The sequence below is a fragment of the Dermacentor variabilis genome, chromosome 5 (genome assembly GCF_050947875.1).
Source record: "Dermacentor variabilis isolate Ectoservices chromosome 5, ASM5094787v1, whole genome shotgun sequence".
Classification (NCBI taxonomy): Eukaryota; Metazoa; Arthropoda; class Arachnida; order Ixodida; family Ixodidae; genus Dermacentor; species Dermacentor variabilis.
In genome coordinates this window covers 6,056,767-6,128,855 of record NC_134572.1, presented here as the reverse complement: position 1 = coordinate 6,128,855, position 72,089 = coordinate 6,056,767, and the positions used below count along the sequence as shown (strand labels likewise).

Genomic DNA, 72,089 nt, shown 5'->3' with positions numbered 1-72,089 from the left:
ATTTCGATCTTCTTTCGACCTCCAAAAACAATGTTTAGGACGTACCTCCACAGTCGTTCATCACATCGACACCGGAAGCCACGCACCGCTACGCCAACGTCCATACCGTGTGTCCGCGATGGAGCGCCGCGTCATCGATGAGCACGTAGGAGACATGCTTCGACGCGGCGTTATAAAGCCATCACACAGTCCCTGTGCTTCCCCGGTAGTGCTGGTCAAAAAGAAAGATGGGACTATTCGTTTTTGCGTGGACTATCGGCGTCTAAATAAGATAACCCGGAAATATGTCTATCCTCTTCCCCGTATCGACGACGCACTGGACTGCCTCCAAGGCGCTGAATTCTTTTCGTCCTTAGACTTACGATCCGGTTATTGGCAGGTCCCCGTGGCTGACGCAGACCGCCCGAAAACAGCATTTGTTACGCCTGATGGCCTATATGAATTTACCGTGATGCCCTTTGGCCTCTGTAATGCGCCTGCAACATTTGAAAGAATGATGGATAACATCCTCCGGGGCCTCAAATGGCAGACATGCCTTTGTTATCTCGATGACATTGTCATCTTTTCCCCAGCCTTCCACCGGTTCCGCCTCAAACGCGTGCTCACTTGCCTTGCCGATGCTGGACTCCAGCTCAACTTAAAGAAGTGTCGCTTTGCCGCCCGGCAGCTAGTCATCCTTGGCCACGTTGTTTCGAAAGATGGTGTGCTCCCAGATCCAACCAAACTCCAAGCCGTTTCCGAATTCCCACGACCAAAGACCACAAAAGAACTCCGCAGCTTCATCGGATTATGCTCCTATTTTCGTCGTTTCATCCGCAACTTCGCCACCATAATAGCGCCTTTGACGCAGCTTCTCGCAGGTAACCACGACCTCTTGGCCTGGCCGCCCGTTTGCGATGCCGCATTGACGACGCTGCGCCGTCTTCTAACCTCACCCCCATACTCCGACATTTTGACCCAAGCGCACCGACAGAAATACACACGGATGCCAGTGGCGTCGGCATTGGCGCTGTTCTTGCACAACGAAAGACTGGCTTCGATGAATACGTTGTTGCCTTCGCTAGCTGCGCACTCACAAAAGCGGAAGCAAACTATTCCGTTACAGAAAAAGAATGCCTGGCTATCATTTGGGCCATAACTAAGTTTCGTCCTTACCTCTACGACCGCTCGTTCGACGTCATCACGGACCACCATGCACTCTGCTGGCTGTCGTCCTTGAAAGATCCCTCAGGCCGCCTCGCTCGATGGGCACTTCGCCTCCAAGAGTATGATATTCGAGTGCTGTACCGCTCTGGCCGTAAACACTCGGACGCGGATGCCTTGTCTCGCTCCCCAGTGTCAGGCCAGCCCAATCATCAGAAAGTACAAATATGCGAGTCCTCCCTCACCGCCACGGATATGCTTTCGGAGCAGCAGAAGGATCCATGGATTCTTGCTATGCTGGCTTTTCGGTCCGACCCATCGGGGCCTTCTACTGGCCGTGCATTGCGTCGCCAAGCACACCACTTTGCTGTTCGTGACGGGCTCCTATACCGCCGTAACTACCTCTCGGACGGGCGCAAATGGTTACTCCTGGTTCCTCGGCATCTACGTTCGGACATATGTGCAGCGTTTCACGACGACCCGCAATGCGCACATGCAGGAGTACTCAAAACATACGCGCGCCTGCGAATTCGTTATTACTGGCGCGGGATGTACCGATTTGTCCGTCAATATGTCCGCTCCTGCCTCGCTTGCCAACGCCGCAAGAATACCCCTCATGCCTTAGCTGCTCCACTGCAACCATTGCCTTGTCCAGGACGGGCCTTTGACAGGGTCGGAGTTGATCTTTATAGGCCCCTTCGGAGTACTTCAGATGGCAACCGCTGGGTGATAGTGGCGATTGACCATCTCACACGCTACGCCGAAACTTCGCCTCTGCCCAACGCATCTGCGCAGGATGTTGCTGGGTTCCTTCTGCGTAACATCATACTTCGCCATGGAGCGCCCAGAGAGTTGCTGAGCGACAGAGGCCGCGTCTTTCTGTCTGATGTTATAGAAGCGTTGCTCAAGGAATGCAACGTAATTCACCGTACCTCTACTGCATACCACCCGCAAACCAATGGCATGACTGAGCGCTTTAACCGCACTCTTGGCGATATGTTAGCCATGTACGTCGTACCTGGCCAAACCAATTGGGACCGAATTCTACGCTTCGTGACGTGCGCTTATAATACCGCCACACAGACCACTACAGGATTTTCCCCGTTCTTTCTTCTTTACGGACGCGAGCCTTCCTGCACAATGGACACCATCCTTCCGTATCGCCCTGACACAACGGAGGCTACTACCCTGTCCGAGGCTGCTGCACACGCGGAAGTGTGCCGGAAGCTCGCCCGCGCATTTACTTTGGAAGATCAGCAGCGACAGAAGCACCTTCGGGATATTCCCTCTTCTCTGGCACCCTATGCCCCTGACTCACTAGTCTGGCTTTGGGTTCCGGCTACCAGCCCTGGACTTTCACCCAAGCTTGTGTCCAAGTACCAGGGTCCCTACCGTGTCATCAGTCAAACGTCTCCTGTGAACTATTTGGTAGAACCCATTGAGCCAGCCGCCTTCCGATAAGCGCCGCCGAGGGCGCGAAATCGTGCACGTTCAGCGGCTCAAGCCGTACTTTGACCCACCTGTGCTGTCTTGCCCGTAGGTCGCCGAGACGGCTCCTCTTCCCCGGGGGAACATTATTATTATTATTATTATTATTATTATTATTATTATTATTATTATTATTATTATTATTATTATTATTATTATTATTATTATTATTATTAGGCTCTTATCCAGGTACATATTTGGACCCGATAACAAAACATTTCGGATCTATCAATCAAAATCTGGCGGACAGCTTCAATGATTTCTTTTCTTCGGTTTGCGCTGATAATGATGGACCCAATGATCCTGTTGGTCTCAATGGTGGTCTTAGTTCAATACTAGATTCGGCATTTCTTCAACCAATGAATAAAGAAGACTTGTATCGATTGTTGCATCGATCTAGAAAAAGCCGTGCTGTCGGACTTCATGGCATAACAGCAGAAGACATATGTCGCAACGTCGGAGTTCTGGCCGATCCGCTTCTTTTTATCTTTAATAGAATCCTTGATACTTGCATAATACCAGATGCACTAAACACGTGTGATACCGATATTTAAAGGCGGAGATGCTTCGAAGCCAGAGAACTATCGCCCCATCTCTGTTCTTCCTTTCTTAGCGCAACTGTTGGAAAGACACGTGTTTGAAACGATTGAGGGGTTCGTTTTAAAACATACCATCTTATCACCTTCCCAGTATGGTTTCGTGTCTGGGTGAAGCTCGCATGCGCTTTTTGAAGAACTGTCGAATCTTCTATATCAAACATTTGAACTTAACCAGGTAGCCTGTGGGCTTTCTTTAGATATATCAAAGGCTTTCGATTCGGTAAGCCACAGTATTCTATGTGCTAAACTACATAATTATGGTTTTCGGGGGCATTTCCATGCTTTTATACAAAACTACCTTTTAAATTGGTCCCAGATCGTATGTATTGGCGACCAAAGGAGTTCTTTGCGGTTTCTTAACGCAGGAGTTCAACAGGGTTCCATTTTGTCTCCGCTTCTTTTTAATTTGTACGTTTGTGACTTGGCACAGGTAACAACTTCATGTACGATTTTCCCATATGCAGATGATACATTGCTTGTATCTAAATACATGCAGTACGAAGCAGCTGTCCCTTTACTTCAAAGCGACATAAGAAATGTGATGAACCGGTTTAAAAAAACCGTATAAAAGTCAGTGCTAGGAAAACTCGATTAGTATGTTTTAGAAATCCGTTAAATGCTCTTGTAACAAGTCAACATGTTTTCCTTCACGGTTCTTATTGCTTAGACTGTGTTTGTGCCCCAGTAAAATATGCGGATAGTGTCAAGTACATTGAAGTATACTTTAAGACTGACTTATCATGGAATATTCAAATGGCTTGAATTTGTGCGCGATTACGTAAGGTTGCATGTTTCCTTTACCGTATAAGGAGTTATGCACCTACCAAGATTAAAAAAGTGATAGTGCATGCTTTAGGCTACTCGCATATAAGGAACGGCATTCCCTGTTTTTTTAATTGCAGCGGATTTTGGAAACATAAAATTGACAACCTATTAAAAAGCATACTAAAAAGTGTTGCGTACAGCCAAACCACAGATAACTTATTTCGAGATTTACAAATGCCCGATTTCGAGTCTCTGTTTCGTTCCACAACTGTGATGCGTTATTTCTGGAGCAATGCTTTCCGAGAACCTGTCCATAAAAGTGTTGCTTTGCGTAGTCATCCCAGATATGTAGTTCCTCGGACAAGAACTCGTTATGGAAAAGGACAAAGAAGGTACTATATCCCCCACCTGTTTAATAACCTTCCCAGTGCTGTACTGGATCAGACAACTTTGTCGGGATTAAAAAAGGCCCTCAAGGCAATGATAGAATAGTTTTCACATGTATAAAGTCTCTTTTGTTGTAGTGTGATCTTTACCAAAATGAACGTCAGACTGTTTCCGCTGTTTTCACGATTTCTTTTTCTTTTTTCGTTATCGATAGGTTGTAACTTTGTTTACATATTGTGCCTTGTTTACTCAATTTTAATGGTTGTTGAGGGCTACGTGTTTTCATTTGAACATGAAGTGTTGTTTACTGGGCATGTTTACCTGAAAAACCTGTGATACGTTTTTTCTTATCTTTTCTTTAGTTTGACATTTAGTTTGTCTGTAATAAGGTACATAATGCATTGCCCTGACTGCCAGGTTTCTGCCATACAAGCCCACACAAGGCTTCGGCAGACCTAGCAAAATTATATGTATTATTTGTAATAAAGATTATTATTATTATTATTATTATTATTATTATTATTATTATTATTATTATTATTATTATTATTATTATTATTATTATTATTATTATTATTATACCCGGTTTTCTTCTGATTATTTGTTTTCTCTCCAAAGACAAGAACATTTACTATTGAACTCCAATGTTCGAATTGTTAAGTCCCTTATTATAATTTTTATGGACCTAATTGGACCACCCGATTCATGGCCAATCCCCCCACTGTGGGCATGTGCCACGGCCACACAGGACAACAACAGAATGGGTTCAGACCAGGCTGCAGCGCAGTGCATAGAGATATGAGTAGCTCAGAATAGACCTTTATGGATAACACCTCCAGATGTTAAGGGGGCCTACGACAACGATGGCAGAGTTCGTGTGGGATATTTTCAAGCACGAAGGCATAGAGAACGATTTCGCGGAGCTGCTGAGGGAGAGAGACAACTGAGTAAAATTTGTATGGGAAGGGCGAAATTGTAATGAAGTGGTGAAAATTCACCAAGGACTGAAATAAGGATGCCCTATGTCTCCATTGTTGTTCATGCTTTGTGTTAAGAGCACAGAAAGACAACTGGAAAACAAACAATTAGGATTTGCTTTATCATACACGCGTAATGGACAAATGGTGCAACAAAATGTTCCCGCACATATGTATGCGTATGAGATAGTGCTGCTAGTGGACAATGCAAGATATCTACAGAAACTGGCCAATGTCTGTTGGAACACAAAGACAAATCTAGGCCTTAAGGTTACCGCAGATAAATTGGGAATTATGATATTTAATGAAGAGACAAGTAATTACGTAGTGTCGATTCGACGGCAAGTCATACCCAAAGTCAAGCAATACAAGTACCTCGGCGTACACATAAACGAAGGAAAGACTTACTCAAGCACCCACCTGAAAAGATAACCTGAAAATAAAAGGGACGCGGAATGCACCAATAATGAAACAGGGCACTTAGTGACCACAATAAACATGAAGCGGGATCTGGAAAAGAGTCATGGTGCCAGCGCTTGCGTTCGCAAATGTCATTCTGTGCTTCAAATCGGATATCTTGTCGGCGTTGGAAGTCAACCAAAGATTGGTAGGCTTCGGCAGCCCACGGTAAAACCACAGATGAGGCAGTGCAGGGTCACATGGGTCGGGCCTCCTTTGGAGAGAAGCACAGAGCAGAATTGGTTTTGAAGAAATACTCAGGAACACGAATCAAAATCAATGGGCGGGTAAAGTGTGCGATTGTCCGTACCTGAAAAACGGGGACACAGAATGAAGGAAGAGGTCATGAAAGTTGGCAACCAAGTACACGGTAATTGAAAGTTAAATAGACAACCAGGAGCCATGAGAAAGAAAGTGAGAGAAGCAGAGACAGATAATTGGATGTAAAGAATGAAAAACAAAACACCATAGAGATATACAAAAATGGGAAGAAAGAAATAAGAAGGGAAAATCTGTACAATAACACAAAGGGCGGTGCCTTGCTATTTGAGGCTCAAGCTGATACCTTAGGATAAAAACATACAGAAACAAATATTTTGCAACAAGATGAGACATGCGTATGCTCCAGCAAAAATCCTGAGATGACTCAGCTAGCGCAACCTAAGGAATGCGAAGGGATTCACCCAGCGGGACCAGTACGCAACGTACACCTTCCAGAAGCGCTTGGATTTAATGTAGATGGAAGCATTAACCCGTCAGCAGTCGACATAAGGAAGAGTCGTTTAGAGTATTGGTGAAAAAAAAGAAGAGATTCATACAATCTAATCATGTACCGGCATAGATAGCGGTGCAAATTAAAAAAGAAGTTTTTAGGAAAAAAAAAAGACGAGATTAAGATGTATACGACAATGCTAGGATGAAAAACATGTGTAGTATACCTGAATAAATAAAGCAGGCTAGGCGACTATTTGTCACTGCTCCGTTTCGAAGATGATGCCAATAAATCATCATCATCATCACCGCGGACGTGAGCAGTGCCTTGCAGTTTGGGGCTCGAGCTGCAGCTTAAGGGCAAAAACATACCGAAACGAATCTTCGCGATTAGATGAGGCATGCGTATGCTGCAGAAAAAATCCGGAGACCACTCAGTACACCCTGAGACCACCAGTACGTAGCGTACAACTTCCAGATGCGCTTGGATTTAAAGTAGATGGAAGCAGACGAGACATATAAACAAGATACGTTTAGAGTATTGGTGTAAAAAAAGCAGGGAAGAGGCTGATGCCACCGGATGCATTACAAGCATAGACAGCGGTATACAAGGTGTATAATCAGGTTATTTTTTGCATTCCGCCTAACTAAATAATTAGTCCTAATCAATTAATGATCTTCTCAGTTATAATGATATGAAGTGTCATTGAGAAAATTGTAGGGCGACATGAAAAATTCCCGATACAGCTTTCCGTTGCTCAATACGTGCTACATAAAAGTGTTTTTCCGAGCGTGAAAGAAGCCCGCGAATGCACGCAAAATTGCCGCGCGACTGGCCGCTCGAGGCACTCTGCGTGCATTCGCGGGCTTCTTTCGCGCTCGGAAAAACACTTTTATGTAGCACGTATTGAGCAACGGAAAGCTGTATCGGGAATTTTTCATGTTGCTCTACAATTTTCTCGATACTTCTGATATAGCTATAATAATTTAGAAGTTCATTACTGAGGAATAATTAGGAATACGCCTCTACCGCCCGCGCCATTGGCCCAATCCTACATGCGAATTGCGCCAAGGTGACGAAATAATCCTCTATACGCAAGACGGCTCCTGTATTCCCCGGGTCCCGAAGATACGCATCCTCGGCATGCATATAACAACCAACGGGTCAAACATAGAAGCTATCCACAAAATCGAAGGCAAGGTTGCAGCGGCTACCCGCCTGGTCCAACGCATTACAAACAAGCACACGGGCATGAAGGAGGACAGCGTCATGTGCCTCATATGCTCTTTCGCAATCCGTCGCATTACTTATGTGGCTGCCTTCCACAACTGGAATGTCACCGATAGGGAGAAAATCAACACCCTTATACGCAAGACTTACAGATCGCCCTTGGCCTACCGGAGTCCGTAAGCACTGCTCATCTGCTACAGCTGGGGGTATACAACACGCTTGAGGAAATCGTCGATACGCGAAGAGCCGCTCAACTGGAACGCATGTCCCTGACAGCCATGGGCCGGTACTTACTGCAGAAACTGGGCTTCAATTACCACGTCCAACACGGTCAGAAACAGGTCATTCCACCCGATCTCAGCGACACGCTGACTGTCGCCCCTATATCCCTCGAAACATGCACCCCGAATATAATCGGAGCCGACGCCAGGCACTGCTGCGCTCCTTGGGTGGAAAGAGGACTACGCGCTTCGTAGACGCGGCAGAATACACACGAGAACACCGGTTCACGGCGGTAGTCGTAGACGTTAGCTCCCGGCTTACGCACGCATGTAGTATCGCAACGGAATACCCCTAAACAGCGGAAGAGGTAGCGATTGGGCTGGCGCTTACCGACCCCCTCTGCGAGGTAGTTCTTATCGACTCACCATCCGCAGTTCACAACTACGCGCGGGGGCGCATTTCCTCCGAAGCTCTCCAGATCCTAAGGAAAGCTGGTCGACAGCACTTCGATAGCACTGCGATCATGTGGTTTCCAGCGCCCGTCGCCACCACCACCGATGAGGGCCCTCCTAACTTGAACGAGGTAGCACACCGCTCTGCGCAGAATCGGAGACCGCCTCTTCGAGTTCGGAACTCCTGGTTCAAAACACGTGAGAACACTTGGTCAGGTACAATGGCAACACCAAGCACTACCAGCTAGGCAGGCGGTTGCTGCCCCCACCTCACCTCAAGCTGAAACGTCGCCAGGCAGTCATCTGGCGACAACTGCAGACACGAACCTTCCCCAGTCCGGTGTGATTGCGGCACATTTTCCCCGCACAATATACCTGAGTGCTCTTTGCATATTATGTCAGGAAACTAGAGCGGACGCTCTCACACATGTTGTGTGAGTGTCGTGTTATATCAGCTACAATGGCAGTAGCTCCGGCGGCTTTTGCGTCGAAGTGGGCCGCCGCTCTGCGCAGCTCCAACCTCAAGACGCAAGAGTGGGCTGTCCAGCAGGCCCCAGAGGCGGCGACGAGGCAAGGCCTCGAAGTCCCCTCATGGGAGACCTGAGCCTGGGTCGTCAAACTGTGCCGGAGTTGTTTCCATCCATCCATTAGGAATAATTATCTAATTAGGCAGAATGAAAAAAAAATACTTTGTGTATCTCCAAGCGACGGCAAACAACATTACCTTGGTTCGGTCCAGCTATGTGGCATTTTCATATTTTTGAACTTTGGGTCGAGTTCCGTGAAAAACCCTGTATATGACGCCGCGCGTAGTGGCTCGGCCAGTCGATGCGCTGATCGGTGCGATGCCTCAGTATATCGCGAAATGAAAACATTTATAGAGCTGCGCTCAAATTTCGCACTAACGAGTATCGTAATCGTCGGTGAATTTTTTGTCGCAATAAAGTAGAGATAAACTAACTTTTTTTGCTGGTTTCTGTTAAAGTGAGCTCGTCCCATCTCTGTGCATGCTACATGCCACACTAAACAGTGTGCCCCTTCGCTATACACCAGTGTAAACAAATGTGAACAATATTATTTTCGAATGCCGTGTAGCGGCGTAGCACCACCACACTTATGCGTCATTTGCAGCGCGGATAGCTTTTATATTTCGTCCAAAGCAAAACCCGCCCAAGCACATGGACATTTGGACGCCGTCTAAGGTTCCTCTGCCTATTGTAGGTTCTCCGTAAATTTTAATAAATGCGTGCATAGCATAGTTGGCTGTTTGGAGCCACGACCGCATTGCCGTGCTCGCCGGTATAGGTATATTCATGTAGGAAGGAAAATATAGGAGGGAGCATTTTATCACCTAGCCATCCTTGGCAAGCGAACGCTCTGTGAAGCCACAGTGGTGGCCCAACACGTGACCTCCTGCGTGGAGATCACGGAGCGAGAATTGAGATTTCCTGAGGCGTTTGGCTGCCAGTAGCAATGCCAGTAGTTTTTACTCGGTGCGCGCTTGTTTGGCTGCTCTGCCGTTCCTCTGCCTGCAAAATGGAAACAGTAAAACCAACCGTGCACTTTGATGTGCAACCATGTGTCACGCACCATAGAATCACTCTTGGACTTTTTATGTGAGACTGGCTTATACCCGTGTCACACGGGCGTTTGGAAGGCCTTCCAACCGATAGTCAGTTGACTCAAAGGTCAGGTTTGAGCTGCCACACGGGCCGTTTCGAAGGCCGCCGAGTCAATAGTCTAGCGAGTCAACGGAGCACCTTACAACTCCATCGAAATCTCGATGGCCTTTGAGCAACGGAAGCGGAAACAGCGCGTACATGCCCTCTCGTTCACAGCGTGCTCGTACTCACGGTTAGAAAAATACAAATCAAACCAAAATGCTCTAAAAATACTATATATGAGTGTTATTAATTATTCAATAAAGTATTTTTGCCACTTGACATGTGCGAACACACAACAAAACGGCAGCCGCATCGAGTGGCGTAAACGTTGCCGCAGTTTCGCTACTCAACAACTTAAAAACTAAACATATATGTATGGCGACGTATAAACAAATTCTTTTATTCTATAAACAAACATAAAAGAAATTATAGGGCTTTCAAGAGGTTTTAATGTTGTTTAACTTTTCGTGACATGAAAACGAAAATAAAGATCCGCAGCGCCACACAATTTTGCGAGAAACGCCTGAACCGCTCAACGGCCTTTCAAAAGGGCCGTGTAGCAGCGCGACAATTCCTTTCAGTCGATAGAGTTGTGGCGTTTCGAAGGCCGTCGACTGGAAGGCCTTCCAAATGTGCCCGTGTGACACAGGTATTAGACGGTGGTGGCACCTGTGACGTGAAGACAGTGCGACACGTGTTCGTGCGATAACGTTTTGTGGGTTCAAGATTATTTCGGCGTGTAGCGTGTCTAAAGCGCACGTCCGCGTATTCGGCGACGTGTATACAGTAGCTCATTGCACCCTAACATAATCACCTGCCTGTCCCTGTATCTCCCACTACTCCTTACTCCAAGCGAGCAGTAACAGGCTTGGGACGCGCTCTCCCGGACAACGTCTCCTCCTTTCTCTTCATTAAAACCTGCATACTCACTCACTTGACGGGTCCCCTATCAGTGAGTGCGTATTCACTGTGATTGAGCATAACTAGAGCAAACATAACTGTCCACGAGAACGTACAAGAATATGGGTTCTGCTTGTTGCGTCAAACTTTGAAGGGGCAATTAGCAACTTCCTCATGAAAATGTTTGTCAGCACTACATTGTTTTTGTCTTTAGTATTTGTAGCTTCGTCTGAGAATCGGCTAAGCAGTAAATATGTCATTCAGTGCTTATCTGCTGTGTATACCTGATAAACACTGCAACGGGAGTGTTCTTGAAAATATACGCGGCACAAAATTATCATTTCATTCGAGTAAACATGAAAGCTGGATATATAAAGCATGATACTCTGGCTTGCCAGCAGACGGACAGTGTCGGAAGCCTTTTGTGAAAAAAAAAAGAAAAGGTTGACAACTGCTAAAGCCTTTTTTTATTGTAGGGAATGACGAAGTGAAACTTACTTACGTTTTGCCCAATGTTTTAATTACAAGCTTTTTTTTTTCGTTTCTATATATACTTGCCGTGTTCGAATGGGAGCACGGATGTTTAGTAACCTTACGAAGGCGTCCATAATCAGTATATGAGGCTGCGTGAGGAACCGACATTGGCCGAGGCGAGACCGTCGGCTGTCTTAACATAGCAACATATGTGCTCAAACCACTTACGGGGCTATGGTTAAATAACGACACAAACAGAGGGAGTGGGAGAAAAACATGTTTTTATTTTGCGAGAAAAAATGTGCGGGACTTGGCACATTTCTCTTCATCAGTGCATGCAGGCCCGCAATTGCTCACGGATGGGGCCCTCTCACCAAAAGCGGCTGTGGGAGGATTCGGGACACAGTAGACCTCAGACGTGACTTGCCGATGTAACGTGATATAAAGGAAGCCAACACAATTTCGCACTTCGTATTAACCATCCCCCAGAATGGGCACTCCTCGACGGCAGGGCTACCGTATGCGTGCGCCGAGGCAATGGTTAATGCAGGACATTCGCAATCGATTAAAGAAAGGCTGATCTGCACGAAACCTTCGTTCCGAGACTGTTTCCACCACCGTGATGCGCGTTTATGGCGCTGCCCTCCTCCGCGGGCTCTGTGTCACCTCTGGAACATGGGACAGCTGGAAGAGCTACAGACATTCCTGATATTCCCTGCGCTAGTACAACATAAAGGAGCACCTGTGGAGAGAAAAAAGAAACGCCTCTTCCAGTCCTGTCGCTTTTTTCTCTCTCTTTCTCCTCAAGCGTTTCGATTTTCTGTAAGCACTGGAAATGTCGCGCATATCTGTACAATCACCGTGACCTCTGAGACCTCTAAGCCCATGCAGTCATACTTAATGGACCGACTCTAGAAACAAATGAAGTTGCGCTAGTTATTGCGTATTTCAAGACTGATACATTTAACTGCACCACTTTAAGGATGCAAGACTAGAACGAAAAAAAATAACATTAGCGTCGTGTCCTGTGCGCAGTTAGTCCTGTGTCCTTTTAGTTCTGGTTATACATGTGTCGCATTCCTGGGACTGGTGTAATAGATCGGGTGCTATAATGCCAATAAAATATTACGGTAGACGGAACCTACGAAAAACAAATAAAATGAAAACTTTGCGACGATCCTAGAAAGGCAACTACAGCGATATTCCGGTCGTGTCAGGCCTCTACCTTGGGAGCTCCAGCTGAGTACTGTTGCAGTGTGTCAGTTGCGCGCCCGATCCGAAGTGGTTCTCGACGTGGTGGGACTTCGCTGTCAAAGGGACTCTGGAAGGGGGAAGAAACAACGTAAATATAGCAGCAAGTTTGACTGTCCAACAGCCTCTTGGAAGAACCCTGAAGAGCGATGTTAAACTAGCGCGAGTATTGCTTCAAAACTCGTTCGTTTAACCGAGAAAGGTTCTATTGCAGAGTGAATGACAGGCGCACACTTTCTCAGTTTCGAGCACGCGCCGGCCGAACCCCGTTGCGTAACGGCGGCAACGGGGCCTCGACTGCGCGAACACTCATCAAAACACCGCGGATACAAAGTCTTTTAACGCGACGAGTTCAAAGAGCGTCTCTCCTCTCTGACTTGTGCGATCTGGCGCGGCGCTGCTTGAAAGCATTGCTGTCGCGTGCCGCGCAACGGTTTGGAGATGTTTTAAGTTCGTGCTTTGTGAAATTTACGCAATGTCCGTTCGTACAGGGTCGTCGGGGAACCATGTGTGTAGCCCTTCGGTGCATCGGTAATTACAGTACGCGGAAATATCTTTTTGGGGCACAGACATGTGACGCGCATTGCCAGCCGCGGTGTGTTTATGTGTTGTGAACTATTTAGGGCGTATTAGCTTTGATTCAACGGAGAGAACCGCCGTCTGTGTATTGCCAGGAAATAGAAAATCTGATCGCTTGGTGTAGGAACTAAAACATAAGAACGCATCCTCATGTACGGCCAACCTAAGGCAATCCCGAAACATCTAAGCGCCAGACGCTATGAAATATTTGTGACACACCGGCGTCATTCTCGGGCATTTAAAGTCTAGTAGAGTTGAAATCACTATCATATGTCTGCGCTAGCCTCCCGTATGAGGCCTATATGGCGCTGCTCAGCACAACGATCACTCCGGTTGGCGAACCATGGAGCATCATACATATGCAAGCGATAAACGAGAAGAAAGGGGGCTAACCGAGGGGCCCGATTTTTATTAGTCATATATGTTGGCTTCTTATGATATGCAAGCGATGTGCTTCGGCATTGCCTTTTTTGCCCTGTAAAGCCATAATATCCGAGAAGGATCGCCTAAAAAGAATGCGATGGCTATTTGGGAGGACAAAGTTTCCGTAATATGGGTGAGTTCGTCGTAGAGAAAGGGACTAACAAAACCGAAAAGAAAATTCGGTTGTCATCCTCTTTTTCGAAAAAAGGAGAGAAAACGGGCTAACACCGCAATGGGACCTCGTATGGTCATGAAGGAGAAGAAAGGGGGTTGAGTGAGGGGCCACATTTTTAATAATCATATTATGAGATGCCAAGAAGGAAAGACACCAAGCACAACATAGGAGAAATTACTTGTACCTGATATTTGAATTAAAGAAATGATAAATTAATGGCAATGAAAGCGGATGAAGAAACAACTTGCCGCAGGTGGGGAACGATTCCACGTCTTCGCATTACGCGTTCCCCACCTGCGGCAAGTCATTTTTTCATCCACTTTCATTTCCATTAATTTATCATTTCTTTAATTCAAATATTAAGTACAAGCAATTTTCCCTATGCTGTCCTTGGTGTCTTCACTCGCATGGTAATTCCGCGCAACGTTTATAGATCTATAAACGTTGATGCTACATGCTTAGATCATGCGATTTATAGAGCAAAGATAACTGCTTCGGACGCTCGGGCACTTCGTAAACGGTCGCTTTGCTGGACAAGTGTATTTCACAGTGCAAGGTATGCTGTTATTACTACTCAAAAAATATTTTGTTCATGGATAGAAACCACGACCACCGAGCCAAGTAGTCACGCAATGTTATCTACAGCTAAGTTTGATCGGTTCTCAAAGTACAACAGCCCATTTTCTACCGTAGCAGGGTACCCATGCTTTTACGGTCATCGCATATGTTTCATTGCTCTTAAACCGCAGCATAGAACTAAAGGAGAATACTGCTACAAGGGCACATTAGTGAATGGAATTTTCAGAAATGCACAATTGATCTCCGTGGCTGATTGTAGCTTCAAACGTGCGCGCACACATCGCGCTGCGTGCTACGTCCGCCTCAACACCAGCAGAAAGTCCGGCCATGCCGACTTAAACCACTTCAGTACGTCTCACAGAACCGTTTTCCACGCACAAGACGCCACGTCACACAAAAATAGACCATGCGAGCGCGAAAGCAAACGCCAAAAACCAGCGCCGAGCGTGTACCTAACATATACAAGATGGAGCCCCCGCCCAAGAAAACTTCCCAGCATGCCGACTGCCCATAGATGGCGCTACTGAGTGCGCAATATGGTGGCGCCCATGAAAAAATGGTCTATAGATTTCTTTAGGCTTGTAGGGCAGCTCAGAAAGAGCAAAAAGGAGGCTGGAGGAGGTAATGAAAGGGAACGGAGAAGAGAGTTCTCCGTTCCATTTCGCCACTCTGTTCTCCGTTCCCTTTCATTACTCCTTCCACTCTCCTTTTTGCTCTTTCTGAGCTGCGCTACAAGCCTAGAGAAGTCATGACATACCAACTCGCTCAAACTGCCACGCTTTTGGTCTATAGACCTTTTCAACGGGCGAGGAAGAAAGGGTACGCGGCGTGCTTTTCCTCCTCTCTGGCTTGTGCGATTACGCGCGGTGCTGCTTGAAAGTATTGCTGTTGCGTGCTGCGGAACGATTTCGAGAGGTTTTAGATCGTACATTGTGAAATTTACGCAATTTCCGTTCATATATAGTCGTCAGGGAAGCCTTTCGGTGCATCGGTAACTACAGTACGCGGATATATCTCTTGAGGGCGCATTATCAGCGCATTATCAGCGCATTATCAGCCGCGGTGTGTGTATGTGTTGCGAACTATTTTGCGTATATCGGTTTTAATGCAACCAAGAGAACCGGCGTCTCTGTATTACCAGCATGAATTGGTAAACCTGCTCACTGTATGATCACTTGGTGCAGGGACTAAAATATAAGAGCGCAGGCTCGTGCACGGCCTACCTAAGGCAACCACGAAACATCTAAGCGGCAGGCGCTATCAAATATTTGTGATACACCGGCATCTTTCTAACGCTTTTCAAGTCTAGTAGGCTTGAAATCACTATATGTCTACGGTAGCCTCCTGCCTGAGGCCAATGGCGCTGCTTAACACAGCGATCACTGCGTTTGGTGAACCAGCATGATACATATAAGATCAAAAATAACGTACAGCGCGAAAGGCAAGGACTGCAAGGACGACATACACATCGCTGACTTCCAACAACATTTAATTGCGTTGCCACATCGTGTGTATATATACAAGAAAGGGCATGCGCAGAAAATGAGAGGCAGTCACATGGGGTGTTCTAACAGCAAGTCACTGAACAAAGAGCATGGTCACCAGAAAAATAAAAAAATAAAAAACATTACGATTTCTATCTGTTTAGATACGCGACTTCACCAGGGGTCAGTGCGATAGAGGGGGCACTAACGCAAATACTACCAAGTTTTCTGATAAAATCAGCTTCCACAATTTCCCGGGTGAGCTGTGAGCTGTGTCTCGCTAAAACTTCAGTATCTTCAAAGAGGGGCACGCAGCCGCAGTCTCGGCAATGGATGCCCAAGTGGCCTTGTACAGTGCTGTGGACGTTGCTATAGTGCTGTCTTAGTCGATCGTTTAAGCACCTACCTGTCTGCCCAACATATTTACTGCCGCAAGACAGGGGAATTCGGTAGACTACATTTGTTGCGCACGTCACAAACCGTTTTCTGTGCCCGACAGAGCAACAACTCTGATGTGATTTAGGCGCGTTTACGCGCTTACAGAGCCTTGCCAATTTTTCGGGGGCTGAGAAAACGACTGTGATTCCTGCACGCTGCCCAATTTTCTTTAGCCTATGGGAGACATCATGCACATATGGTAGCACTGCAAACCTGCGTCTTTCAGCCAGCTGGTTCCCTGATTGAGCGGGCTCATCACGTTTTGTGTGCCTCATAAGCTGTTCCGCTATGGCTGAAATTAAGGCTAAAGGGTAACCAGCCCAAGAAAGGCGATCAACCTGAGCGGCAAGACTATGTTGCATCTGGTGTGGGCACGATTTATTGAGGCTGTTAACGAGACATAACTTTATAATACCTCGTTTAACGAGCTTTGAGTGTGCGGAGCTAAAGGGCAAGAGTGGCTTCTTACTTCTCGGTTCGAAGCACCAGCACAAATGTTTGTTAGCAAGGCTCAGCCTGCGATCTAGAAAGCGCAAGGAATCATCAGTGGGAACCTCATGCGTAAGTTCTAGAGGCTCCAGCTCTTTCTTAAAGAGCTCCAAGACTTCAGACACAGCAGGCTCAAAAGCGGGATTAGTGCAATCAATAAACATCAAGTAGTCGTCCACAAACCTGCACGCTTTGACAACAGGGGACGCGGCTAGGTGACTATGAATATTGCGATCATGATGAGCTAGATAAATATCACTTAGTATGGGCGCCAGACATGATCCTATACAAACACCATTCTTTTGTATGTAATTTTGTTCATTCCATGAGATGTAAGTTGATTTTAAGTAGAGGGTGAGCAATTCAAGAAAGCCGCTAACAGAAACACCTGCAGCATTCTGAGAGGCAACTGATCCCAAGTCATCAATGCATTCTTCAACAACCAGAAGCAACTTGTCATGCGGAAGTGAATAGTACAGATCTTTAACGTCGATCGAGAACATCTTGAGTCCCTTTTCATTCGCTTTAAAAAAACTAATAACTTCACCAGAATCTCTAACGAGGAAAGGATCGTCAATGATTAGAAGGTTTAGTTTATCTTGCAGAAACAAGCCAACAGCTTTTTGCCAAGTCGCTGCTTCAGTTACGATAACCTGCAGAGGGCAGTCATTCTTATGCGTCTTAGCTGAAAAGAAAATGTCTAGGCTTAGCTTTTTAGTTTTTTCAATCACTTTTTCTAGCTTGTCAAGGCTAAGGGATTTGCATAGTTTCTTCTTTTGCTTTCAATTTGACGTTAGCAAGGGAAACACTGTCATCACGTTTAAAAACTGAATCAATGGCAACGGTGGCCTTCGCATTCAAGTCACCCGACGGCAGGACAGCAAAACCACCTTATTTGTAAGAGGGTAAAAGTGATAACGAGTTCGCTTTCAGAAACATCTTTGATAGATATCTTTGAAAGAAGCGTTGAGATGAAGTGCAAGGACTCGGTGAGAGCACCTCTGTTGGGAGTAATCAAACAATCAGCCACGAAATAAAACATGTATATATAGTGTCGGCTCATATATATATCTCATTCCACCACAAACATTTTAATGAACTGGCGCGCAAGATTTTAAGCAGCGTCTTTGAAATTTCTTATATTTAGCCTATCCCATTCTCGAGCCCATGTGTGCGTGGAAAGTTGAACCATGCACATTAATGGTATATCTCTGGCTGCGGTTGCGTGTGCAGACGCATCGATCGCAGAAACGGACGCAGCTCTGCCTGAAGGTGAATATTTTCCTATGGTTAAGGGTTAGAACTTTCATTTACTGCTGAAGAACGACAAGTTAATAATGTCGTGTCAATACTCATTTAACATACAATACAGTGCGCACATTAGAAAGAAAATGTTTACAAGAATTGTTACGTATTGAAGATCAAATGGCTTTGGACAGTATAAAACGTTTATGATATAGTTCTGTGGTATACACTTCATCAAAATGTCGGAACATCAAGACCACGTCTGTCAGTCAAACTTAGGGCCTCCCCTGCATGTGGCGCTCTACTTTATGGCTTGCGTGTGGCACAACGATATAATAACATGACCAGCCTTGTTCTCCTGTAGATTTGTCAAGCTCATCGAACGAAGAAAAAAATTTGAAGGCTAATTAAAAATACTGGGTGATCATTTTCATGTTTTACGAAACATTTAGAAATCGCCTGTGGCAGATAGCATAATTCTTGTCCTTGAGCTGTATTATTCGGAGAGGCAGGCATTACCAGCACGAGAAATTGAAAGAAGTATTCATTTAATTAATGAAAATTTGTTAATAAACTTCTTGAGTACGTCACGGCACATATTGTAATTTACAAATTTCAGCCGGTGAGTTTGCAAGACGTATCCACTTAAAATGAAATTTCAGCATTACACCAGTTTCCAGATATTTCCCGAAGTGTGGGATGGAATGCATGGGCGTTCCAATTACTCTTGTGCGTCAATGCGTGAAAGAGCGTTTTATGATGAAGTGGAACAACAGGGCATTTTTACGGTAAGTTTCATGGCACAGATTTCCAAACTTCTGTCATTCTGCAATTAATTCCAAGGAAATTCATTCCCTGCAGACTCACCGGCTACAATTCGTAAACTGCACTATGTGCCTAATGTAATGAACTAGTCGATTAGGTAATTATTGTTAATTAATTGAATGTGCATGTTGATTTTTCGTGCAAATAATGTGCACCTATCAGAATAATGCAGCTCCAGGTCAAGAACCGCTTTATCTGCAGCAGGCAATTAAAAAATATCGCGCAGAAACTCCTGCGGGAGTTGTACGTCCAACGTAAGCATTATGCCGCTTGCTCGTCTCCCCGCAGCCCGGCGTCATTACCGATGTTATGAAACTTGATCAGGCCAGTACTAGTGACAGCCTAGTGGCCACACGAACTGGTGCCGACGGCGGCGCAAGGAGCATTGATGATGTAAGCAGAGCACTGCAGGTGGCAGTGCCAGGTGCTCTGATGACTTTCCGATCATTATAAGCCGCTCTTTAGCTCCTTATCCATCCGCTTCGAACCATTATGAACCGTCACCAACTGTAACCAGGTGGCGGCTTCGTACGGCACCACCGCGCGGGCCGCACCTCGAAAGCGATCTGCGATGCCGGCAAAGAGTGCCGACTGCTTCGCGCGCTGTGCTCTTGCCGCTCACTTGGCGCTGAAGCGAGAGGCGATGGCGAATTCGCTCGCAGCTGCGGGCGCTCTCTCGAAAGCGGTCGTCTTATACGGGACGGACGGAGGAACGGTGGTCCCGTTGGGTAAGCATAGAAATGCTTACGAAATTTAAAGAATTGCGTGAAACTTAAAGATGATCACCCAGTACACTTGAATAATAATACAAATGCTTTTTAGCAATCTCTCTGTGGGTCTCTTTTCCAGAAAGCAATATGAAAATGTATATTGTCACGTAGTAGTGACGGTGAAGAACGACAGAGTGTCAAACTGGTCAGTTACAAATTGAACTATTTACTGGGCAAACTTGTGCCCAGCAAAACAAGTAACACTCGAGCACAGCGACAGCGGCGAGCAAAGTTGGCGATCGCCGAAAAGGTGATCTGCGGGTCAAGCGAGTCGGCATTTATACGTGACTCGAAAGAGCTTCCCGCGCAATCGCTGCAGTGCCCGCGTGCCTTCCCGAAACTGCAACACAATTCGCGTCGCGTGCGTACAATCAGGTCACACAAGGTTCAGCGACAATAGACAGCTGATAGAACGATCAATAAAATTCAATAAACTTCCAATGCGTGCAGGCGCGTCCTGCGCCTAGCGATAACGTTTAACATTTCTTACGCGGTAAAAAGCAGTCACCGGAGAAAGATAAACTAGCGCGCGCGTCAACACATAGAGTCCGAAATGTGCGAAAGAACGACAAGGTCTGGGACAATGTCGTTTTCTCACGAAGGATGCCTTGCACATGCATGTATACTGGGATCGCCAGATGCATTTCTATGCCCAATATGATCTCATAGGTGTACTCACGTGACAACTTTTCGTGCAGGAAGGAATGACGCGGCCTCTTGGACTTGCAGTATCTCCTTCATCCCGTTTACATTCTTGAGGAAACTTTATTGACAGCAATGTTGGCATTTCCCGCTTGGTGGTATTGCGCTATTGACCGCAGTGTTGACAGTGTGGCAGAAACTAAAGTGAACCAGATGACGAGCCCGTGGAATAGGACTCGTCGACTATAGGTAAAATTACAATCTACTCTTAGGCGTTTGAGAGATTACTAACGTTACTCCTGACCTAAGAGATAACTCTTCACACTCGTTGCCCCTTAGTAGCTAATTTAGACTAGCCTAGCAAGTCGGCTTCGTCTTCTATATACCTCACCGGAACTACATTAAAGCTCAAGAAGGCCCTTTCGCGCACGGTAAAGAAACGAGAAAGGCAAAGCAGTAACAGGAGAGATTCAGCAGCGCACGCTACAGCAATCGCGTGTGCACGAATGCGGCAGTATACACGGCCAGTTGTACCCGCTAGAAATTCAGCTTAATGACTTTGGCCGCTAAACCAGGAGCCATTGTGGCGAAGCTCTTGTCGCGTGTGCAAAACGCGTGCCTGCAGCGTCGCCCGTTTTAGCCTCTAAATGGCTCACATGGTGGCGACACTCTGGACACAACAAACGGGCAGCTATATTTTGGCCACCTGAATTTAGTGAGGCGCAGTTGACGTACTACGGCCTCGTATGGACTATGCCCTCATAGTGCGACGAACCGGCTCCTTGCAATGATTTTGTGACTCCTCCCGTCAACCTGGTTATTTATGTATGCACGAGTATGATATAAATGAAAACCTTAAGCCTGTTTTCTTTCTTGCAGAGAATTTTGTTGCGCGAGAATTGCGCAAATGTGTGCTTGTTTTCTTTTCTACGCATATACTCTGCAACGATTGATATAGACTTCTTCGGGCGCCTTTCAAGCACAGAGAAAACAGCAGCCTCATTTATATGTTTTCAGTCCTCAAGTGGCTATACTCGCGCGCCACTTGATCCACCCGCTACGGCCTTACTTTCACTGCGACGGCGCCGCATGCAGAGTTGAGCGCCGGACCCATCGTCGGTCGGCGGCGACAGTTGGCGCGGCCGCCATTCGCGCCCTGCGGCGCGGTTCTGCAGTCTCTGCGGGAGCGGCAAGCGGGAAGCCGACAACGATGGAGACCAGCGCACGCCTAAGCTTCGTCCTTGCATCAGACTTGACCTTCCAGATTAGTCTTTGTCAAGAAAAAAAAAATTGCGTTATAAGCGCGGCAAATCGCGCCGGTTGCGCATATATGGGTTTAGAAAAGTGTGACTGCTTGAAAATTTGGAAAGATAAAGCGTAATAAATGAGGTCACAAGAACCTTTAAAACCATAAGCATCAATGTGAGATGAATACATGTGTACTTATCATCATTCCCATTGTGGCAGAACGATATACTTGGAACTCCACTTCTAAAAGAAACGAAAATGCATTCAATTTATGATTATGGTTATTACTTTTATTGACAACTTATTTGAAACGGAGCGGTGACAAAGATTCGCCTAGCGTGTTTGCTCTAATCACGTTTTACTGCATCCACCGCAGCCTAGCATTTCGCCTGTGTCTCCTTTATATTTTCTTTATTCTGTAAAACGCACACCATGCGTGTAATGACTCCAGTTCTGTTAGCCTGCTTTTTTTCCACCAGTAATCTAAGTGCCTCTTATCTCGAGCGCCGACCAGTTAATGCTTCCATCTGCTTTGAATCCCAGCCCTTCTGGTAGGTGGACGTTTCCATGCGGGCCTTGCTGGGAGAATGTCTTGGAATGCCATTACGACGTGCCGAGCCATTTGAGCGTTTCTGCAGCAAGCGCAGGCAGCATCCGAGTTCCCTCGAGTGTAGGAAAGCCTTGACGACGCGCACGCGTGTTCGGCGCTCGCTTGGGCGGACGACGCGACGCGCATAGAGGGGCGGGGCGAGCGTGCGGTGCATCGCTTCGCAGGCGAGTCCGGCCGCGAGAGTCGCAACGAACCGGGCGCGTTCCGCGGAGAAACGCCAAGTGGAAAAGACAGGCGCGCTCGGATTCGGAAACGAGACGAAAGAAGCGCGCATCATGCAAATAGCGGCCAACGACAGCATGCAGTCAGGCATAGAGTTTCCTACAATAATTGCTGGAGGGAACTCTGGTGCTGAGATCGTTCAGCCCCCATGGGTGTATATACAATGGCACCTGGCCCTTGCGCCACTAAGCATCACACATTCATTCATACATATATGATGGTTAGTACGTGTATTTGTTTGATACTGCTTGTGGCTTCAGGCGTTCTAGTGGCTTAGATTATTACTCTCTATCTGCCTTCTTCAACCTAAATTTCAACGCAATCAGTACTCGTTTCAAGTGAAAAAGGCTCTCCGAACACGCATAATCGCTAATAATAATAGCAGCGGTTCCGCATGTCGGAGATTGCCAAATTGAAACGCGCCAAATGTCGCATGCTGTCTCCCCGCTTGCAGCTCCCGTACAGACACCAGTGCGCCCAGAGTTCTCTCTCTAGCAGTCATTGCATCGAAGCCCACGCAGTGCGGGGCCTTGGGCGTCCGTTCGAGCGCCACACCTCGCGTGGCAGGGCGGCTATAGGCAGCTTTGCTTACGCTACTCACAAGAGTAGAAATGTGCAAGTTTCATTGTGCCTGCATGCAGTCAGATTCCATGAGAGGCCTAACGAAGAAATCTGAAAATATTTGTCAGAGGGAACTAAATTTATGTACTTGATTCCCTTCTGTGAAGAAAAAATCCAACAGCCGAAGCTGCTCTTCTCTGGTCTCTGAATCCCGCGAAGCTATAAAATTTGCAGTTCGTGCTATGCCGCGTTCCATTTTGTGACAACCACCTGTTGGTAGTTGTTTGAGCCCATTCTAGCAGTTTCTTCCTGTTTTCCTGAAGATAGATTTTTCCTTTCTTTCATTACTAGCACTCCTTTAAGGTTTTCATTAAGATCCCCCTCGTGGGACTTAAAAGCAGCTCTGGTACGTTATCTCGTTTTGCACGAATGTATCGAGTTGGAAACTGCACTACTGCCGCATTCAGGTACACGTGACTACTGGGGCAGCGCAAAGGTTTCATAGAATTCACTTACCGGGTAATAAGTATGTACGCCGGGCCTATTGCGGGCCTCGACAAGTATCTGGATCTGTTTTACGCTCAAGCCGGTGAGGGGAGTATTTTTGTAAGCCATTTTAATGCGTTATGAACAACCTCTTGGAAAACGACAGCGCAACGTATAGGGAAAAAATAACAACGCAGATTTGCCCTCTAGAAACAGGAGAAATAAAAGTGAAGAAAAAACTTGGTCTAATGGTGGTTTAGTCCCAAAATATCTACAGCACTGTCGTTTAAAAAAATGTTTAAATAACACGCTCGTCTAGTGCCTGAAAAAGACCAAAAAAGTAAAATTAAAACAGTGATTTTCTGGAGTGGTATTCCTTCTGCTTCTTTTTTTTTTTTTCGGAAGGGGGAAATGTAGCGGTATTCAGGCGCCCCCTTTCGGAGAATTGTGACGTCAGCAGCGTCTCCCTCTCTCTCTGTTCACGCGCCGCTCGAGGAGTGTCGTCAAGAACGGAGGTCGGCCTTTTTCAATACATTTAGCGCGTTGAAATAATGTCCCCGGCGCCTACCTTTCAACAGTGTTCTTTTGTGATTGTCTCCTGTCTTTCTCGTGCTTTGGGCTCCCTAAAAGGAGCCGTATACAGTAACTCTGTCTAGTATGGATGGATGGATGGATGGATGGATGGATGGATGGATGGATGCTTTGCGCGTCCCCATTGAAACTGGTTGGTGGGCTGCACCACCAAGCTTTCTTTTGTTTCTTTGCCTAATGTCTAACCTATCTTATGCTTTTTAACAGACCGAAAATTCCCACCATTAAGCTTTCTTAACCATTAGTGGGAACTTTGTTTTTGTACGCCTCCGTATGTTGTCTCCCTACTTTTCTACCACCACACCTACAGTCGCCTTTCATCAATCTATAGTTGCAGGCATGTTTACTTTCCCCCTGCTATCCCTGAACCCAAAGGCTTCAAGAAGGCGAGAGCAACCTAAACTGACAGCTCGGTAGATATCTTCAGGTTCTAATAAAACATGTTTAGTGGTTTCCCTAGCTTTAGATGTAGAGCCTGGACGTTAGTGGCACATACCCACTGTAGGGAATGGGCCAAAAACCCGGGCAGTTCCACATAACAATAAGAAGAACGAATGATAAAATAACTGTAAACAAAATTCGTGAATAGGTATATGGGAAGTAATAGGTAGATTCTAGCTTATGAATTTAGTAGAATGTAGTAATAAATGAAAATAAAAAATACAGCTAATATAATGGCCTTTGTAGAATTAGAACGAAGCCTTAAGTTTTGATTTTATAGTGCAAATCTTTCGGACCCTGCAATAAAATACTGGATGGCATCGCCAACCTTCCTGTCGCTGTGCCCAATGGTCTAGGCCCGCAGATACAGTAAATTTTGAAAATTTAAGTCTAAGAAGGCGGAACGGCGGTTCTAATGTTCTTTTTCGCAATTCAGAATATCTTTGACAATCAATGAGGAAATGATCTATCATTTGACGTTCCCCACAAGCGGGACAGTTCGGCGAGGGAGCCAGACCATCTCTGTGTAAGTAAAAATTTAGAAATGGAATTTGGCAGCGTATTCTATTGATTGCAACTTCAAGTGCTAGCGTTTGACAGAGTTTATCATCTATGTAATGTGACAATTGTTGAAAATCTGTAGAGATTGTCAAGAAAGGGGCCTGAAATTCACGCATCGTCATTTGTCTCCGAAATCTCGCCCCCATACGATGATGCGGGTAGGATTTCAATTACTGGGCCATTTAGGGACGCTTTCGCCAATAAATCTGCCATTTACCGCAGTAGGCGCCGGGGCCTCTTCGCGCTCGGTGCACCGCGTTTCGTTCTCTCAACGCCACCTGCTGGACTCGGTGTTTTCTTTCCTCTCCGTCTTCCGCGTACAATTCCTGTGGGCAGCATTGGCTGCGTCAGCGCCGTGCGCTCCGGCTCGGAAAGTAATGGGCGCGCGAAGCGAGACGTCGCCACGTTGCTCGCCTGGATCGGGCCAACACGGTGAAAGCAGGCTCTCCCGTCAAACGCGCGTCACGATGATTTGGGCGTCCTCTGCTCGCTGCCTGCCGCACTACTTGAGAGGCGTTGTTGGCTTTGCGAGAGGGGGCCCCCCCTTCGGGGCTGGTGATATGTGCCACTATATGCGAGTGTCAAATTTGACCATGCCGAATGATCACGCTGTTTTGCCCAAGGGCACGAAAGACTTGAAACGGAAAGCACAAGACACAGAGGGCGAGCAGCTGCTCATTTCGGACGATTTGGCGACTCCGTTGCAGAGGTGCCCTACACTCTTACGAAAAAGCTAGCGAATATGTGAAAAACTGCTTCATTTCCTCCGTTACTGACTTTATAGAAACCTCGAAGCGGCGCGGGGAAGTCTGTGTAATTGTGTTGGTGCTGCTGGATGTAGCGGGACGTCGCCCCGAGAGGCGCGGCATCGCGCACGCTGCAGTCTCCGCGTTTCACGCACTTTGATAGCATTGTGCCACAGTTACGCGGGTATAATCGCAATTTCTCTATATCCAAAATTTGATGTAGCTTGTGCCGAGAGCTCGCTTCAATTTCCCAATTGTTCTGAGCCCCCGCTGAAACCAACAAATTAATTAATAAATGTTAGTTAATTAGCGACTAATTACCACGTATCACCCGTCACCCCGTGGTCGCCACCACTCGCGGCGTGACATGCCTCCGACGGTAGCGTCCTTTTATTTCCAAATGGCTATTTTTAAATATTAGTTGAAATTTTCGTAGAAACATGTGGCACCGGGTATACATGGGCCCAGCTGTTTCATAACCGAATCGGAATTTCATCTGCTGCTGCTGCCGTGTTATTAGCGACATTTTTCTCTGCTTTTTACTAGTAAAAGGTGCCTAGGTTACGTAGCTGTGGTCGTTGTACTGATTGCACTGCTCAGCTTTCGCGCCTTTGTGCTATCTAGACCTCCTCACTAGAAATCTCCGGCGATGCAGAAAACTGAATTAGTTCGAACTTGCACATCTGCGATGTTTCCAGCGCTTCAGGGAGAAGAAAGAGACACCGTAGAAGAACAGGGAAAAGGCGAGACAGGAACGGCGCTTCAACACTGGTTTTACGCCATTGAAAACTGCATCCTAGAAAAGTCGTGCGGCAACGTCTACTCGTATGCTCAAAAACATGGCGCACGCATTTCGGGCGCCATGTTTCGGACGATGTCGAACTTTTCTTGCACATTGGAACGTATTCTTTGAGGCGCAATCGACTGGTGCTCAGTACAATGGGTGATACGGCCAGAGTTCATGCAACTGCTAGCTACAGCTTGAAATGCCAATGAATCATGGTTATTCCTTGCGTGATCTCTGCGCTCTTTCGGGCTAGGGTGAACAAAATTAAGTCCGTGTTGAAGCTGCTCCACATTGATTGATCGTATTTAGATCTTCTCTGCTGACTGAAACAAACTATAACGAACGCTTCAAACGGTCCGTATTCTGCATGTCATTCTTATCGTGGAAAACAGATTTCCGGCCTCTCGCCAGCACTTGTATGCGACGTCACAACTCAACAGAAGGTCAAGCGAACCACTCGGCTACTACTTTACCATTACATGCTTTACTTTGTTTGTGCAAATCATCTCTCAGTCGAAACACCCTCGGCCATGTTTTTGCAGAAGGAAAGTTTTCTCAGAAAGGCCACCAATAGCATGTTCTATGCGCGTTACACTACCCGCCCAGCGCCACTTCTTTTGATCTCGGCTGGATTAACTATCCGCATTTGTTCTCTGATCTCCACTGCCTTTTTTCTTGCTATAGCTGTTTTTACATTCTACCACTCGTACTTGCATTCCTTGCTTTATTTGTTTACCTTTCTTAGCCTCCGAGTTGCGGCCCTATTAAGCTGCGGCGGTGACACCTTTCTTCTGCGATATCGGCGAGCTGCAGCTCTCGACTAGCTGCACAAATGGGCTCCAAATAATTTTTATGCGTGACGACTTGAACAAGATAAACGTACTACTTTGATCCTTAAAGAGGCCGAATAATATTCGTAAATGCGCAGTAATATAAGAATATAAGTGCACGTTTTAGTTTTTAAGGAATATTGGGGGGTAACTGGGCGGATAATCAGATGGTGCTTACCTGAAAGAAAATACGTTTAACGCAGGCCGACGGGCGCGATGTAGTTGCCGAGAGGAGAGCGCAGCAACGAATGGGAAATCCCAGGCGGTCGCCTTCGCCTCCGAGATGATTTCCATTCAAACGACAGAGTGAAGAATGCGCGGATGGTCGACAATAAATCAGCCCAAATTTAACACTTTCATGCATGATGTGGAAGGCAGGCCTCTTTGTGCTTCGCTAAAATACTTGCCTGTCGTAGATTATTTGAGTGGTGTATATCTCAATGGGGCGAAACGAAAATGGTAGGAATTAAGGAGGAAATTGCAATAAAAGGTAACCGCTGAGCCATGTAGTTCTAATTAGGATGGTTTCGTTTTGTGGCATGAATTCAAAGTACGGGAATGAGCACGTTTAGTGGTGCCGGTGAATTGTGTAAAAAGAAAAGAAAAAAATGTATTAGCGCGGGAAGTACCGGAAAACAATTGAGAGCCGTCTAAGAGCAATAATGTCCACGAGGGAGTTCCACAAACATGTTAAATGAAGGCACGAAAGCGACTACAAACATACACACACGCGCTCAGTTTCGCGGAAGACTGAACTAATGCAACCTAGCCGCCGTGGTTGCTTAGTGGCTATGGTGCTGTTATACTGCTACGCACGAGGTCGCGGGATAAAATCCCGGCCACGGCGGCCGCATTTCGATGGGGGTGGAATGCGAAAACGCCCGTGAATTTAGAATAAGGTGCACGTTGGAGAACCCCAGGTGGTCCAAATTTCCTCAGTCCACCACTACGGCGTGCCTCATAATCAGATCGCGGTTTTGGCACGTGAAACCACGTAATTTATATATAACTAACACAACCACACTTAACTATAGGTGGCAAACTTGAAGCGACACTTTAAGTGCATTATCAAACGAACAGGAAATACAAGAGAAGTGGACAGGGCGAGGGCCTGAGTTACACCTATAATTATTCTACATTAATGTTTAAGCAACACCATATAAATTCAGATTTGAACAGTATTATCTCAATGACCTATTTGGCTCGAAAAGCCTGATCAGTAGGGCGTAGAAAATTAGGTCAGATTTAATTTTTTTTAATTTCGTGTCCTAACAGCAACGCATGTACGTCAATGTGACGTCAAGGATTGCAATGTATCCTCGCTCATTTGGGCCTATGTTGCTCTGTAAACGTTCTGGAACCTATCTAGATAGTGTATTTGGTTTCGTTGGAAGGCACTATCATCGTTCGCTATAGATAAGCAATTAGGAAGTACAGGGGCAACGCCGTAAAAACTCATGACGTCACAACTTCTATGCGACGTTGGAACTTATTTTTCGTCGTTACGTAGCTTATGATTTACTAAGTATCCGCTCACTATAAAGAATACCTTCATGAAATTCCACAGGCGTATTTTACAAATCCACATCAGCTTAGTATTCATTATCAGTGTTACACGTGGATTAGATGGGGGCAAAATGCGAAAACACCCGTGCACTTTGACTTGGGTGCACGTTTAACGAATAACCCCGGTTGGACCGAATTTGCGGAGTCCCCCACTACGGTGCACCTCATAGCTATATCGCGGTTTTCGAATTCAAGTTTAAATTCAAATTCAAGTTTATTTGCCGGGATACTCAAGTTTATATACCACGCACGTAAAACCCCATAATTGAAAAAAAAGAAAAGATATGAATTCCAGAGAAGGAACCGAGAGGGAACCGTTGCTCCCATCTAACTCGCGACCTCAGCGCTTGGTCACGTTATGCTTGGCTTCTATACCCGTATCAAAGTGATCATGTGTTCCCCTTGATCTTTAAAGTTTGTTTGTGTCATTTCCAAATCTTTTTAGCCTGACCAAGATAACGACCTAAAGCATGCATTTTAGCGTCGCACTACAGCACGACGTCGCACACGGACATTTCTTATCTATAAGCATAATTATGTTCCTTAGACCGTGATTTGAATATTTATAAAATGTAATTTTCGATTTTTCAGCCCTCGCTATTATTTCAGTATCGCACTTAACCTGGCCACGATACCACTACAAAATGTCCATTTTGAGCGTTAATATACCTCAACATCAAGACGTTACAGAAGCCCACTAATTAGTTACAATTACGACTGTGTTTATTAGTCTTCGACCTCCGAACTTCACAGATGTTGTCTCCTGTTCTTCAGCTGTTTCTACGCCACTATTTCTGTGTGCCTGCCCGAGAGCACGATGTGATTATTCACGTGCTGAGCGGTGCAATTCAGCGCCACGTTACGACCGCCTTCAGCTTGTCTTAGGCTACGCTCTACGCAAAGCTTGCACCCTCCGGGGTGCCCCTTCTGCCACACAACGATAATCGTCATCTGCCTTGATGCGTTTCCTTTCTTGAAAACGCCGCACCCACTACTTTCCTGTCGGGAATGCTCTGTCATGCTGATAACGCTCATGCCGTTCATTACTGGAAAGTACCGGGCTCGCAGCGTTAAAGAAAGGAAACGCGTCAAGGCAGATGACGATTATTGTTGTGTGGCAGATATACACCCCAGAGGGTGCAAACTTTCTTTAGAGTGTAGTTTCTAGCGTTTCGTAATGTGCGTGTGCAAAAGCTATCATCATGTGGGCCGCGTTTACGGGGGCATGAGCCATTGCTTAAGGGGGTATGAGCCTGTAGAGGATATCAATCTATCGCGACGTACAGATCACGACGTACGGATCACGAAAACGACGTACAGATCACGTACAAGAAAAAAAAAATGGATAACAGTTTCTTTACCGCCCGATTCATGGCCGATCCCCCAGAGTTGGTCGCGCCATTTTACTAGGGAACAAGAACAAGTATACGAGGAGCAATGTGCGACGATCTGCGGCAACTGCCTCCGGTTCGTGCTAACGAGGTCTTTAGGTGTGCACGTGGTCGCAACAAGGTGTTCAGCCTGGAGGTGTAGTGGCATCATCCCTCCCGTTGCGGCAGGTTGTGCATCAAAAGGACGCCGCCGCGTTTTCGGCAGTCCTCACGAAAATCGGGGACGGGAAGGGCCCTCCAACCGGAAGAGGTGCGCGTCATGGAGAGGTCGGTTCGTCTCAGCGCCCATCGAGCCTTGGTCGGTGCGCCCGTTGCTGTGCGACTCTTCTACTCCAATAAGGACGTCGACGCGTTCAACACCGATGTTGGCCGACAGGGTGTGGGACTTTATTAAAACTTCCTTCTGGACGAGTTGGTGCGTGCTTGATTTGAATATCGTGACAGCAACCACAAAGTAACACATGCAACCACAAAGTAACAAGGACGAGACACAAGCGCTTGTGTCTCGTCCTTGTTACTTTGTGGTTGCATGTGTTAGCGCTGTTACAATATTCAAATCGAGAAAGTGGGTGACGCACGCGAGGCTAGGGCAGTTGGCGCGTGCCGCGGATAAAGGTCCGACGACGAGTACGTTCGCACACAGGCCAGGTGGCCGGTATGACGCATGTAGAAGTGGGCAGTTTACCGCATACGATAGCGCTCGCTCGGGCCAAACAGTACACGATCACGTTCAACATCGACGTGAAGGACGGACTCGTGAACGGTGCCGTCGGTGTACTTGGAGAGATCGAGTACAGGCCACGCGCGTGATGCAGATGCGGGTTTGGGTGAAATTCGATGTGCCACACACTGGCCGTCTGGCACAGTTCAAAGCCAAACTCCTCGCGCATGCTCGCGCGTGAAATGATAAATGTAATGATGTGTTAGTTCAGTTAGATCGTTCCTTAACACTCAAGAGAAGCAGTGGTGCCCAATGCAGACGCTTTTTTTTACCCCATTACGTGTCCGGTAGATTCGCTGATGCGAGACAATAATTTTGTAAAATGGGCGATATTAAATTTATTCACACGTTTTTCTTTCCTAAAAAGTAATGTGATTTTTAATTTCATGGGTAGCAGTGACGGCGAATTGTGATTTTTTTGCTCTCTCGCGCAGGATGCCGAAATACGGGCGCCGGATGAAACAACTCAGATTTGACTGATCACCTGCCCACATGAGGGTATTCTGTTCGTAAAATTGTCAGAGAACGCTGGCAGCGCTGCTATGGTCAGAAATATGCACACGTACGGTCATACATGAAAAGCAGACAGTGCTCATTCTTCTGAACCATATTGGAGCCCTGTTTTCGCCTATGAAATAAGGAAGCGGTTTCCGCAGAGCCCAAGGAAGTGTTCGGCCTTCTGTGCAGTGTGAGCAGCAATTCGCTTCGGCAGCACATCGTATAGGCAGGAGCGATGTGACAGCCACTGCGAGCGCAAGCCTTTCAGCTGAAGCAGCGAGGAGCTTTGTGCGGGCAGAGCGGAGCAATTATTCAAGTGCGAGTCATGACGTCTCCAGGAAAGCGCGTGCTGGAGGCGTGAAGTGGCCATTGCCAAAGCGCTGCGCTTGGCAGCCCACCTAACAAAGGTATACGCCGGCTGTTGTTCATCGCGTTGTTCTGAGCAGCAGTACCTATTCGACTGACATTCATAGTTGCGTTTTATAGAGACTGTGCAGGCCATTGAGAAAATTAGAATCTCTGAGCGCGCTCTTTCTATTTAAAATGTCGTTTGAGGGAAATGGAAGCGCATTGTCGAAAGTTACAGAAAAAAAATACTGGATCTTAACAATCAATAAATCAATTTTCAATAATATTCAGGCTTATGCACATCAAGCTACATGAGGCTGTCGGCGTCTATCGGCGGCTATCGGCGACTGTCCTGTGCGCATGCTTTTGTGTCCTGTCCTCAAAAAGTGCCGTTATACCCACATTCCATTAAGCAAGCTACATAATTTCGCACTGGGAGCATTCAAGTTCAAAGCTTCTATAAGAAAGTCCAAATGCTATACGCTTGAATGCGTCGAACTGATGCATGACTCTCAAAGCATGCCAACTCAAGGTAAAAAATTATTTCTGGTGACTTGAATTCCCCGTGAATACGACGACTGCCCCAAAAATTAGTGCTGTAAGCACAAAAAGTTCATTTCACAACCTATCAGATACTTCACTGCGATCATTTTCAGAATAGACATAATAGTTCCACCTCCTCCATCGCTGGAAGCACCCTTGGAAATTCTCTCTTAAGTGTTTCAGCAGCGATGTCGTTTTCTTCTGAATTGTCGTCACATTCACAAATGCTGGCCCCGGAGCCAAAGTTCGCATCTGAAAAAAAAAAGGAAAGAAAAGAAAGAAGTTACAGTGACGCTTCACTTCGTGAACGCTGGTTACGCGCAATAGTCTGGGTGGTATTCCCTTTTTGTGCATTTCATGTAGGATGTTTTAAAGATTCTTCGATTAATAAAGGGAAAGTCAGACATCCACCCGTTCGTAGCAATTGCTACAAAGGAAACCCATACGGGTTCCTCGAAAGAAAAGCCTCAGAGTTGAAGGAAAATTCGTCCTGGTCCGGGACGAATGGAACGGGTGGATGTCTGGTTTTTCCCTTTATTAATTACTTGCCTCCACCTTGCGGGTTTCCGCAGAACTACTTCGTCAGATTCTTCGACTGTGTATAAAACGGATTGCTTTACGCTTGCGCGTAAAAAAAAAAATAATACAAGGACCCAGCGCACATGTAGATTCCAACGCACATATTCCAACATGTGCGCTGTTTTTTTTTTTTTAATCCAGCATTCAAACTAGTGCTCCGGGGGCGGCATCTGTGAATGTGACGACAATTAAAAAGGAAACGGCGTCGCTGCTGAAGCACATTACAGAAAAGAAATTCTGACCGTGCTTCCAGGAATGGAAAAAAATTGAACTAGTGCATTATCTCTGCGTATTTTGCAGGCGACCACATTCATGAATATCAAAGGTTGTGAAATGAATTTTTGAACTTACTTTGTGCGAACTTTTGGGACAATTCCCGTATTCTTAGTGAAATGAAGCCACCGTTAATAATTTCGTTACCTTGAGTTTGTATGCTTTGAAAGACAGCAACGCATTAGTTACGTGAATGCAGCAATCTACGTGAAGGGCTCGAAGTAGTATGAACGTGTGCGAGAAGCTGCGTGAAGCTTCTTTAAAGTAAAGCGGTGATTCATATCTTCACAGCTAACGGCGATCCGTACAATTTTATTTCATCCTATACAGCGTGTAATCTAATGCAGTGCTCATGTTTGTCCACCACAAAAGTCACAACTTTATTCTCATGCAATATTTGTGTTTTTACACCACACCCCACACAAGTTACATCGAGACCTAATGTCCAGACCAGGCGGGCGCACAGCGTGAGAGGCCTATACGCAGCGATGTCACTTAGGGCGGAGGCAACGTGTGGTGCTTGGCAAGGGAAGAACGGCAACCACAGGGGCCGTGCACCGAAAGGCACGACACCCGTTATGTGAAGCAACATTCAGGGATACTGCACCTCTTGCGTGACAGTGGCACGTATTCATTTTGGAGGATTGGCCAAGAAAGGCCACGCATGAAAGGCCTAATGGGTAAAAAAAAAAGGTAAGTCAACGAATCTGTTAATTTTCATCCATTTTTCCATTAACGGGTTCGTATGCTTTAGATGTGTGCCTGGGAGCCTACATTATCTGTTCGGTTCTCGTGTACGAGTATATTTCTTTTAATTGATCAGAAGCGAAAAATGGGCGAGTAGCTAGGTATGGAAGCACTGGCAACTAAGGTTTGTTCGAAAGGTTTGAAACTTAAAAAAAAGAAAAGCGCGATATGCCACGCGTCATAAAAAAGCAGGTGAAAACAAAGGAAATTTTCGGTGTTAAGCATGGCGAAGAAATGTGCCATTGTTTCTGTTGTGACGCTGAACGAAGGCGCGCTTACTTGCACTTGCGTTGTCGGTAAGCATATACGAGGGTTATGCGTTCCCGGGTACTTTTCACTCGGCGCACTAATAGCCTTCGCATCCGCAAGCGCCGACCGACCCAGCAGGCAGTAGCCACGGCAAACCCGGGAGGGTAGGCAAAGAAAGCTTCAATTAAAAAAAAAAATATCCTTGAAGTTTGCAGACGTTTGCGGTATCTGAATGGCTAGAAGTATTCGGTTTGTAAACTTAGTGCGGCACTGGTTATTTTTTTTATTTCACCACTCTTTCGAAATTTTTAAAGACCCGGATAATTGTGAACACAAATCTGGCTTCTGTCCGACGCTATTTGTCGATGGCGTGCAACGTTTACTAAAATATGTTCGTCCTCGAAACGCGTCGCCGCCCGCTGTTGCGTACGAACCGCACCGGCGCAATTAGGCGACGCTTTGCGAGTTACGCGCCCTGCTTCTGACGCTATTCTCCACTGATTAACATTTTAAACAATAGAACAAAGTAGACTGAATTTGGTTCAGCTGCTCTTTAATTACAGAACGTCTGTATTTCACGCGTATTTCTACGGGAAAACCGGAGTCCGCCTTCGAGTTTAAGCTGCTGCTTATAGCGGCAGTGCCGTGAAACGTATTTCTGATCTCTTTTCGGCATGGCTTCACCTGGCGTCGGCACCTCTATTTTACACTCCGAAAACGATGCGGTTACAATGGGTCGGGTTGAGGGTGGGTGTAGAGGGGAGTTAGAAACCGCGGTCGTAGCAGCTACAGCGGTTATATTGTATGTATGGATTCTTGGATGTGATTAAAACGCGATTGTTGCATGTCCTAAAATTACGACGTCGACGCTGCAGGGCGACGACACGTCAAAAGAAAAAAAAAAAAAGGAATTAGGCGTCTTTAGTTTATGAAGGGGCAGCGATGGCGAGGGGGCAGCAGATGTCGTAGAGGTAGAGCATCCGCCTGGCGTGTGAAAGGACCGTGGTTCAAATCTCGGTGCCGCGCAATTTTACACCGGATTAAAAAAAATCCGCATGTTGATAAAATTGTATAAAAAGGCCTGGAGTGCGGCCTCACCCCGGTGACCAGAACCGGTAACACTCCCTCACCATACCAGGATTGGCCCACCCTAGTGCAGTACTTGGCGACAGCCTCCTATATGGATACAACAATCAAACCCCGGCCCTCAATGCCCAGCAGCTGCGAAGCAACTGACCTAGGCGGTGGTCAGACCTGTGACGCAGGAAAGGGTGCTAAGAATCTCTGGATCCGGACAGGCCGCCATTGGAATCTGAACCTGGCAACGTTTCACGCTAGAACGTTATCTAGTGAGGCGAGTCTAGCAGTGCTATGGAGGAATTGGCGGGCAGTAAATGGGGTATAATAGGGCTCAGTCAGGTTAGGAGGACAAATGAAGCGTATACAGTTCTAAAAAGCGGGCACGTCCTGTGCTACCGGGGCTTAGCGGAGAGACGAGAACTAGGAGTCGGGTTCCTGATTAATAAGGATATAGTTGGTAACATATAGGGATTCAATAGCATTAACGAGAGGTTGGCAGGTATTGTTGTCAAACTTGACAAGAGGTACAAATTGAAGATCGTACAGGTCTACGCGCCTACATCGAGTCATGATGACCAGTAAGCCGAAAGCTTCTGTGAAGACGTGGAATCGGCGATGGGTAAAGTCAAAACAAAATACACTATGCCAGGTAGGCAAGAAGCACGCTGGAGACAAGTCAGTGGAGGAATATGGCATAGGTTCTACGAACAGCAAGGGAGAGTTATTAGAATTTGGAGAACGGAATAATTTGCGGATAATGAATACCTTCTTATGCAAGCGAGATAAACGAAAGTGGACGTGGAGAAGCCAGAATGGCGAGACTAGAAATGAAATAGACTATCTGAAATGAAATAACGATATCTATAGCGGCTCCACAGCCAACGTAGTCCTCCATAAAGAAAGCAAAAAAATCCTAGTAAAGAAGCGCGTCAGGCAGGGGGTTGCGATCTCTTCAATGCTATTCACAGCGTGTTTACAGGCGGTATTCAGATACCTGGATTGGGAAGAATTGGGGATAAGAGTTAATGGAGAATACCTTAGTAAATTGCAATTCGCTGATGATATTGCCTTGCTAAGTAACTAAGGTTACCAATTGCAATGCATGCTCACTGACCTGGACAGGCACAGCATGGTCTAAAACTTTATCTGCAGAAAACTAATGCAATGTTTAACAGTCTCGGAAGAGAACAGCAGTTTACGATAGGCAGCGAGGCACTGGAAGTGGTAAGTGAATACATCTACTTAGGGCAGGTAATGACCGCGGATCCGGATCATGAGACTGAAACAATCAGAAGAATAAGAATGGGGCTGGGGTGCGTTTGGCAGGCATTCTCAGATCATGAACAGCAGGTGGCCATTATCCCTCAAGAGAAAAGTGTATAACAGCTGTGCCCTACCAGTACTCACCTACAGGGCAGAAACCTGGAGGCTTACGAAAAGGGTTCTGCTGAAATTGAGGACGACACAACGAGCTATGGAAAGAATAATGATGGGTGTAAGGTTAAGGGGATAAGAAGAGAGCAGATTGGGTGAGGGAACAAAGGCGAGTTAATGACATCTTAGTTGAAATCAAGAAAAAGAAATGGGGAGGGGGGGGCGGCATGGGGCAGGGCATGTAATGAGGAGGGAAGGTAACCGATGGTAATCGAGGGTTACAGACTGGATTCCAAGGGAAGGGAAGCGTAGCAGGGGGCGGCAGAAAGTTAGGTGGGCGGATGAGATTAAGAAGTTTGCAGGGACAACACGGCCACAATTAGCACGTGACCGGGGTAGTTGGAGAAGTATGGGAGAGGCCTTTGCCCTGCAGTGGACATAGCCAGGCTGATGATGATGATGAGTTTATGATTTGACGCAAAATGTTCAAGGTTCTTGATCCATCTTCTGTAACCGTTGGAGTGGTTGATACCATCCAAAATCGTCGGCGTCCCGAAAACTTTTGCAAAGAAAATGCGAACTAACCAGTGTTGATTTTATTGCAGCGGTCATCGGTGCATACATATTCTCGTAAGAAAGAGCGCGAAAAACATAACAAAACAGACATGTCACAGACGCACCAAGCAGCTGCCCTTGTACTATACTTCAGCCCATATACACGGTATCCCCACTATCATACATGAAGTTGTGAAAACACGCAAATGCCACGTAGCTGTACAGAACCAAGGTAATGTTGTTTGCCTTCGCTTGGATGTGCCCAGATTATTTTTTGAATTCCGCCTGGAACACCTTAGACTTCTGTCAACCAAATGACCAGGCAGGATTTCGTAAAGGAAATAGACCATATTCACACTATCAATCAGGTGATAGAGAAATGTGCGGGATATGGAATTATGTAATTAGTCTTAATGAATTAGCGTCTCAAGTATTGCAATTAGATTAACAGTGTCAATGAGAAAATTGTAGAGCAATATAAAAAAAAAGCTCCCGATACAGCTCTCTGTTGCTCAATACGTGCTACATAAAAGTGTTTTTCCGAGCGCGAAAGAAGCCCGCCGCAAAGTGCCTATGAAGCGGCCAGTCGGGCGGCAATTTTAACGTTTTTCATGGAAGTTTTTCATGTTGCTCTACAATTATTTCATTGACACTTTTCGTCTAATTATAATATTTGAGAAGTTGTTTAACTAAGTGAGACTAGTTATGTAATTAGGCAGAATGCAAGAAATAACCTAAGTATCCCCAAGCGACGGCAAACAACATTACCTTGGTTGTGGACAGCTACGTGGCATTTACATATTTTTGAAACTTGGTGCATGATAGTTGCGACACCCCGCATAGTGTTTGATCCACGGGAGTATAATGCATTCTCAAACTGTTTTATTTTGCTGAAAATTTCGCGATACGTATCGGCATGCCTCAGCGCAGCCAGACGCTTCAGGTTAAAAGACGCGACCGCGCGCAGTGCGCCTGTTCCGAAAAGAAAAGAAAAGAGAAAAAGAGAGACGAAAAAATTATGCAGATCCCACGCACTGTGGGAATCGATGTAAGCGAAGCTTTTCGTGCTGGATGCTTCTGTTGACGATAATTAGCGGTGATGTTGACGGCTAAAGCTTCATTTCATCTACGTTTAGTCTAACACGAGAGTGGTGAGTTGATGTTAAATGTTACCTTGCGTGTATCACTGCAGTTTGTCTGCGTAGTACACAGAATACACAGGGAGAGGTTTGTTGTGCGCTATATTTTATAACCACTGAGAGGGTTGAGCGTTGCCATTTCCTCACATGGCACATCGCAATGTGGCAGAAGTATTAAACTTGAATTGGGTTATGGGGCTGTACGTGCCAAAACCACAATCGGATTATGAGGCAAGCCGTAGTGGCGGACTCCGAATTAATTTTTACACCGTGATGTTCTTTAACGTGTCTCAAAATCTAAGTGCACGTGCGTTTTCTATTTCGCCCCCGTCGAAATGCAGCTGCCGCAGCCGGGATCCAATCCGCGACCTCGAGCAATGCCGTAGCCGCATAGCCAACATGGCGGGCACAGAAGTGTTAATTTGACGGTCGACCGCTTCTGTAGTGTCTCTTGGACCCTGCAGTGCGCTTTGATTATTGCGGCTCTGCTTCTGCACGCCCTGCGTAAGTTGTCCGCTTGACATATTTTTCAGAAATAACAGCTACCTATGGTACTGCACCTTTAACTTAAGCTTGTCCTGTTTACCCGCAACCGCTGTCGTATATTAGCGGGGTTTCCTTGCCTTCTCACATACCTTCCCTCTGTCTTATATGGGAACTGCCTCTTCTGCTCCCTCTCATTCTTCTCCTCTTCTTACTACAGTGCTATCTGCGTCTCTTCTGGCCTCGCACGTTAATAGAAAGGGAAGCGCTGCAATTATTGCAATGCTTCTGCGGGGATTCACGATTAATTACAGCTGTCAAGCGGCTAAGGTGGCGACGACCAGGGATCTCTATAGGGCATTGTGCACATTCGACGCGGTGGGGTGAAAACGAGTTTCTCCCGTCGCCTTTCCTCTCTTACTCGCCCCTGTCATCAATATGCACGCTCTGAACCACCCTCCGGCGCGGTGAACGCGACAGCAGCTGTGGGAAAGTCGAAGGAAGAGGCAAAGAAGGCTTCGCTTTAAAAATTGGGGTCGAAAATTACATTGTTTTGCAGCGAACACGGGCATCGAAAACTTAGTTTTGTTTAAAGTAGTTTTAATCACCTAGTAAGTTACTATACATAGAGAAACTCCGAGGGCTCACCACTATATTATCCAATTTACCTTAAATCGTTTCTAAATACGGCTTCGGTTCCTGAAGGCGTAGATTGCACAGTGGTGGACGAGCACCACTACTATATTATTGACCCATGCTTTTATGTTGTCGATGCTTTACAACTTTTGAATATTTTCGTTAACATACAAACAAACTTGAAAAAAAAAAACTCCAGGTATTTAAATCTCTGGAAACAGCGGCGTCAGCTGCGCAACCGCGTCAATCGTCAACGGCTGTACGCGAATAGACACTTCGCGCGCGGGCGTGCTAGCGTGGTGCTAGAGGTAGCTTGAGCTCGTGCCACCAAGATCGGCGCCGTCGTCTCGGACTTTTTCCTTGACAGCGGCCACGTTCACCCACGCGTTCGTGTGCCACGGCTCAGCGCTCGAGGAGTTGGACGCCTCCTCGTCGTGGCGCGCCTTGCGGCCGGCACTGTGCAGCGTCGTAGTGCCGCCGAGGTCGCTAGTGTCGTTGGCACGCCATCCCAGCGGCAAATAATGCGTCTGCACCGACGCAAGCACGTAGAAGCCCGCTGCCAGGATGACCAGGGTGGCGATGCACAGGTAGAGCAGTGCCCACTTGACCTGCACTGGCGCACCAGCTTCGTTCTCTGGAACCGCGTGGTTGCGGTTCGTTGCGGCTCCCACCGCCCTTCGAGCAGGTGCTGCGGGGGTCGCGTTCATTCAGTCGAGAATTTCTCGAGGCAATGTATCAGCTATAGCAAACAATATTAACCTAAGCTGTTTTTCTAGCTCACTGAAGTTCCGCACTTATATGGTGCTGGCTTTCCTAGTAACAAATCTACAGGTTGACGACAGGAGGAGCGAATGTAGACTGATTTTTCATGGGCCCCTTCATATTGCGTAGGCAGTGGCGCCATCTGTACAGGCAGTCGGCGCTTGGGCGAGCACTGCGTGGTTTATGCTATAAGGTAATTTCTGGTGGAATTCTCTTAGCGACTGAGACCAAGAGAGACGACACACACTTGCAACACTGTTTATTGCCGTAGCCGAATCAAATATGCATGAGGGGGGCATGTTACATGAGGGGGGAATGTGGAGTAAATGAAAAGGGGACAGAAGAGCCGCCCTACCAGCAAGCGCAGTGTGTGTCGCCTGACCTCGTACTGCGCGCTGCACGCGGTTCTAATCACGAATATGCAACTAGCCCAAGCCTCCACTCTTGTTAGATTCGCAATACCTCAGAATAGGAAGTCAGTAGAACAATATATATATATATATATATATATATCTTTACAAAAACAAAGAACGAAAAGAAAAACATTGCGTGGAGTCCCATTTGATACTTCTGACACTGGAGATTTACAGCAATGGATTAAATATACAGTCTAGCCCCCTTTAAATGAACTGCTTCCACTTGGACCATATAGAACTGCAGAGTTGAAACGTGACAGAAACTGCTAATCTGGCTGAAAATCTTTGCAGCAGTGCCTACTCTCTGCCAGACCAAATTTAACGTGAAGAAGAGCTTGCAGCGTCTCATCCGACATGCGGTTTCTCAAATCATTCTTTGTCGACAAAACCTGGCTGAACAGGCGTTGGACTGGTGCGTTCGAAAGAGGCTGCTCAAGTAGGCACAACGCGAGCTCAGACAGCAGGAGAAACATTGGATTTCCGGCAATCTTTCTTGCATTGCTGATGCTTGTTGATACTAGAGCAAAATAGTTCGTTTTGATCGACAGTCGGAACTACGGCGCTTCGCTGAGCACGTACGTACATAAAGACTCAAACCATCGGGTTTCTCGTTTAAAGCGGCTTACGCATTCTTTCGTAAATTTACTGGGTAAATAAATAACGCGGTGATTTGCGGTAAAACCAAGCAATAAGCTTCGAGGAACCCTTGATCAAAATTGAAGGACCACGGGCGAAAATGACTCGCTACGACATGCGTGCGAATACTTGAGCTGTTGTGTGAAGCCGACAGAATAGTTTGCTGTATAGCAGCCGGCATGGAACATGTACTCTACAGCTGTCAGCCCCACCGTCCTTACAGCGAAGCTGTATACCCCTACCGTCCAAGGAAATTTTCGTGTCGTTGTTGGCGTGGAAAGCAAAAAAAAAAAAAAAAAAACTCGCCATACGTTTGTCGATCCCGGAAATAGTGCAATGCCGGGCCGAGCCGCGGCGGAGGTGAAACAGGCTTTAAGCACTCCCCATACGTGGGCCGATCCCGTAGATAGTGCAATGCCGGGTGAACACGCGGTGAAGGAGGCGTTAAGCACAGCCCATACGTGGGCTGATCCCGAAGATAGTGCAATGCCGGGCCGACCCGCGGCGGAGGTGCAGTTCGCCATTAAGGGGCCCACATTCACAGCTTCGCTGGGAATCCTTCTTCACGGAGTGGAAGGGCACTGAGTTTTTTTTTTCTTACTGAACCACACGTGGAACCGGCAGCAGATGGCGCAGAAGCCAAATCAAAAAGGAGATAGCTTAGCGCTGAAATGACGTATAAATATGGCAGCCATAACTTAACGTCATTCTCCTCGCGCCGACATTGCTAAAAAAAAGCCTTCGAGATTGCCTACATATTTTTGGAGCAGCAATGCGCTTTGGGTTTTACGGTGGCTTTCCAGAATTTTATCAGTGTGGTCTTGTCCTCGGGACTCGTCCTCAAGACAACAATAGGCCAAATATAGCCATGTAGCCAACTCGGAATTTTCGACGCCAACCCGCATAAAAAGTAGGCAAATTTGGCTATTAATAGTCCAATCTGGCAACCCTGACTTAGAAGGATCGCGGAACAAAAACTGACTTCGTTTGTTTATATCCCACTGAGCCTCTCACTGACCGACTTTTCCCAAACGCTCATTGGCTGTCTGCCTCACTCTCGCACCCAGGTCACGTGACCAGCGTGACGCCAAGCAGCACGAGGACACAGGGTCGACCAAGAGCAAACAGCTCCGCTGTTAAAAAATGCTCGCTCACCGCGGCAATCGAGCTACGCCCAGGATTCGGCCATTACTGATCCCGGGAGACGACCGACTGTTGTCGTGTGCACAAACGTGTTCCCAGCTTGGTGACTGGGTTATCCCAGGACAACAGCATTAGCGCAGTGCTTGTATTTTCAACCTCGTTTTGTGTATGATTGCAGCTTTATGTCTATTATTTCGGTATAGTGTACTTATGGCTAAGTCCCGCACTCGGCAACAAGGAGCCAACGTTTGCGTCGGCCGACATCAGCTCTAGCTCCGATCAAAAGTGGCTAGCCGCTTCACGAAACTTGTTCAGCACATCAGTCCCAGACTGATCCCTCAGGACCTAAATAAAGTTCTTCATACCATACCGTAGTGCCGAACACCGCTTACCTCGGGGAAGAGACAGGAGTCTATGGGAGCTTGCTGATGCATCGGATGCGCTTTCCAGATGTGAGGGAGGCGCCACGTACAGACTGACCTGGAGAGACCTCGGCTTTTCATTACCTGTGTTCTGCAGCTTGAACGCCATGATGATAATTATTTTGCGCATTTAGGACATGGCGCGTACCCACAATGAGGTATGCGCCAAAAATAGAGCAGTTGTACGCTCACTTAAGAACTGAAAAAGAAAGCCATTTAGTTTCTCTTTTCCTTTTACATCCACGTGGTTCAAACTGCCGAGAAAACGAAGATGACATTTTGTTATTTTGATGACTGGCTACTATGCAATTGCATAGTTGCCAGTCATCAAAATCAAGGCTTTCAAATACTGCTCGTTTGGAATACTTGGCCAAATCCATTACGCAACCACGGCGGATGCTTGCTTGTCTTTTTCACAACACTTCGAGACTTTCGCCTCTGAATAGAAATTAGGACACCGAGCGCCAAATTCAATTATGAATATCTCGGAACATAAACATTCATATTTTTAAAACACAATGAACTTGTCTTCGAGTTTCTAATAGTATAAACATGTCCATGATGGCGAAATAAAAGTTAATTTACAAAATTTTTATTATGAATTTGCTTACTTCCTGAAAATTGAGTCCGCAAAGGTGCATAAACCATCTACGCAAGCAGCATTTGCGTAGCTAGCATAACCTTTTTATTAAGCTTACTGATAGTTCACTTTGAAGCACAGAGTTTCATACAATCACTAGAGGGAACTGTGGCGCTAGTGTCTACGGGAGCTGCAAGCACGGCAGTTCAGCCAGCATGGAATAATCGATCCATTTCTTGGCCAATCCCCCATCGTGGGTAGGAGCCATACGTGTCACAGGCAACAACAACAAGGAAAGGGTGGGTTACCCAGTATACAGATTTGCTTAAACTTCGCCCTTCTGACTATATATGGCTTCGTGGCTATGCAAAGTCACCATGTTCAAGGAAATACTGAGTTATAAGTAATTAAATCAACATTAATGAAATTGTCCGACGGCAGGACTCACATAAAAAAATTGGCTTACGAAACTTGTGTGCGGTCTTCACTTGAATATGCTTCAGTAGTGTAGGACCCATACACACAAAAAAAAGATATAATGATCTTTGAAAAAGTCAATAGGAAAGCGGTTAGGTTTATATACGGAAAATACAAAAGGGAAGACTCTCCCTCGCAGTTAATGATCTCAAATAACATTCACACACTAGAAACCAGCAGAAAGATTAATAGATTGATATTCTTGTTCAATAGTTTAACAGGAAAAAATAAGCTCCAGCTTCCAGAGTGCATTATATATAAGCGTCCTCTAGTGAGAAGGACTCGGAGCGTTCATGAGCATTCACTTGCTCCCCTCTTCACCAAAAACTAACAGCTTTAAGTACAGTTTTTTTCCCTAGAACAGTGCAAGATTGGAATTCGTTACCGGCATCTGTTCTTTCCTCACAAAATTTTTCTGATGCGTTACATCGTCTACTTACCTTATAATATGTATGTTTTGTATCCTTGTGCTGCCAATATTGTACAATTTTATTCTTTTGGTTTATTCTTTTGATATATGTGTGCTGCTAATATTGTATAAATTTTATTCTCTTGGTTATGTAAAAATGTAAATTCATTCCTGCTTGGGTCAAGCAATGGCCTGCAGTATTCTGAAATAATGAATAATAAAATAAATAATAATAATAACAGTGAACCTCCAGCACAGAAACCCGATACTGAAACCATTACGCCACGTACGCATGGACAAGCGGAACCACTACAATTAGCAGCGATTTCGCGCTCTTGCATTTTGTTACCTGCTGCTTTAAAACATGATAAATTGACTTGAAATTCAGGCACACGTAAGCATAATAAACGAATCCACAAGTGCGTCTAAAACCTCAAGCACGAAGATGAGACCTCTGACCTCCACCACCTCTTGTGGAGATAAGTGGATGACACAGATCTGTGTGCTATCAATCACTCCCTGGGTGGCTGAACGATCGCAGCTCCAGAGTTAACCTATAATAATTCTAGGAAACTCTATGCTCTGAAGGCCCGGTACACGTATATTCCACCTTACGTTAGCCAAGCTATTAAAGGGCAGAAAGAAAGAAAGAAAGAAAGAAAGGAAGAAAGAAAATCTGCGCAGGATACGACCAGTTATTAGACCTACAGTGTTCAGTCAACAGAAATCCGTGGACCGAACACCGTTGATCTTATAATCGTACCTTGCACCATGTTACTTTCGTTATTTTTCTTCTTCTAGCAGCTTGGCTCACGTTTTCTGGGACACCCGGTATGTACCGTATAGCCATTGCAGGATTGTCTGTCGGTTCCTCGGCAGAGATAGCACTGTGCACGTGACCGCCTAGTCACTTCCAGCAGATCGCAGGGCTATCGCATTGCGTGCTCCTTTACAACTGTTCTCGGCTCTTATCCCGAATTATGACTCGAGAAGTCTGAGCGTATTTATTGTGATGTGTCTGTATGCATGGGAGGGGGGGGGAGACATGCAAACACGGGAAGAAGACCGACTGAGCTTTGCAGACTCATGTCTTGGATAAAGGTTGCTTATGGCTCACTCACACTAGGCCAACACGACACCGATTTCGGTCTGCCGACTGTTCGTGTCGGTGCTCCTGTCACACTTTACCGACGCCGAACAATGTGTCGACGGTCGGCAGACCGAAGTCGGTGCCGGGTTGGTCAAGTGTGAGTGAGCCTTCACGGACAAAAGTATAATAAGTTCGTTGAAATTTTCGTATGTTGTGAGATGTGGTGAAAGCGTCCCTAACGTATATACATCGCAATCTTTTATGCTCATTCAGGTTCCACTAGCAACAACGTTAAAAATTACCGTTTCGGCTTCATCGCGATTTTAATGTGACGTTCACTGGTCTATAGATAGGTTATTTGAAGCAGAGTAGTAATGTTCTTTTCTTCAGCGTTAATCTGAAGTAATATTTGGTGCACTTGGCCGGGCGTTGTTGCTTGCCTTAATTACGAGGTCTGAAGATCACTAGTGCGAACGTATAGGTATAGAAAAGACATTGGATATGCTAATAAGCTTCGTAGATATTGGTTCAGCAGAATTCGAACAGCAATGTTGCAACATATCCAAAAATCCCTATCGCTAAAATTAACACAATATAGCAATGTCTCACTGGCCGCATACAAATGTCTCACTCGCCGAAGGCACTTGATGGCGGCGGGAGCAACGCTTCGTTGCACTCCAAAATTACTGGTGTAACGTTCAGCGCCTAATTCGCATACCTTGCATGGGAAATGAGCAAGTTGGGTGGGCGGGAGCCTTTTTAGCGTTTAATGTTCACAAAGTCACGTATGAATTGTAGGAGCTTTATCACTTCAGCAAAGCACGCTGGGCGTGCAATGCACATTGCATCTCCCTCCCGGTGCGTTTTCTTCACATGCTAGGGACGAAGTCTTCGCCACAGGTGGCGCTGTTCGCGAAAGCGCTTACGACAGAGCTTACGATAGCACAAAGGGAAGTGCCTTGCTATTTGAGGTTCGAGCTGGTTGCCTAAGGACATGTTGGAACAAATATGCGCAACAAGATGAGGCATGCGTTTGCTGCAGCAAAAATCCAGAGACAACTCAGCACATCCTAATGCAATGCGAGGCATTCGCCTAGTGAGACCCATAGGCGGCGTACACCTTCCAGAAGCGTCGGGATTTATAGTGGGTATACGCATTAATCGTTGAGCAGTCTAGGTAAGCAAGAGAAGTTCACAGCATTGGTGGAAAAAAAAACAGCGAAGAGATTGATTGGACCGGATTCGTTACAAGGCAGCAGCACAAGGTAGATACATAAATATTAAAGAATAGTACAAAGGTTAAGGTTATGTAGGAAAAATTCCAGACTGTAAAGCATGTATAACATAGCTGATTAGCTCAAGTAGGCTGTGTGAATATTTGCCACCGTCCCCTTTCAAAGGGAGTGCCAATAAATCATTATCGTCATCTTGTAGCTTCGTATGCAGGACGCATGGTCCTATGGCGACACTATGCGACGCCCAAGGCTCCGGTGCGCACCTTCTCGCACATGCAGGCACCCTTCGTGGAGCGGAAAACAAGCCTATCCTCAAAAGAATAGGTTCCACAATCGCACAGCAATCCCTGCCACGGTCTCAGCCGACTGAGGCTGGTCCCTTCCCGCTGTCGCCGGTACGGCACTGTTTTCGCCGTTGTTCGCGGCAAGGAAAACGACGCATCGATCGCGCAGTTCGTAGTGCGCCAGCGTGTGCTCGTCGCTCATGTCTTTGCGGCGAAACGTGAGCGTCTGGTGGGCCGCCCGCAGTCCGGTCAGTTTCTCGATGCTCTGCTTGACGCTGCTGATGGTCGACCCGAGGCGGCTGTTCACCACCACGCATTTTCCTCGTCGAATCCAGACGGACAGCTTCATGGGCTCCGCCTCCTGCGCGCAACGGAGCCGAGTCAGAACCGTGACTTGGAAGCACAGCTCACACGCACGGACGCGTGTGATTGCGCACGAAAATATACGAAAGATGCGTCATTTCTTTTTGCTCTTAATTTCAAGTCGCTGAAAAAATTGCGCAACGTTTGCATTTTAAGGTGCACGTATTCATCTTCTGTTCAGACTTTTGGAAAATCTGAATAACCTAAAAAAAACAAGGTAAAACACTAAAGCGGTTCGCAACAAGTCTAATCAACCACCTAACTCATCGTCGTGGGCGATATCTCGCCGTGAAGTAGCCAGATGCGATTGACAGAAGGCTTTCTGCCTGCGCATGTTGCGAGATAAAGGAATAAATATAGCGCGATTATTGCTCATGGCTGGGAGAATGAGATACTGTAACTGTAGAAACTTGCATAACAGCACAAAAAGAGCGGGTCGTGGAATACGATTCCCTGACGTGCACTCGCCCGTTCGGTCGCATAGTTATCGCGCAGTTATGTTCATAACATAAGTGGGCACGGGAGCGGTACCGTTGGCATGGCTCTCAACCACTATGTTTTCACTTCACAGACGCTACTTGTTTCCTGGCTTGCCTGGTTATCAACCTTAAAGGGGCCCTGAACCACCCCTCGGGCTTGGCGAAATAACATAGTCGGCGGGTAGCATACGCTGTTGTAATCATCTCAGCCAAGTTCTGCTGTCGTACGCGGTCCGTGGAGTTCGCAAGCGGTGCGCGAAGTCACCCTTCTCTCAAACGCTCTCGTTTCAAAAACTCCATGATCCTCGCTCTCTTCTGTGCGCTTTATTTCGTCATAAGGCACACTCAAATGCGCGGCTGCTATTGGTCGCTGCGCGCGGCTACACCAAGGCTCCGGTGCCGCCACGAGTCCAGTGACTAAGCGCACTGCGGCCCTCCGAGGAGAGCCGCGTTTGGCTTGCGTTTAGCGCGGCATAGGCAGTGTTGCCAGGTTTGGCTATATATAGCCAAATTGGGCTACAGAAAAAAAATTTTTGGCGTCGACTTGGGTGAGTTGGCTACGTGGCTATATTTGGGCTACTGAAAATCTGCGACTTGGCTTTGTTTAGGCTATGATTGGCACCTTAATCCACGCTCCAGGGGTGACTCTCATAGAGTAGAAACAAAACTTGAACGCTATGTTTCAGCTGGCTGGGCCAGCAGCGTGGCTGTGCGTGCGTGCGCGAAATGCCCCCCCCCCCTCCCCCTCAGTGCATCATTCTTTGAGCCGATGATTTTATCCTTGACGAACTTAAATTTACACCGCGCTTCACCGTGCTAACATTTACTCCTGCAATGTTGCCTCATCTTCGTCTTATCCCGACACCCAATCACCGGGCAACGGGATGAGCCTGGGAGTGGAGGGTGTTTCACAGTGCACTGTACTAACATGGCTATGCTGAGAAACAGAGAGCAATATGGCTGTGCCATCGTGGCGCCGACATGAAAGAAGGGAAGCCTGGGTAAATGACACGCTCCAGTGTATCCAAGGCGAAGGTGTCTGGTTGAAGTATCGCGCTGGGCACAGCTTTCGACCTAGTCCGCGTTTCCCACGGTAAGCTTTTTACTGCCATTTTCCTTTGCGTGTGAAATGAACTTTAATGCGACAGGCGTTAAGGGCCCCGTGTCGCAGAAAATCCGGCGTCGACAACGTTGCCGTGTGAAAAAATTATCCCGAACCACGTAGGCCCTTCGGCTGGCGCATATGCATTACTGAAGTACCTGATTTTCTCAAAGTAAAACGCGGCAGGAAATTCGTAAAACACGACTTACACTCACTCTATAGACATGGTAGCGTCGAATTGTAATTTGATTATAAGAGAAAACATATGTTTGTTACGCGGAACCTCGAACACAAACCCCTTTTCTAGCTGCTGTTCGACATCTTAGTAGGGGGACGATGGTTTGGGCTAGTTGGTTTTCCATGAGACTGAGTTGAGACTAGTTGGTTTTCCATGAGACATAGGACACAGGAAAAAAACGAGGACAAGCGGTTACTGCCAAGTAGGAGCGGCGCGCCCCGCTCGGTTCCATGCAACACCATACAGATGGCACTCGCCTTCGCAGCATCGGCGGCGCCTGCCATGCGAGTGGAATGAAAAAAAAAGAACCAGAAAGCTCGCCTTCATGCATATTGTTCGCCTCCGGCGTTTGCAGGTAAACATTATGGTTGCATACACTGCAGTTGCCGGGAATGGTGAGAAGCAGTCAGGGATCTTTGAATGCTATCACATTCCGCTCTTAAATATGAATATTAAAGAGCTCAGAGCCAAATTTTATGGTACCTATTTTTTAATGCAATAGAAAGTTTGCTAGTCAGAGTGTGTAATCATGAAGTGGTAACTCGGTAAATGCAGTGGAAAATTTTTTTATCGGAATTTTTTTATCTGCAGTGAGGATGTAGTGTTTCACTGGCAGCTTGTTAGCAGCGGTGGTAGGTGATAGTGATTATACGCCGGCATTAGCGGGAGGCAGACGACAAGTGCGGCCGTAAGTGTGACAAAGTAGTTTGTCTAACAATTCGACGTCCCTGCGATTCATGTTTTCCGAAGTCTTAAGTACTTTTGCGGTAATAGCTACGTGTTTCCATTGTTTCCTGCCCAACTGCTTTGGTATTTAAACAGTCAAAGCGAAACCAATCGGATTGAAAACGAAACGACGATTTTACGCGTGATACGCAGTTCAGCGTGTTGCCGTAGCCATGCGTGCGCTTTTGATTTCCGAAGCATAGAATAAAGCGCAAATGTCTAATACTATAGCAACTGCAATTTTAAGCAATAATTATGTTGTACTAAATAACAGCCGACTTACTTACAGTAATCGCATAGACTACATTCGAAGTACCAATATTTCATTGCCAGGCCTCGCCACTTACTGGCCTTTGAGATATTCTTTGCCAATTTTAAATTATAATCCCTACTTCAATCCCGAACAGCGTGCCTGTTTCTATCGCCATAAATCATGATCAGTTCATTTCCATCAACGTCCCACAAGACTTTCTGACTAGTTGCCCTCCAAGCGTTCTCCAAGTTTTTTGTTCGTGCTTCCATCCGACATTGAGAGAGACCACGAGGGAGATTATGGAGGTCTACTATATCAGGAAAAAAGGGTCGCGTTGTGTAAGCACGCGATCGCTAAATTTGCATGACAGTGAATTTGAATTTTTAAGCCGCCTCATAGTGTAACATTAGATTACAGGGTTTTGCGTTTTTTGCCTGTGCACTGTTAATGACGCCATTGATGGGAGAGCACGTGGCTGTGGGTTGTGTAAGTAAGTTTGTCTATGCCTTCGAATGAAGTTAGTTGTGAGATCAGCGCTGTCCTGTGTGTTTCTGCCTTCTGTCTTCGTCATATTGCGCTGCCCCTACAAGATGTTTAGCTGTTGTAGATGTCAAGGGGCGACCGTCACGGCATCACGGACATTTTTTACGACGGGTTGTACAAAAAGCGATTACCGCACTCGAATGCGAAAATGTATATACAGATAAAACTGAAAATAACAGTGGCTATATTTGGATACAAATTTGTTTTGCTCTTTCTTGTGTTTGGCTACATTTGGGCTACAGTTTCTCTAGTTTTGGGCTACTCCACGTTGTCCGACCTGGCAACACTGGACATAGGCTAGCGCGGCAATCGGAAATTGGAACTGCGCGCCACGGTGACGCCTCCGCCGTAGCCTTCGCAGTGCAAGCGGTGCAAGGCATTGGAGGAGGAAGGGAAGCGCAGCTGAGGCCGTGTTTGATTGCCGATAACTCGGCTTCTGCTTAACGCATTGAAATACTGACTGCGGCAATGCGGTTCCGAAATAGCCTATCTTCATTTCAAATGCCTTTCTCCACTTCGATAAAAAGTGGTTCAGGGCACCTTTAACGCACGGCATCATTGCCTCCGATGTTCAGCATTTCCAGCCGGTCTTGCCCGTTTGCACTTCGGATGCTGCGCCCTTCATCGACATGACTGTGTCTGGGCAAATCACCCCTGGCTCTCCCTTACGCTCATCGGTGATATCGCCTGCCGTCAGCTATATAAAAAGCCCGCTTGTCCCGTCCGCCTTCAGTGGGCACGGGAGCAGTACCGTTTGTATGACTCTCAACCACTCTGTTTTCACATCGCTGGTTTATGCTTCCTTTTCTTTGTACGCTAAGAAAAGCGATGAGCCATGTTTGCTTCTGCTCCCGTGCCCAAGAGTTTTCTGTGAAACCGCTTGTGAGTGTTTTTCTATGGCATTTATTTTGTTGTGCTCGGGGGACGTTGAATTGAACCCTGGCCATAATATCCGCTCTGAATCTTTACTTGACATTGAGTCCTTGCCAGATGACCCCTCTGAGCAGATGAGCATAGTCTTCAAGCTCATAAAAGACATGCATACGCGTTCCTTACAACCGTCAAATTTCCAGGCCGAGATTACTGCTGATGTTGAGGCTATAAGAAGTCGAAAAAAATCACTTGAATCAAACGTTTCTTGCATTATGAAAAGGCTACACGCACTAGAGGACAAGTCTCAAAACATTGATAATGTCAGCCTGAAAGTTTCCAACATAGCAAAAACAATTGACGAAGTTAGCACTCGGAATAATCTTTTTGAGTCTCGTTTAAATGAATTGGAAGATCGGTGGCGCCGCGACAATTTAATTTTCCATGGTCTCTCTGATAATGAGACATGGCAACCGACTCGAATATAACCACATTAATTAGCAGTATTACCTACCCATTTCCTGCAGACGGAATTCAAGGTGCCCACCGCCTAGGTTCGCATGCGCCTAATAAATCTCGTCCTGTCATTGCGAAGTTCGCAAACTTCAAAACCAAAGAAAAACTACTGTCTGTGCGCAGCCAATGCAAGCGTGAGCACACCAATCTAAGTGAAGGTTTTTCTGTTGCTCCACGAACCGCGCGAAGAAAACTGATTGCATTCGGTAAGAGCCAAGCCTTTTCTGAACCTTTTAAATTGCGATATGATAAGTTAATCCTGAACGGATAATCGTACATGTACAACGCCAATTCAGAACAAATTGAAGAACTCAAGCTACCTAGTGATATTATTGCGCGGGCATATCCTGTTCCGCCACGTCCTCTGATCTAGGAAAGCGCGAGGGGCAGTGGTTTATTTTCTTCATTTACTCAAGTTTCAGTTTTATATTCTAACGTCAGAAGCACCTACAACAAATACGATTCTTTATCTTCTGCAATTGACACATGCTCTGCAAAAATCACTGCGCTTACTGAAACATGGTTACCTGCGCATGTCACTGACACAGAAGTATTTCACGGTGCTGTGCACTTTCGTGCTTATCGCTGCGATCGTACTGCGTGCAGAGGCGGTGGCGTCCTTCGGCCGATTTCAAATGACATTCTGGATTTCTGTAGAAGCGACAATCTAGAGGCTGTCTTGGTTTCCGTAACTAACTCTTGGTTACAAAAAATTCATCGTAGGCGTCTACTATGGCTCATCCTCTGCACAAGCTACGTTTTTCCATGACCTGCACGCCAGTATAAACCTCGTGCGCACGCGATTTCTTTCATCACCCATCCTACTTCTGGGCGATTTTAATCTTCCAAACATAACCTGGAAAGATCAACCTTCTTCACACTCTCCCTTTTCTGCACAAGCTAACGAGTTTTCAGATTTGTGCGCAGTTTTTTCATTGTCACAACTAGTAACACAACCTACACGTGTAGCTACTAATGCTGCAAGCACACTTGACCTGATTTTGACATCCCACCCTGATACAATGTCGGAGATTGCACACCTACCTGGTATACGCGATCACTGCCTACTTGCATTTTCAATTAACGCTTTAACCCACAAACCAAATAAAATAATAAAAACTATACATATCTACAAAAAAAAAACTAACTTTACTGCCATAAATAACGATTACCTGCATTTCTCGACACTTTCCTACCGAATTTTCAAAATCGTTCGCTTCAGCACAATTGGGACATGTTCGCCGCTAAAGTTCTGGAACTAACTGGGAAGTACATTCCATGCCGCATCATTACCTCCAATTCTGATGCGGCTTGGTACAATAGCCATCTTAAGCGCCTATGTAACCGCAAAAGACGCCTGTATCACTCCGCAAAACACTCGCTAACTGTCACACGCTGGTTTGCTTATAAGTCCGAATTCGACACATACGTAACAGCCCTAAAGAATGCTAAATCTAACTTTCTATTTCGTTGAAGCTTGGGCAGTCCGAGACGGAAAATCGAAGGAAGGAAGCAGGAATAGACGAAAGACAGGGAGGTTAGCCAGTTCTCAGACCGGCTGGCTGGCTAGCCCTCTGCTTGTACTGTTCCCGTGTTGAAAAGCCCCCCCCCCCCCCCCCTGGTGCTTTGTTAAACAATTTACTTCAGCGCACGGAATAAGAATTGCCTGCTTTAAACTGAAGTCTGGCGGATTCTCCGCAGCATTGGCCCACGTTATACACATATTGTCAGATCATCAAGAATGCCGGATTTTTGGCGTCTGCGGCCGCTTCCTGACTTTCATTGCCGAACGTTCTTCACGAGAGGGGATAAGACGTGAGACTGTATACGCATGATGCTGAACGTACTGTTGAGAAACCCGCAGCAGAACTTACATCCAGAACTACGGGTGTGGGATCGCCTCCGCGCATGCGTAGGATGAGGTTAAGTTGGCAGCCGTCTCTGAGACCACACTCTTCGAGCGTGTCGCTGTCAGCCAGCGCTTGGTACCGATACACTAGCAGCTGCTGGTCGACTGGTACCAGCAGTATATCCTGGAGAAGCAGCTTCAGATCTAGGATGCTGTCGCTGGCGAAGGCCTCCACGTGGGTCACCTTGTCCATGATCGACCGCACTGTCAGCTGTAGCGGTTCCCTCGACGTCTGCGGAAGATGCGGTTGACAAGATTTATGACACGCGCCATTGCACACACCTCTGCCAGGCACGGCTTGCTGGCCCGATACAGCTTCCTGTTGCTCAACACGTGCTATACATGAAGGTATTTTTCCGAGCGTGAAAGAGGCCCGCGAATACACGCAAAGTGCCTCAAGCGGCCAGTTGCGGGGCAATTTTGCTAGTATTCGCAGACTTCTTTGACGCTCGGAAAAACACGATTATGTAGCACGTATTGAGCAACAGCAAGCTGCATTGGGAGCTTATGTTGCTCTACGAGTCTTTCATTGACACTTTTTATGTAAATATAATATTTGACAAGTTATTCATCTTTAATTAAGCCTAATTATGTAATTAGGAAAAGTACAAGAAATAGTCTGAGTATCTCCAAGCGACAGCAAACAACCTTACCTTTATTTCAGTCCAGCAACGTGGCATTTGCCTATTTTTAAATTTTGGTGCATGATAGTTGGGACACCCTGTACAAAACGTATATCGTGTCTGTGAAAACAGTGGGATCGACGGAAAATATATCTCACTAAAACTGCAGCACCGTTAAAAAGAAAAATTGACTTGCCATCCCCACCCTGCGAAAGTGGATGCACATCGAAGCTGTTGAAAACCACCACTACAACTACTGAGATATGTATGTAATGCTTTATTGTTTAGAGTAATGGGAGTAATGGTAATTTTGACAGCACGCCGCTCCCATAGCGGTGCTACAACAACATTGAAATTAGTTGCTAGGTTGCTTCCTTTATATAAGAAAGGCTAGGGGTATCACTCTCTACGTCGCAAGCTGCCGTCGGCGCAGCTGTTTGCGCAAGACTAATCTTAACCAGGAAGCATATTCGGCGAGCTTAAGTGCTTGGCATTGTTATCAGGCGCGCCTTATCAACAATTATGTGGCTCAAATAATTGTTTTGTGCCTGTTCTATATTGAAACACATGCTGTTGTGTATGTTGTATGCATGATTCCAAAGAAAGTATGCACTGTTCGCTTCACATTGCTGAGTGCCTGACGCCCCTGCATTACGGGGGTACGAGCAACTGCCCTGCGCTGCCGCCTGGATGGGCCGACATTTTTGCTGACGGATGGGCTAACGAAAAACGCCGACCAACCAGAGGCTAAGAGCTTCGCTGTAGAAATGACAGCAAGCCAGCCCAAGGAAATAAACATGAATGCTAATGGGAACAAATATCTAGAGGGTCAATAGTAGTTTGGCAATTCCTTATGGAAAAACGGACAGAGTGCGCAATGTATATCATAGTATGCTCAATTAAACAGATGTGTGAAAAAATGATTGTGACTGGTTTTAAATGCATAGATGTTTCTGTCTTCTACGATAAGTTTGCATATCCGTAATACAATGGGAATGTTACATTTCACAAGAAATAAAGAATAAATAAAATAAATTAGGGTAGAACTACCAAATCTGATGAAAAAATACATGTGGATATTGACTTACAGCTTCGTGATCTCCGTAGAGGTCGTCGTCTCCATTACTTCCAGCAGGCAATTCAGCCACCTGTCAAAACAACACAGACAGCGTTGTTTATACAAAACTGTTTGGTTTATAGCAACATTTCACTACAAAAACCTATGGGTTCGCCTAAGTACGTCCTAAGTTCTGTGGCAGACATGACCCGAAAAACTCTCGCGTGTACCTTTTGCTGAAAATATATGATGCCATCGGCGTCGCCAATGAAAAATGCAATAAGTTGAAGATCAGCTGTTAACTCTGAAAAAAGAATAGGGAAAAAAGAAAATATTCTATATCGAAGTTCGCTAAAGCACGTTGGCGGGCTGGTTGTGTGCGATTCATAACACAGTGTAGCGCGGCTGGCCAGAGGTCAAATTGTCGAAGTCTTGTGTGTCCTGGTCCAGTCGCACTGCACTGTGTTATATATCGAAGACAGCAGCGGCTTGTAATAAGTTGTAAGAATGTTTACAAGTTGTATGGCCAATGGCCATAGCACTTCTTGACCTGCTTCTGCGCAGTCGGGATTCCCTCAGGGCTTTGTACTAGGGCCATTACTGTTTTTGATTTTTATAAATGATTTGGTTAAGGATCTTCCTGTTGAAGCACGGCTTTTCGCTGAAGACTGTATTACTTATAAAGAAATCCGCACTCCAGAAGGTCTAGAATTGTTAAACAATGAGTTAAATTGCATACAGACATGGTGTTCGACGTGGCAAATGAATACCAACATTAAGAAAACAGTGGCAATGCAAGTAACACGTAAGGTCCAATCTCTTACGTTTACTTACGTCCTCAATGGCACCAGCCTATCTGGAGTATCAAGTTACAAGTACTTGTGGCTACTAATTATACTCATGGTCTTCGTTGGAATAATCACGTGATCTGCACAGTTAAGAGAGTTATGAAACGCTTAGTATATTTACGCAGATCTCTAGGTAAATCAACGACAAAAAGTAAACTCTTGAACTATAAAACTTGTCTAAGACCGATCCTCGAATATGCCGCAATGGCTTGGGACCCCACACAAAATCTAACATCTAAAAACTCGAGAATGTGCAGAGGAAATTTCTCAGATTTATTTGTAACTCTTATAGCAGGAAAATGTCGGCTACAGCTTCAGCAAAATTTTAAACTGCGCGATGAAGACAGGAAATGAATAAAAACATCGACGCACACACAAAGCGCAGACATCCAACTGGCTTCACTTCGTGAGGGCAGGGAACTTATAACGTTCTACAAAAGAGAGAACCAAGGAACAATCGTGATGAAATTGTGCACGAGGCAGTAACGAAAAATAGCACGGCCACATGTGCTTTAAGAGCATGGGAGAGTCCTGATGTGCCCATCTAAGAATTCAATTTCCTTCCTTGATAGTGTTAAAGAAGGTGAGCTAACGCAGTTGTCACCCCTTTTTGCGACGTCTCCCCTATAAAGCCCTTTTACAGAGAGTCGATTGGAGAGCTGGCAGACAAGGCGGCATCGCGATAGATTAAAACCTTTCTATTTAATGTGTCATGATAAATTAGGAAATACATAAGAATTTATACTTCCAACTAGTACAGCGACGGCAAACTCGGTCCTTCCCCTCGATGAAAGTCAGTGAATATCTGCTCAAAACGAATGCTTTTAAAAACTCGTTCTTCCCGCGTACAATCCGTAACTGCAGCGACCTGCCCGCTGAGCTGGCCGGAACTATTTCGTTCTTCGTGTGCGCACTTGATTGTTTGCAATAATAGGTTTCAGTGCTTTCCTTATATCTGTCACGCGTATTTGTCATTCCTTTTCATGTGTGTGCGTTTCTTTTTCATTCTTGCTTTCGATAATTTAGCTGCGTAAATAAATGTTCACTTTGTTTTGCGCAGTGCCGAGTGCTGTCGCGTGCAGCGTCAAGGTGCTGTTCATAGGGAATGTTTGTGTACTTGTACTGCTTCACTTATTCGCGGATTGTTTTGTACTGGCGGCATGAGACAAAGGCCGGCAGTATGTACAAGATAAATAAATAAATAACTTGACTAAGGAAACTTCATTTGAGATAGTACATGAGCTCCGTGCTTGCACTTCCCTTGTGCTGATTACACGGCGCGTTTTATAGAACGTGTTCTCCCTGTATATATATATATATATATATATATATATATATATATATATATATATATATATATATATATATATATATATATATATATATATATATATATATAAACGAGAAGGAGCGGGGTTAACCGAGGGGCCCGATTTTTATTACTCATATCATAAGAAGCCAACAAACACTGACACCAAGGACAACATAGGGGAAATTACTTGTGCTTAATAAATGAAATAAAGAAACGATAAATTAATGGAAATTATAGTGGATGAAAAAACAACTTGCCGTAGGTGGGAACCGAATCCACAACCTTCGCATTTCGCGTGCGATGCTCTCCCAATTCAGCTACCGCGGCGCCGTTTTCCCATCTACTTTCTTGGGTATTTCTCCCAGGGTTTTACTAGAACACATAAATACCCAAGAAAGTAGATGGGAAAACGGCGCTGCGGTAGCTCAATTGGTAGATCATCGCACGCGAAATGCGAAGGTTGTGGGTTCGGTTCCCATCTGCGGCAAGTTTTTTTCATCCACTTTAATTTCCATTAATTTATCGTTTCTTTATTTCATTTATTAAGCACAAGTAATTTCCCCTATGTTGTCCTTGGTGTCAGTGCTTGTTGGCTTCTTATGATATGTATATATATATATATATATATCTTGCTGCTTTATTACTTCCTGTTTGTTTAATTTACCCATTTTGCTTGTAACCACTCCCCTCTATACTGCCGTAATGGCGCTGAGGGTATGCTAAATAAATAAATAAATATACAAGAAACAGACCTTTAGACGACCCCTGAATCCATTGTTCAAAAGTAGCGCCACACCGTGTATGACTGAATGGATGCTATACGCATCCACTTTGAAATGGGATAAATAAATAAATAAATAAATAATAATAATAATAATAATAATAATAATAATAATAATAATAATAATAATAAAAGGGCGGTGGCTTGCGCCATCCAATTTTGATCTAACGCGCCACGGCGCCATCTGCAGACGGTGCATCGAGTGGCTTCGTGCAAGCTCCAGATAATCAGCGAGAGATGGCAGCACAAACGTTATATTCTGACTGCGGAGCTTTTAACACAAGCAGTCTTTGTTTACAGAACCGACACGGAACGGAACACCTCAAGGCCTCGAACCCCTGATGTTAGTTGAGGTGCTTCCATGCTTCCATGGCGAGAGCATAACTTCGGAAGACGTCAGCCTACTTATTTTCTTTCACCCTAAACATCTACTAGAAGTTTAACGTGTCCAAGCTCGGCGGCCGATCTCAGACTTTGGAAAAATTATATCTACGATTTCAACAGTCTGGTTTTTGTATGCCACACAAAAATTGTTCCTTTTCGCATTTCGGATAATTAACGCCGTCCTACACATGCAGAATATTTAGCACGCTGGCGAGTAGCAGCAGAGTAGCGGCCGATAGAACGCTGGCCCGACCACTCACTCGAACTATGTAGCTTGTATATATGGGTGTCGAAATGATAACTCGTACGCACCGTCCTTCCTGTGGGGAACGGTATCGCGAAGGAGTCCATGCTGCTTCCAGTCGGCTAGCGCTGCTGCAGCTTCCTCGCACCCGGCAACTCCACGAGTTCACTCCTACAGCTGACGCCAGCGTGCGCGTTTTCGGGCAACGTATCCCGGCGCGCACGCAGCACGCGATGCTAGCTCGACCGCACCGCCGAACACCGATGCCCCTTGGCGACGGCCGTCGTAGTTGTTCTGCTGGTTTGGACGGTGAAGATTATTGCACCACCATGCCTGAACTCTCTTTTAATAGAAATGCCGAAACGCTTTGAACGCCATCTTAAAGCAGAAGACAAATGGAATGGCGTTACGGGCGGAGTATCAGCTTACAGCGACGGCAGCGTCAACTTCGTGTCGCCGTCAACCCATCCCGTCGCAATGGATTTCGTTCAGAGAACCGAGTTGCGCATGCTTCCGCCATTTTGTTCCAACCTATGCAGTAAAGCTACTCATCGCGCGCGCCGGAGATTAAATATTAAATTATGGCGTTTTACGCGCCAAAACCACAATCTGATTATGAGGCACGCCGTAGTGGCGGACTGCGGAAATTTTGACCAGGTGGGGTTCTTTAACGTGCACCTAAATCTAAGTACACGGGTGTTTTCGCATTTCGCCCCCATCGAAATGCAGCCGCCGTGGCCGGCATTCGATCCCGCGACCCGATCCTGCGACTTAGCAACGCAACAGCGGGTACAGGAGATCAATATATTATCACGTGGTAGTGACGGTGAAGAAAGCAAAACGATGAATGGCGAAACTAGCGTTTTATTAGGCGAACTTGTGCCCACAAAACAAAGTTACACTCAAGGGACAGCAATAGCGGCGAACACGATCGGCGGCCGTCGAAATCTGATCAGCTGGTCAAGCGCGTCGGCTTTTATATATCAGTCGTCGAATATTCCAGAGCTATCGCTGGGACCCGCGTGCCTTCCACAAAGTTCTACATTATTCGCGTCGCGCACACATGCAATCAGATTACACAAGGTTCGGTGACAGACAGCGGATGTCTTCTGATACTTCCACATATACTACCGATACTTCCAGAAACTTCCGATACATGCAGGCGTGCCTTGCGCTGTGCGATAACATTTGTTAGGCGGTGAAACGTGGTCGCCCGATAAAGATAAACAAGTACAAGTGTCAATATTTCTGCACTTACACATACAGGTCCCAAACGTATTCTGATTAAGCCCTCTTGAACAACAAAAGTTATACTATATCCTATGAATATATACAACTATCCGGTTGGCACCACTTTTGCTGCAGTGTTAGAATGTCTGACAAGTGAATTTTACTGTTTGGACAAAAATGAAGTCTCATACATGAGCTGGACGCATGGGGCATGTTCTTTCTATCTGAACAAGTGTACGTGTACATGAACGTGTACCTATGGTAAACTATGAAACAAAATAATTATTAAGACGAAAACCTTATGCGGCTCGCTGCGCGATGGCCTTGAAAAAAACGAGGCGTCTAGTCGAGTAGTACCAAAATACCCACGTGGCCTTCTCCGAGCGAGGGGCGGGACAGAAGAAAACGTGTTGCGTCGCTGACGTCACGCGGCGGCGGCGGCGGCGGTTGCGCTGACAGTCGACTGCGAAGTGAGAGAGACTGCGATGGAGGACGCTCGCCCGGGGCCTAGCGGATTACGCGGTAGGCCTCGGAAGTACGCTACGGCGGAGGATGCTCACCAAGCGAGAAACGAGGTGCGACGTGCGAAGAGGCGGGAACAAGGCGTTCGACCACGAGTGCTGCTTTCCGCTGCTGAGAGGCTGAAACGTAATTGTGTTCGGCTTGTGGTACACATTTGTGACACTTACTGGCGACAAGTATGCTGAACCTTCGGGTAGTGTATTAAGTGCTGGTAGGTGTCGTTGAGGAGGTCGACCTAAAGCGCCACACGAGTACTTCACACTTTGGCTCGTTATGCTTGCAAGAAGTCTGACCCCTCCCATCGTATAACTTAATGCATTACCAAGTGTGCAGCAGGCTTTCACTTTCACGTGCTACAGGAGCGTAACACGCTGCTGAACTTTCTTTTTTTTTCATTGGCTAACTTGGCATGACCGGTAGTTTTCTGGCGTCATAAACACATTGCTGCTACAGAGCGGATAAAAGGCCGGGTCAATTCTTCTGACATAGCTACTCTTCCCATATCTGATAAAAAAGTTCATTTTGTGACATGATCAGTGTTATTGCGCAGAGCGCGAGCAGGACCAGCACCACCTAGACAGCATAAGGCCTGTTCACTAGGATCAATCATGTCATGTTACCTGGCCCTACTGCCATAGAATCTAATGGGGATGATCCCGAGCAAGCCGTGGTGATTTTGACGCCACCGCTTTCGTTACGCCAGCCTTGGCAATAGAAATTTCGGGCCAGCTAGCATGACGTCATGCATCGGAGTGAACAGGCCTTGTGCGACGTAGGTGATGTCGACATGACCCTGTCAGGAGGTTAATCGACTTCTCTTGTCCTGACCCGCGGGCAATGGTTTGGATTGTCCAAAATATGCGTACGAAAAAATGAAATGAAATATACGCTTCTGCTGTGATGCTATATTAATGCGAAGCATTTTTGCCTACTTCACGCCTGTTGAATCTATCTATCTATCTATCTATCTATCTATCTATCTATCTATCTATCTATCTATCTATCTATCTATCTATCTATCTATCTATCTATCTATCTATCTATCTATCTATCTATCTATCTATCTATCTATCTATCTATCTATCTATCTAATCTTGGGCCATCGTGATGCCGTAGTTGTCGTTTCTTTAACTAAATCACCTTTAACTGGATTTAACCTTACATGCATGACATGACTTGACTGCATGGCATGACATCATATCTATGGCATCAAGGACATGCATGTAATTTTATGACGTGCCTGCACGGCATAACATGTATACTGTTATGACATGTCAGGACGTGACTTGCATGAATGACATGACATGTATTTTTATCATGTTATTATGTCATGTCATTCATATCATATGTCGCGCATTGCTGGCTTGGGCCACTAGGCATGTGCTCTTGGTCGTGCATGTCATGACGTCATTCACGTTATGTCATGCATGCATTTAATTGATGTCCTGCGTGCATTTCATTCGTGTCTTGCATCACATGTGATTCATCATGTCATGCACGCATGTCACTCTTGTCATGCCATGACATCATTCATGTCGCGCACGCGTGTCGTTCATGCCATATCATGTTAAGTATGTCATGTCATACATGTCACGTCTGCATCAATTGCATGTAATGTCATCTTGTCAAGTATGCGATGTCATTGCATTTCATGTCATTCATGCCATGACATTTGTCATGTCATGCATGTCAATCATGATGACACGCCAAGCATGTCATTTCATTTCCCCCGACGTGGTGGTGTAGTGCTGGTGGCGTTAGGCTACTAAGCTCGAGGGCCCCGACGTACGCATTTTGATGAGGGCGGCATGCAAAAACGGCTGTGTACCGTGCATTGGGTGCACGTTACCCATGTGGTGACATACGGTCAAAATTAACGCGTAGTCCCCGCTTCGGCGCGTTTTATAACCATATAGTGGTTCATAATCATATCCTTAGCATATAGTACCCTAGAAACATTGGGAAATACTATGTTGTGCCAATAATAACCCGTCGATCGCGGATAATTCAAGCATGTTTTCAGGCATGTAGGAACCTCTGGGCTGGAATTTTCCGACATGAGGTGGCCTCACAACCTGCAGGGTTGACTGAGCTAGCTTGGACGCTCGGTTGCCATAGTCAGAGGTTCGAATCCTTGAGTTCTTTTTCAAATCTGAAGGTGGGAAGCTCGAATTCACCTTTTCCAGTACACTACACCTCCAGACTTGGAGTGGCGCCCGACCCCGGCAAAAATTCCGAGAGCTAGTGGGGCTATGCTAATTCAGGTACAACTAAATTAGAAAGACCCGCTAAGCTTCAAAAAAGACACTCCCTCGCCAGAACAGGAAGTGGCCTTCCTGGTGCAGAGCGTGCAGTATTCAGCCACTCCCTCCCAAACGACTCATGTGATCAACCAATGGCCCTCAGTCCTCAGCAGCTGCGGAACACCTGACCAAGGCGGCGGTCAGAACTGTAACGCAGCAGAGGGTGCTAAGAATTTGTGGACCAGGACAGGCCGTCAATGGAAATTGAACCTGGCAGCATTTAGCACCTGAACTCTATCGAGTGAAGCTAGCTCAGGAAGACTCTTTGAGGGACTACCAGCCATTGTTTAGGATATCACCGTCCTTAGTCAGGTTAGAACTGGTGAGGCTTATAAAGTGCTGACAAATGGCCACGTCCTCTGGCATAGCGAACTTTCTGACAAGAAGCAGTACGGAGTAGGATTTCTAATCCATAAGCACATAGCCGGAAACAATGACGAATTCTACAGCATTAATGAGAGGGTAGCAGTAGTCGTAACACAAGTTAATAAGAGGTATAGGTTAAAATTAGTACAAGCCTACGTTACAACTTCCAGTCATGATGATGATGGAATAGATCAGTTTTATGAAGATGTTGAATTAGCAATGAAAAAAAAATGCAAACTCAGTATACTGTAGTAACGGGCGACTTCAATGCAAAAATGGGGGAAAGCCGGCTGGTGAACAAGCCATTGGCAACTACGGCGTCGATTCTAGGAACGCTTGAGGAGAGATAATGGTACAATTTGTGGAAAGGGATAAGCTGCGAATAAAGAACACCTTCGTCATGAACCTACATATGATGTACGTCATTCTATGTCATGGTCCCTACCGTTAAGTCGCACCAAATACCGCACACAATCTTTATCGTACAATCTGCCTAGGTATCTAAATGTTCTCGAAGAAAATCGTTTTTCCCTTAGGTTGCTTTCTATACAAACCTTCATAGAATTGATCAATCTTTTCGGGCTTTCGAGCGAATAGCTCACCTATGTGACTGTATTGTATGTATGTATTGTATGTATTGTAACTGTATTGAATGAATTATATTTATCTGTATTTTTTGGCGTTAAAATTGTGTAATGGGAATTGACGAAGAAATTGTGTAAATGCGTTAATTGTGTAAAATCATAACAATGTAATAGATTCCGTGTAAAAATTGCAGTTATGCAATAGATTACGAGTATTGTGATTTTGAATTCTGTTTGTGTATACTTTGCAACCTGTCGTATTGCCTTTGTTTCTCACCTCACTGCTGCTCTGTAGGGCGTAGGGGGTCCTCAAGCTGCATTCGGCAGCTTTTTCCCTTCCGTCCTCTCTCATTTCTGTACTTTGTTTTGAGAGAAATAAATATCTATCTATCTATTCAGGAAGCGTAGCAACAGCAAGTGGACCCGCAGAAGCCCTAATGGTGAAACAAGAAATGATGGACTTCATACTTACTGCCGATCCCAGCATAATGGAGTATGTGGGAGTGATAGGTAAGGTGAAGTGCTGTGATTATAGATTAGTGAGGTCTAAGATTCACCTCAATTTGAAGCGATAAAGAGTAAAATTGGTCAGGAAGAAACAGGCCCACCTAGACGCAGTAAGGATAAAAGCAGACGAATTCAGACTGGTACTTGCAAACAAATATGCAGCCTTAGAACAGAGAGCTGAATTTGAGATAGAAGTAATGAACGAAACCGTAACTAGGCTGGCTTCAGAAGCAGTAACTGAAGTAGGAGGTAAGGCACCAAGGCAACCAATAGGTAAGCTCTCCCAATTAACAAAAGACCTAATAAAGGAACAACGAAGAATGAAAGTGTCCAACTCGAGAGATCAGATACAATTCGCGAAACTGTCAAAACTGACCAACAAGGCGAAAATAAGTGATATTCGAAACTATCACGTGAGGAAGACTGAAGAAGCCGTAAAATATGGACGAAGCATGAAATCAGTGAGAAGGAAGCTTGGCATAGGACAAACCAAGGTGTATGCACTGAACGATAAGCAGTGTGCTATCATCAGCAATCTCGAAGCAATCTCGAGGAAGAAGAAACTGAACAGTATGGTCGTGCTCACATCGGATCCTGCTTTTTTAAAAAGTTTTCGGCCGGAAATTTCCCTCCAGCAGCCGAGATTTGTGACTCAGAAGACGTCTATAGCGAAGAGGACAACACCCATACTTTTTTTCACGGGTGGGTGGACTTTTCATCTATTTATCGGCAATTTACACTTCAACCTCGCCGGAGAAGGCTCGGCCTACTCACTCTAGGCCTAACCACAACGAGGGGCTCGCCGCTTGCGGAACCTGTTTCCCTCACGGGCGACGCTGGTAGAAGCTACTAGAAATGGAAGTCACTGTGGAAGGGGAGGACATTCCCTCCGTGCTCGTTTCCGAAGATTTAGGATGGCAGCAGGTGGTTTCTAAACGTTCTACAAAACGCGATGAAACTGCCCTCACTAACATTAATGGATCTATTGGCGCTCAGCCTAACATGGACGTGGCCCGGCATGGTGTAGCCCGTGCAGCGCAGCTCAACGGAAAGCTACTGAAGGGAGGGCGAAGGCTCCGTTTACCTAAAGAAGAGGCGAAAGTCATCGTAAGACCGAGAGGAGTTCTCAACATCTCCAGGATGGGAGGCCCGGTGATCGCCAGTGCCTTAGTGAGGCTGGGGTCGCAGAGAGTGAAGCAGAAAAGGACATCATATGTCCAAATTGGCAGAACATCGTCGTGGTCAGCACACCCAAGAGGGAGAACGCTACCCTGTACGTGAGAACGAAGGCCATCGAGCTATATGGCAAGCTATACGAGATCAGCGCCTACGAATCGGCACCGCACAACACGTGCAAAGGCATTATCCGCGGAATCCCCATTGGAGATAGCCCCGCGGAGGTGCAGCGCCACATCAACAGCAAGAACCCACTAGCCCTCGAGGTTAAACGCATCAAGGACACGGGCACGGTGATCGTGGCCTTCGACGGACTCAGGGTACCCAATTTCTTCAAGTATGGTCCTACCCTTGTTAGATGTATGCTATATCGCAAGCAAGTGAACACGTGTTACCAATGTGGCAAGCTGGGGCATCACTCGGACGTATGCTCAACGCCCGAAGTCAAGGCATGTCGACAATGTGGAGCCCTTCACTCGGAAGAAGGGCATCGCTGTACGTCACAATTCAAACTGCGTGGAGGCGCGCACGCAACCGTGGACCGCCAGTGCAAGCAAAGATATCAGGTACCATACGTGGTACGACGCAGAAGATGGGACAAGGCGACGGCTTTGAATGGCATCGAGGCACCACACGCCAACCCCGGGTCCCAAGTCTATCGAGGCCGGGCTACGGCGGAGGACCAGTGGGCCGTACACGCTGGCGCCGAGGGCCAGCCACCGTCCCGGGGATGCTGCGGATCCAGGGGGCGCTCCAGATCCAGGGGTCGTTACAGATCCAGGGGGGGCTCCAAGCCCCGAGGCCGATCCTACGGCAGATCCCGAACGAGAGGGTGCTCTTAGTCCAGGGGGCGCTCGACTTCAGGACCCAGAAGCAGTGGGACGAGCCGGGTGCAGTCCCTGGAGGACCACCACCCAGGAGGCAGACCGACGACAACCGGCACAACATGGGCCGACCACCTGAGGGCAACCGGCCCAAACAAGGGAATCGGGGCGCGACAATGGGGCACATGAGCAATGACAGCCTGGCTAAGCTAGAAATCGAAAATGCGCATATGCGAACCGTGATTCACAACCTCATGAAAGAAGTAGAGGAACTTATGAGCAGCAATACGGCTAAGATGACGGTCGAGCCTACATCCCAACCACGACCGATCAGTAACGACGCCGATGATGAAATCGATAGCAAGAGGCCCACCAAACGCAGGGCTCTCAACGACGAACAAGAATCGACGGGGGCCGGGAGCGGTCGCTCCGAGGTCCGCGAGATGCTGAGTGCGCTCAGTGACCTACACGCCAGCATGAAGTCTCCAACCAACATGGCGGCTATGAAAGAAAGATAAAACCAACGTTGCAAAAAGATTGAGGCGTTCCTAGACAATCTGGTGGCTCCTGCACTAGGACCCCGAATGACTAACTTCTCCGGTATGGTGACTATTCAGCCATCGGACCGAGTAATGCCAGGTAGTCACGCCAGCATGCAAAGAACTCCTCATGATGGCAGGACCGACTAGCGACTTCATAGTATGGTAGTGGAACTGTCGAGGGCTCGGAGGCAAGGCACAAATGCTACAGCAGTACCTCAGGACGCACGCAATGAAACCTAGCGTGATCCTGCTATAGGAGACGCTCACTGAGCACATTAAAATCCAGGGCTATCGTACCCTGGCCAAGCATTCGGGCGGTAGGGGGGTCGCCATTCTGGTACGGAACAAGCTCATTTTCGTACAGCACGACGTCCATATGCCGTAATAACATCGATTATCTGATGATAGGGATAGCAAGCGAGGGGAAACGTAGAAAGCCAACGTTCATCCTCAACGCATACAGCAGCTCAAAACAGCACAAGCAGACGTTTCGGGCTTTCCTAACCAAGGGTGCGCACCTGGCAGGCAGTAACTCCCTGCTCGTGGCGGGACACTTCAATGCCCCGCATCCGACGTGGAGACACGTGCAGAGTACACCTAAGGGCAAATATCTGTGGGAAGAGAGCATCGAGGCAGGCCTCGAGCTAGAAACCAACCCGACACAACCAACAAGACGGGGAACGTCCACCATCAGGGACACTACGCGCGACCTCGCCTTCACCAAGAATATTACTCGAGCGTCGTGGTCTAACACAGGGGTGGATCTGAGCAGCAACCACTACATCACAGCAATGACGGTAGGCCCGCACATGACCGAGGAAAAGATATTCAAGCTAGTGGACTGGGACAAGTTCAGAGAGCTGAGGACCGGTAGGTCCGCGGAGGACGCGGACGCATCCCTACACGGGTGGATGACGCAACTACAAATGAATCTCGAGGCAGCAACGCGAACCGACACCGCCGACCTGGAAACTGAGAAGATGGACAGTAGACTCGCCCACATGCCAGAGGCCAAGCAAACGCTACTGCAAAGTTGGAAAGGGCAACTCCTGAACTATCCGCTGCGGAAGAAGATTGCGGAGCTAAACCGGAGCATCGAACAGCACTGCTCCACACTAGTTAGGCAGCACTGGGACGAGATCTGCAACATTACTGACGAGCAGGTACGCAAACTCTGCTCTTGGCATCTTCTGAAACACGTCTTGGACGGCGCGAACACCAATACCTCGCAGAAGGACGTGACGAGCAAGCTGCTATACGAGCGATCAAGGCAGGAAGCTGGGCTAGTTGGTGTGTCATCATTAGTCAAAGGACTAGCGCATATAACAGGGACACCGACAGAGAAGACGACAGGACGAGCGCTAAACATCAACTGAGGTTTTGCTGCGAGAGAAGGTGCATATATACATTTCGGTGGTGCATGCGCACACAGGGTAAAAACAGTACAAGCACAATCTAATCAAAATGTGGCAAACAATTCTGTAAGTACATTTTTTTCTTTTTTAAACAAGGCAAGTGATGTCGTGCTGACACAGTTATCACCTTCACTGTCAATGTGATATGCCTCACAAATCTCGCGCCCCCACCTTGTCGCTCGTCCTGTCGTCTTCTCTGTCGGTGTCCCTGTTATATGCGCTAGTCTTTTGAATAATGATATACGAGGCCTGCAAGGCCGAAACACAGGACAAGCTCATAGCAGGACTGACGGCCAAGTACCTACCCGTGGCGGATGCGGCAGCTTCCGAGGACGTGACCTCCCAATACTCAGGTCGACCTAACACGGAGCTTGATGCCGAGTTCACCGCGGAAGAGATCATACAAACGCTCAGAGGTCTCAACAGCCGATCCACACCGGGGCCGGATAACATCACCAACAAGGCCCTCCACAATCTGGACGAGGGCGGTGCGGAACAGCTCACTGCGATAGTTAATAAGACGTTGGCCTTCAGGCAAAGTTCCCATAGAATGGAAGACGGCCAAAACGGTCTTAATACCGAAACCCGGCAAACCTCTCAGCATGGACAATCTGCGTCCAATCTCGCTTACGTCGTGCGTGGGTAAGACCATGGAGCGTGCGGTGCTTAACCGTATGAAACCTTCGAGATACATCCGAGACAACGAGATATATCCTCACATCATTGGCTTTCGTCAAGGGCTGGTGACGTAAGGCGCTATGAAGCTAGTCAAAAGCCAAATACTAGACAGCACAAGAGGCGTCAAGGCCCATCCTAGGCCTAGACCTAGAAAAGGCCTTTGATAACGTACGGCGCTCCTTCATTCTACAACAAATCTCAACACTTGGACTTGGTCAATGTCTCCATGACTGCGTCTGTCACTTCCTGAGGGGAAGGCAGGCCTCGCTACGAGTTGGCTACCTGCAGTCGGAGTCAGTTGAACTGGGCGACAGGGGTACCCCGCAGGTCTCGGTACCCCTGTCAGATCCAGGTTCGGATACAGGGGATCCGAACTACTGAGGAGTACCTTAAACGAACAGGCCTGCGGTGCTCGCTGAGCAAGTCTGAGCTGCTGATATATAGACCCAAGAGACGAGGGCCCAAACCGAAGAACTTGGTCAACGTCTTCATGACTACATCCGTGACTTTCTGAGGGGAAGGCAGAGGTACCCTGCAGGGCTCGGTGATAGCCCCTACCCTCTTCAACCTGATTGGACTGTCCAGGCAACTGACTCCAATCAAGAACGTTCAAAGTACCATCTATGCAAATGACGTGACCATGTCGGTGGCAAAGGGGAGTGAAGGACAAATCGAGCAAACTTTACAAAATGCGATCCGAACCACTGAGGAGTACCTTAAACCAACAGGCCTGCGGTGCTCGCCGAGCAAGTCTGAGCTGCTGCTATATAGACCCAAGAGACGAGCGCCCAAACCGAAGGGATGGGACACAGGCGCCGACCTATGCGCCCGCCCACAATTACGGTGGTCGGTCACATCAAGATGCTGTGCATGACAATAGAGGCGAATGGCTCGAACACTATCGCAGTCGCTAAGTTCACCACGAAGGCCGAGAACGCCACGCGTCTACTGAGACGAGTGGCCGACCGGCATCATGGGCTCAAGGAGGACAACCTGCTAAGACTGTCACAGGCCTTCGTAATAAGTCACTTCGTGTACATCGTGGCCATGTACAATCGGTCGAAAGTGGATAGAGACAAGCCTAAAACGCTCCTGCATAAGGTCGACAAGAGAGCCATGGGTGTACCCATGCACACGAGCATGGAGACACGGGGCGCATTAGGCATGTACAACACGCTGAGCGAGATTGAGGAGGCACAGGAACGGGTGCAGATAACCAGGCTGTCCAGCACACCTCCGTGCAGATGAATCCTACGAGAAATTGGCGTCGCGCCTCGGGCGGTCGAGTGTAACAACCACGGGCTAACACCCGACCAGAGGAAAAAGATCAGGGCAGCGCCCCTGCCCAGGAATATGAACCCCGAACATCGACAGAAGACTTGCTCGAGCCAACGCGCTCCTCCGACAGTCAGCCGCCTCCGGGAAAGCATGCTGCTTTACGGATGCAGCCATATATCCTGGCGGACGAACCTGTGTAGCAGCGGTGGTCAACAAAGCTGGCACGGTCATCAACGCGTGCACGGTTCACATTGGCAGTCCTGAGGTGGCCGAGCAGGCGGCCATCAGCCTTGTACTCAGGGTTGCCGTTGGGAATTTTTCAAAAAGAGCCAGAACTGAGGCTAAAAGTAGCCAAAAGTAGCCACGCCACCTGGTCTTGGCGCCAAATTTGTAGCCAAGTAGAAAAGTACCATTATTATACGCAACTTTTATTAATGAACAATAAATAATATCATTTTGAATCAACACAAGAACACAGAGTAAATAAAGAGCAAGGAAATTTGGTTCTCTTGCTTGGCCTTCAAGCATCAGGTACGTTGCAAATAAATAAAAGTTCAGTCCGCGTAGTTTATCTATAGTGTTCATGCCGGAGTAATTTTGGCACATTCTATTCAACAACTCAGCAGGAACGTCAAACGATGATGCTGTTTTTTCTTGAAGTCGTAGCCCACATTTGATTCGCAGAATCGCCATGAGCAAGTCCAGCTTCATTTTGTTACGGATCTCTGTTTTCGTCAAGTTCACGCAAGAGAACACGCGCTCTGCATCAGCGTTAGAAATTGGAAGGGTCAAAATTTTCAGTGCTCCTTGCGCCAGGTGTTGAAAAGGGCATTCGCCGCAAGGGTCCTTGTACGATGCCGCTGCGTGCCAGAAAGTCAAACATGATGCGCGATCAAGTGCACCGCTAACACTCTGCAGCTGGCGTATTTCAGACTCCAGTTCGATTGAGGAACATCCAAAAAAATGCAGCGGTAGCTTCATTATGCATTCACGGCTCTTAGCACTTTGTATGCCATCGGGATTTATGGCACACAGTCTTCGAAGTGCAGAGGAGGCATTTGGAAGTCGCTGCTGCAGTCCCATCGCCATTTGCCTCAAGAATTGGAAACAGCGCTCCCTCACGGCCCGTTGGTCTTCAATAGGGACTAGTGAAATCTTCTCTCTGAAGACGTCACCTAGGTCCACTACCTCTGGTTGCAGGAAAATCGACTTCATTTTTGCCAGGTCTAGCGACAGCAGACTTGCCGTTGTGTTGTGCCTCAAAACTGATGGATTCAAAATCCGCCTAAGAATTTCCAAATACAAATTTTCTAGCTCTTGGAAGA

General features: G+C 46.6%; 1 protein-coding gene across 1 annotated transcript; it reads right to left on the bottom strand.

The window, feature by feature from the left end:
- Nucleotides 1-44,153: 44,153 nt before the first annotated feature.
- LOC142582205 (uncharacterized) lies at nt 44,154-59,753 on the bottom strand. Its single transcript, XM_075691624.1, has 4 exons — nt 59,408-59,753; nt 55,802-55,861; nt 54,056-54,322; nt 44,154-47,452 (listed from the first exon to the last, which is right to left on the bottom strand). Exons 1-4 carry the CDS (start codon nt 59,444-59,446, stop codon nt 47,120-47,122), a joined length of 699 nt encoding a protein of 232 aa, XP_075547739.1. The 5' UTR covers nt 59,447-59,753; the 3' UTR covers nt 44,154-47,119.
- Nucleotides 59,754-72,089: the final 12,336 nt, after the last annotated feature.

Bases quoted from the DNA above. Each gene is read 5' to 3' on its own strand.
- LOC142582205 (XM_075691624.1), bottom strand. From the start codon at position 59,446: ATGGACTCCTTCGCGATACCGTTCCCCACAGGAAGGACG. The intron at 54,323-55,801 runs GTAAGTCAATAT...CATCTTCCGCAG, and splicing joins TCTACGGAGATCACGAAGCT to ACGTCGAGGGAACCGCTACA. The intron at 47,453-54,055 runs GTAAGTTCTGCT...CGTTGCGCGCAG, and splicing joins CCACACCCGTAGTTCTGGAT to GAGGCGGAGCCCATGAAGCT.